This window comes from Scophthalmus maximus, chromosome 9 (assembly GCF_022379125.1).
Source record: "Scophthalmus maximus strain ysfricsl-2021 chromosome 9, ASM2237912v1, whole genome shotgun sequence".
Taxonomy (NCBI): Eukaryota; Metazoa; Chordata; class Actinopteri; order Pleuronectiformes; family Scophthalmidae; genus Scophthalmus; species Scophthalmus maximus.
Window position 1 is genome coordinate 23,664,489 of NC_061523.1, and position 72,089 is coordinate 23,736,577.

Consider the following 72,089-nt stretch of genomic DNA (forward strand, 5'->3'; position numbering starts at 1 on the left):
GTTTAGTGCAGATTTCTGCCGAGCCTCCCGCAGGAGCGGTGGTTAGTGTCGAGTGGAGTTGAAGCCAGAGAGATCTGCCTTTTCGTGGGACGGACTAAATAAGTTCTGATACAAGAAACGACAACTACATATATGAAATTTATTTTACGCAAAAATAAACATGGGAAAAAAATCTTTTCTGCAGCATTAACTATGTTAAAGCTACAGTTAAGAGCCGCAACAGTTAATCAATTAATCTACTAGTAATCGATTACTAAATGAATCGCCGACTTTTAGTGGTATATATTTAGGAGTATAAGTAGTTTTTATGAGGAGAAAAAAGAAAAATTCTCTGATTTCATCTTCTTAAACGTGACAGTAAACAGAATATCTTTGGTGTGTGGACAAAACAAAACATCATCTTTGGGTTTGGGAAACACGATTGACATTTTATGCACCAGACAACTAAGCGATCAATCGATAAAAATAAAAAGAATCGTTAGTTGCAGCCCTACTACAGTGTGTAATATTTAGAAAACTTATTCACAGAAGTTGAATATATTGTCCATAACTATGTGTTCATATATGTATAATCAACTCTGCATGAGTTAAATATAGTTCCATGAGTCCCGTTTCTACGTCGTGTTGAATACGGTTGTTGAACTAAACGCAGAATTTTCAGACATTGCCGGAAACCGGAAATGGAGTCAGAGGTGCGCCACCATAAAGTGTCCCCTGTCGGCTGCTCAGTCAGTTGCGGCTTGCGACTTTACCACCAGATGGCGCCAGAAAATCACAAAGAATTACAAACTGGGGCTTTAAATAAAAGATTTCATATCTGCGCAAACTTTGATGCAGTTTCCAACGTGTCTGTGACGAGCTCGTGTCGGCCGACATATTGACCGAGCTGTGGTGTAGAGTGAGTGAAGAGCATTTCTGATCAAATGTTGTTTTCCTTTAAATAAATAAAAAAAATACTTCCTAAAACGTTCTTTAAAAAATTCCATCACAACACAGGCAGCGGAGCTGAGAGACTGTCCTCTGTTTTACTTGGCAACGGGAGATTAATGAGACTAACAAAGGTTCAAGCACTAAATACATTTGCATGGAAATGAAATGCATAATTTATGTACCGGCTTATTGTTTTCAACATACATATGCACCGCGTTTGAAAGCGTTTGAGGGGGCCGTCCTGGCGTCGGCGGGGGTGGCGGGGACCCTGACTTGGCTCACGCCTGTGGCCGAGCGACGCCACACATCCATAACGTGAATAAATCAACATGTTTGTGTGTTCACTGAAATTCAAATGCTGAACTCTCTGTCGCTCTGTGCAAAGGTTCCTCTGTGGATCTGATATCAGCCTCCCATCTCTTGTTTGTCCTTCCTCCAGCCGCCTGGCAAAATGTCAACCGGCACAGATTGGATTGCTTTTATTTAAGACGTAAAAATGTATGTATTTTTTTCTCTTTCGCTCCAATCTGCCGGCTCACATCACCCCGGCAGACATCCTGGTGTTTCTTTATTTTTTTTTCTCTTTCCTCCTCAGCGTCAGGTGGACACTTTGGGGAAAAGGCTGCAGAGATGCTGAAAGAATCTGTGGCCTTCAATCCACAAGTCTGTGGCAACAACACAATCTGATTGTCCCGTTCTCCAACCGCCATGATTATCCGTGCTCATGAACCCCCCCCGACACACACACACACACTGTCCCCCTCCTCCACCGACGCTGCGCCTTGACAGGCTTAACGGTGATATGAGTCGATGTGTTATCTGCTCACTTCCAAATTCATAAATCTTTGAGATCAGACGAAAATTGAAGCGGCTTGAAAAGCTCGGAGGGGAGACTGACACGTCTGAGTGGCTCTGTGGGCGCCGCCGCCGCAAACTGCATGCTAATGCGCCGCCGCGCATGTTTGTATGCACTCGGTATGTGCGCGCGTGTTTGTGTGTGCGCGTGCGTCTTCAGAACTCGTGCGCATTGTGTTTCATACTGCCTACGTACACATGCATATGTATGAGGGTCCACGCGCTGTGGGAAACCCTGCAGGGGATTCTGGACCGACGCGGTTCCTCCTGTCCCTGGTTTGTCGAGTGAGAGTACAGTTGAACTCACTTTTTGTTCGCTCCGGAACTTTTTTTTCTCCCCCAAAACCTGCAGAACTTCCTGATCTCAGCAGCGCGACGCCACGGGTTCTTTTGAGAGTCGTCGTCATGTGGAGCTGGAGTCAGGAGGACAAAAAACCACTTGGACCAAAATAGACCGAACTTTTGTCTTCACATACTGAAACACGGAACAACAGCCGTGATAATAAAGAGCTATTAGAAAGAACTGTGTGCAGTGGCGACCTGCTCTTATCGAGCCACGGCAGGTGAAGAGCAGCTGGTCACGGACTCGTGCTGGGTTCCATTGTTCCACTTTCCGTGGGAAAAATCGACGTCCGACTCGAAACAAGTGCAATGGAACGGGCGTTCAATTCAGGATTCCAAATCACACAGTAGTCTTGCGTAGCGCTGAGAAGCCACGCCCCCCACCGCCGCACAAACACCTGATTGGTTCAAAGTTTGGTGACGCTCGACTCAGAGGCGCCAACGTGAGAATCTCTCGTTGCTGTCGATGGCGTCACTCAGCTGAGTCCAGCCCCCGCCGCCGCAGAGCGCTTTTCACTCGTTTATCAAGAAATGTATTCATAGCAATGTGTCCAAATCCACCGCTGCACTTCTGCGGGCCTCCGGCAACACGCCTGACAAGAGTGTGATAAGATCAGATTAATGTTTTATGAGATGGAGGAAATATATACATACATAAATATATACAGAGATTCATATAAGATAGTATTTTAACTTGATTTTGCGATATGATTCTTAGTGGCTACTTTCACAATCATGGTATTTATGATATAATATGGTGCGATTCTGATGGAATTGTCGACACCTCAGGTATTGTGACTTTTGGCGAGAGCACACAATTAACAATTCATTTTCTATTCAGATGGAACTGGTGGAGTAAATGAGGAAAGAATTAAAACCAGTGTCGTTCTAAACATGAGAGGAGCCTTTACGTGTACGGGAACAGTTGAGCTGTGGGATCCGATCAGAGCGAAGCTGCTGCGTTGGGTTTTCCACTTGTGCTAGTTGGCTAACTGAAAATTTCCGTACGATTTCCCCTAAAGCTATTAACACTGTCCCACAACCGTCGCAGCCGCATGAACTCGGCCCCTAACCCAGATTCCAGCTGGAGAAAAAGATGAAATGATAATAATGTTTAGAATACAGTTCATGTTTTCAGAGCATGCGTGCGTTATTCCGGCGTGTTGGGTGAAGATGTGAGCGCTCGCTGCCCGCAGATAACGACACTCTCTCTCTCTCTAATTCATTTTCCTTCCCCCTGATTTATCTTGTTTTCCTCTGCTCATACCCGGATAAAATAAAAAAAAAAACACCAAAATTGCATCACTCGCCGGCTCTGTAACCGCGTTGCCTCTGTTCCAGGGCCGCACTGTGCTGCAACACACACGCACAAAATAATAACGCATCTGCTATCTCTTAGATGTGAGTTATAATGCCATTTATACGGCCGACAACTCCTTTGATGTAATTATGTTGTGTGTCTGCGCCGGGGCGTCCGGAGACGGTACCAAATATCACGCGGAGAGTTAACTCCGACAAAGTCACAACTTCCTGAAAGTTTTCTTACACAAGTGCATCGAGAGCACGGGCTTAAAACGTGGACTGTTTGCTCACTGTCCAATTAAAACTCAAGAGTTGTTCATTAAAGTGAGACGTCTCGAGCAGCGGCAGGAAAGAAGACAAAATGAAAAAGAAAGAAAGAGAAGATTGCAGGGCTTGTTATCTTCTGACTGTGACGTTACAACGCTGTCGTTAAATGAGCTCTTCCTTCTACTTTCATTGAAGTCACAGTTCGGGGTGAAATTTGGAAGTGAAGCGAACTGTAAGTGTTTTTGTTAATATTAATTATGATACGGCAAACACCAGCACACACACGATGGCTCCATTAAAGCTGACACAGCGCTCAGTTGTAATGTCGGCGACGGGTTCTGTCGCTTCTGCTATTCTAGTTTGCTGAATGGAAAATTAAAAGTTGCTGGTATAGCCTTGAGCTGAACCCCTGTGGACACTACTAGCCTGGCGTAGCCAGACTAATACTCAAATACGTATTAGTCTGGGACCTCTCGGTTCATTTGCGATTTTCCAGATGCGTTTACCAACGGACGCAGAATGTCTTCCGGAGGCAACTGGATAGCAACGGATCATGCGACGTCTGTTGAGCGACTCGAAAATGTCGAAAGACCAGAGCTGAGAGGAGATGATGTGACGCCTGTGATGATGATTCCACAATGTCTGTGTTGTCAGATTTTTAGTGCGAGACGTTTACAAATATATCGAAATTTTTTAGTGAAGTGCTCTTTCGTCAGTGGCAGCCTGCGTCTCTGCGTCACGGCATAAACCCCGCCCACTATCAGATAATCGGTCGTGATTGGACCGGCGAGCTTTATGCCGGAGGGAGCTCACTTCCCAATGGAGGAGATCCACACCGAGTGTGGCAGAGCAATTCAGGCTATTCCGTCACCGGATTTTTGTGACGCTGACACAAACTGAAACCCAGGTGGATGCACAAATCTCAGTGGAGGTCGACGCACCACCTGAATCTCAATCTGGACCAACGGCCTCTCCATCACCATCGTGAACCCTGTGGTGATGGAACCAGGGTGACGGACACTGGACAACCAGCCGCCCTTCACCGCCAAACAACGCGGCGACGACCGGCTCCTAAAGATTCATCCTCTACAACCTCAGGAGGATTCGTCCGTTCCTCGATGGGGGAGGCGACGCAGGTGTTGGTGCAGGCTCTTTGTCTTCTCACGCCTGGACCACTGCAACTCCCTCCTAGCTGGTCTGCCGACATGCGCCATCCCGAACCTCCGCAGCTCATCCAGAATCCAGCGGCCCGGTTGGTCTTGAACCTACCAAAATTCTCCCACTCTACGCCGCTCCTTACAGTGGCTAGAATCCGATTCAAGGCACTGGTACTCGCCTAACGGCTCAGGCCCTTTCTACATCCAGGAGATGGTCAAACCTTTACGATGGACGCCGCATCTCCCACTTCTTCCCGTAGTGATATAGTAGCGAACAGTAGTGACATCGTGGTGAGGAGCCACGGTATCGAGATCAAGTCACGAGTCAGCCTCAACCTCCATCAGGCTTTTTCTTCTTCTTCTGACGGTTGCATTCGTTTGTTTCAGATGAAAAAAAAAAAAAAGTCCTCTCACTCATCTGTACGAGCGCGTCAGATATAAAAACCTTCACACGAGGAGGGAAACTGTTCTTCTCCATTTTAAGTCTCCGTCATCTCTGGGCGACGCGTGTGCTGATTGACACATCCAAATGAACGAACAGTCTATCGAGAGGTCCGCGCTATATCTTTTTCACATCATTACCGAGAACATCAGTGATTTCCATCATGAATACCGCGGCGCTCCCCCGACAGGCACTCATCATGCGCCGACATCCATCGGGGGAAATGATGGTATTAGACGGGAGGCGGACTCTTCGGGGCGCGGCGTCGTGATGAGGGGGGGAGCTAATTACCCTTTATATTACTGGGGAGCAAACCCCCCTTCCCAGGAGGCCTCGCCTGGCCCTGTTTGAGACGAGGATGATCCGGCACGCCACATTACTCCGCTCGCTCCTCGCTCGTCTCTGTGCCACATTAAGAAGCTGTGTGTTCTCACCGACTGTCACTTTCCATCAGCCTTGTTCTTCTTTAAACGCACACGTTTTTATTTACGAGTGTCCCGCTTTCACCACGAACGGCAGATGAGTAACACGACAATTTCCTTGAGTCCATTCGCGTGTGATCTCCTACTTTTTCTTTTTTCCCCTCGCCACATCATAACCCCGCCACCTAATGCAAATAAAAACAGTGCTAAAATATTGACTTAGTACAGCAACTTGTATCTGAGCACATTTTGTCACTATAGAGGTGTTTTCACATTCCTCTCCTGGAGGAGGAGATTTCTGGGTTTCCCTTCTCTGCAATTTGAAATTCAAATGAATCCCGTTCAAGCTAGATTCGGTACGTCACAAATACAGAAACCAATCACTGTCCAATATGCAAATGTGAGGCAAAGAAACCGGAAACTTCCAGTGCAGCAGAGGCAGCGCATCCACGAGAGGACGGCAGGTATGTCAGCAGACAGTTAGTGTTAGCATTAGCAGTTAGCATCAACGAGAGGACGGAAGGTGTGTCAGCAGACAGTTAGCGTTAGCATTAACAGTTAGCATCCACGAGAGGACGGCAGGTGTGTCAGCAGACAGTTAGCGTTAGCATTAGCAGGTAGCATCCACAAGAGGACAGTTAGCGTCAGCAGTTAGCATCCACGAGAGGACGGCAGGTGTGTCAGCAGACAGTTAGCAGGTAGCATCCACGAGAGGACAGTTAGCGTCAGCAGTTAGCATCCACGAGAGGACGGCAGGTGTGTCAGCAGACAGTTAGCGTTAGCATTAGCAGGTAGCATCCACGAGAGGACAGTTAGCGTCAGCAGTTAGCATCCACGAGAGGACGGAAGGTGTGTCAGCAGACAGTTAGCGTTAGCATTAACAGTTAGCATCCACGAGAGGACGGCAGGTGTGTCAGCAGACAGTTAGCGTTAGCATTAGCAGGTAGCATCCACAAGAGGACAGTTAGCGTCAGCAGTTAGCATCCACGAGAGGACGGCAGGTGTGTCAGCAGACAATTGGCGTTAGCATTAGCAGTTGGTGAAGTGAAGTTTTATGTCTGAATCTCGCAGATGTTGCCGCTAGCCATCTTGTTGCGCATATTCTTTCACCGGTCAACCTAGCATAGGTTAACCTAGGTCAATATTCATAGTCTCAGAATTCCTCAGTGAGGGAGAGAGAGTGGATGGTTTCCAGTCCCATTTTTTAAAAACTTTTTTGGGGGGTAAACAATGTTAAACCTCACCTGGCTTCCTCTCTTGCGAAAACTTACAATTTGGTGTTTATCTATAACTTATTTATCGAAGGCAACTTTTACCAATTAAATCTAATAAAGTTGGTCGAAGCAGGTATTTTTGCTCAATTTACAAAAAGCCGTAAAAAAATATGACTTGTTCATTTGAATTAAAACTCATGAAGATTTCACAACATTCCACACAACAGCGCAGCAGAGCTGGGATCAGTTCCTAAAGTCACTTTACTCCACTGACTTCAGCTAATTGTGCGGAATGTGGACGTGTTGTAGCTGCTAACAAGGCTGCATCATGTCCGGTCGTATCGCTCGGCAGCCAAAAGCCCTTAATAACAGTTGGTGTTGTGTTTTTTTCTTCTCCTCCTCCTCCTCCTCCAGCCTCGGTGCGATGCGAGCGTGGTGTTGATGCTGTAGAACACGGCCCGGTCCTGATTCAACGCGCCTCATTAACGAACAGAAACTACGTCCGTGGGACTCGGCTGTCACTGTTCACATTATAAGTTCATAAGCCCATCTCTAATTCATGGAGGGGAGATTACTGTGTATGTGTGTGTGTGTGTGTGTACACTGTTGTGTGTTTGGGACAACGGTTTCAAAGGGGGGGAAAGCTCGCTGAGTTTTTCCCATTTCATGCTTTCGGGTTATAATGAGGCAGACTCGGAGAGACGGTCGGATGACGACGGCCACCGTCCAGGAGAAGTTGATTTATTTTCGATTACTGTTTTTGCTTTCGTGTTGTCCGGCTGGGGGCGGGGCCTCCTGGTCCCTGACCCTCGCCACGTCACCTGAACACGAGCCTCGTTTATCCATCGACTCAACGGACCAGCTTCAATACTTGACTGGTTTGTGCCACCTGGCTCCGCCCGATCGGTCAGCTCAGACGACCCGTTCTATCCACGTGGATCAGAGAAGATTCACTCTGGGGACAAAATCTGTCGTTGACTTGTTTCTTGCTGGCCAGCAAAATCAACATCGGACATCGACCCGGGCGGGATTTTCTCCCGCTGCTGCTGATGGTCAGTCTGACAGAGAGTGGGCGAGTGGCAGCGAGGGCAAAGAGCGCTGCACACAGCTCTACACCGAAGCAGCAGCAAAAAACACAAAGTCAGAAATTGGGTGGGGCAAATACAGCATATTTAGGTTATATAGTATATACAACAAGTGTGCAAGGCGTCGCCGTCCGATGCTTCTCATTTAGTCCCTGTGAGCTTGAATAGTTTTTCTTTCTAAAGAACTATTTGTAATTGGGTTTATGTTTTTCCTACTCATGATGTTGATGTCACGAGCAATGTTTCCATCAACCTATTTTCATGAGACTTTTTGAAGTATCGCATTACTTCCTGCCTTGTCGGACGTCAATGCATGATTCTGAACCTGAAAAAGCTGCAATGTCACTCTGGTACATCATCACATGAGTGCATGTATTTATGTGAGCATGTTTTTGTAATTGTCTGCATCTGATTCTTCTCTACTCAACCTGCTCCGCCACAACAAACTGTAAATCAAAGACGTGAGAGGCATCACTGCCACGGGAATGAAGACGAGCGACTGAAACTGGGTTGACGGTTCACACGAGCTGCTTCGTCTGTTAAAACGCCTCCCGCCCGTCGCGGGGCGGCGACATTCTTCATGCAGAAATGATGGAATTCCAAAATGTACTCAACGAAAGTTGTTAAAAAATATATGATAGTTCCTTGATTAAATTGGGGCCGTGCTGCTTCCTCTAAGTGGGAGCTGTCAAAAGCTTTGCTTAAGCGAAAACGTGTCGCGGCTGTGAATTAAATCAACTCAAGGTCTCTCACACATCGACTCCAGTCAAAGACGTGGAAAGTTACCAAGATGGAAATTACTCCAAAGTGCCGGAAAGTCTGTGGCTGCGGTTTTTGCGTATGAATTTAATATGTAAAAATGACGGAGGAAATCGTTTGGAGGATCTTTGTGCAGGAAAGTTTCAACGAGGTCGGAAGGTCTTGTGACTTCAGGCAGGTGACGGAGGATCAGGAACGCCGTCTGCCCGATCACGGGCGTCGATCCTCTCAGCGTCTTCTTCTCCCGGCCGACTCCGAGTGATTTTTGGTCTCTTCTTTTTTCCCTTTTCCAGAAGGAAAATGGAGCTCCTGTCCGAGGCGGACTGAGAGGAGATAATTCACCGGAGGAGATAGAGGAGAGAATGGGCCGAAATGAAGTGCGAGGAAAGAGAAAGGAAAATTGATGGGGGAGGAAGGAGGCATAAACACGACGGGCGCTTGTGGTCCATCTCAAATGAAAATCCAATTTCAAAAAAGAGCTTTTGGAGAGAAGAAGAGGAGGAGGAAGACGAGGAGGAGGGAGCAAACAGAAAGACGACCAAAAAAAAAAATATATATATATATATATATAGTCTGGCAAAAATGAGCTGTAGTGAAAGACATTGCAAATCCCGAGGGCCTGAGGAGAGACAATGATCTTCAATTACCAGCTCTTCCGCTCTCAATTTTAGACAAGAGCAACAGGGAGGAATGAAGGAAAGAAGGGAGGAGGGGAGGGAGGAGGGGAGGGATGGAGGAGAAGGAGGGAGGGGGGAAGGGAGTGAGGAGAAGGAGGGGAGGGATGGAGGAGGGGAGGGAGTGAGGAGAAGGAGGGAGGAGAAGGAGGGAGGGGGGGAGGGAGGGAGGAGAAGGAGGGAGGAGAAGGAGGGAGGGAGGGAGGGAGGAGAAGGTGGGAGGGGGGGAGGGAGTGAGGAGAATGAGTGAGGAGAAGGAGGAGGGAGGGGAGGGAGGGAGGAGAAGGAGGGGAGGGATGGAGGAGGGGAGGGAGTGAGGAGAAGGAGGGAGGGGAGGGAGGGAGGGAGGAGAAGGAGGGAGGGGGGGAGGGAGTGAGGAGAATGAGTGAGGAGAAGGAGGAGGGAGGGGAGGGAGGGAGGAGAAGGAGGGAGGGGGGGAGGGAGTGAGGAGAATGAGTGAGGAGAAGGAGGAGGGAGGAGAAGGAGGGAGGAGAAGGAGGGAGGGGGGGAGGGAGGGGGGGAGGGAGGGAGGAGAAGGAGGGAGGGGGGGAGGGAGTGAGGAGAATGAGTGAGGAGAAGGAGGAGGGAGGGGAGGGAGGGAGGAGAAGGAGGGGAGGGATGGAGGAGGGGAGGGAGTGAGGAGAAGGAGGGAGAAGGAGGAGGGAGGAGAAGGAGGAGGGAGGAGAAGGAGGAGGGAGGAGAAGGAGGAGGGAGGAGATACTCGAGAGGAGAAGGAGGCCGAGAGCAGACCAAGAGAATCGTCTTCCCGCTGATGAGTTTCCTGTAAACTGAGTTCAAAAAACGTAATTTACTGTCAGTACCAACAGGCTTGTTTGGTTCTCTCACCGCAGAACCTGCCAGCAGAACCTCACAACCTGCCTGTAGAACTTCAGAACCCCCTATAGAACCTCTGACCTGTCAGCAGAACCTCAGAACCTGTCTCTAGAACCACAGAACCCCCTGTAGAACCTCAGAACCCGCCTGTAGAACATCAGAACCTGCATGTAGAACAGCGGAACCTGCCTGCAGAACCACAGAACCCCCTGTACAACCTCAGAACCTGCCAGCAGAACCTCAAACCATGCCTGGGGAACCTCAGAACCTGCCAGCAGAATCTCAGACCCTTCCTGGGGAACCTCAGAACCTGCCTGCAGAACCACAGAACCCCCTGTAGAACCTCAGAACATGCCTGTAGAACCTCAGAACCCCCTTTAGAACCTCAGAACCTGCCTGCAGAACATCAGAACCTGACTGCGGAACCTCAGAACCTCACTCGGGAACCTCAGAACCTGCGTGCAGAACCACAGAACCCCGTAGAACCTCAGAACCTGCGTGCAGAACCACAGAACCCCGTAGAACCTCAGAACCTGCCTGCAGAACATCAGAACCTGACTGCGGAACCTCAGAACCTCACTCGGGAACCTCAGAACCTGCGTGCAGAACCACAGAACCCCGTAGAACCTCAGAACCTGCGTGCAGAACCACAGACTCTGCCTAAATGTGACGCACCTCCTGAGATCGTCTGAAAGCGGCTAGTCGTCGTCTCTGGGAGCAGATCTGCATCACAGCTGATTATTTCTCGGCTGTTAAACATCTCGTGTCCATCTGAGCTCTTCTGTCGTCGCGTCGACTTTGTTTTTATTTTCTGCGTCGCTTCGCATTTCCCCCCTTTGTCGCCTTTTATGTCGCTAATGTATTCGCTGATTGAGTCACTGCTGAACGTGCAGCGCAGCGTTTGCCTTGCTAATCGCTGGCGTATAAACAGCAGCGGTGCCCTTCCACTCGAACAAGAAGACTTTGTTTTCGCGTTGTGTGATGAAAGTGTATCCTGGGCTTCTGGCAGAAAGTGGCTCAGCATCCAAACAACAGGTACAAAAGGCAGGAGGCATTAAAGCGGATGTTGAGCTCGGCGGGTCATCATCGGCCTAATTAAACCGCAACGTATTTTTAGATCTGCGAGGCTCCTGTCAGATTCGAGAGCCTCTGTGTGTTTGTCTGCGCGGCAACAAACACAAAAGTGTTCTAAGGTTTATCGCCAACTGTCGTGATAGCGCTCCCGCCTGTCCGCCGCGCGAGCGCCCGCCCTGCTGGGAAGCTTTACATCAAACAGGCCCCTTTAGAAACACCTCTAATTACTCTCTGCCTCTCAGCTCTCTGAAATCCTCGCGGCGTGTTCGGCTGTGAGATCGCCTCACTTTTCGGCGGGGAGCGCCTGGATCTGATTCAAGCTCCTTCCTCCTGCCTGCACATCCTTCACCACCTCATCCCTCCGCCTCGCGAGTTCAAATGAGCTTTAACTGCTATGGCTGCCGAGGGAGTTTATTTATATTGCACCATTTTGGGGTTGTTGTTTTTTTACTTCTGAGTTCTGAAATTAGCAAAAGGAAAGTAAAACAAAAACAGACAAACAACAAAGGCCTGTTTGGTTTCTAGAGTCGACCTGGTGTCTTCTCCAGAGAGCACGGAGCGCAGAGTTGGACTCACAGTAGTTTAGATTTTTGACAAGAGCAACGTCGAGAGATCGGGAAAAAAAAAAATTAAAATTCATCTTTCACAGCCACAGACACGATTCGAGCATTTCAGTTGAGGTCGTTCATCAAACACAAGACAGAAGTGACTGGAATCAGTGCTTTACCTTCATCGTCACACTGACAGTTGTGTGATATTATCTTAGAACTAAGGTTAAACATTATTAATTTTTTTCATAAATGAATATGATTATTGTATATTCTGCCATATCATATTGGATAAATGTTTTTTTTTTTAAATTTACATTCCACTAACGTCACTGTGTTTATTTCACTGATTCCGGATCTCAGACACTATAACTGGCATGAACATTATTAGGGCCCGAGCTCCACTGACAAAGTCAGAGGGAGGACCTATTGGAATCGAAGGAATTATTATTATAGTGATTCTGCAAATAAAGCTAATTTGAGGCACTAAACATGCTCCGACTTGCCCAAAAAATTTGAACACGCATCTGAACCAGTACATTTTTTTTATATTTTAGGGGTCTCGGGCATGGGCGTGCCAAGATGACTCGATAGAAGCCCCTTACCACAATTTCAATGGCTTTAAAATTGATGTAGAAAAACTAAGTTGGTCGTTGAAACTGTAAATAATATCTAATAAACTTACATTTCCCTTCAGGACATTATTCCATCAGACTGTCGAGGCTCAATGACAGAACAACTCTGCTTTAATGTAAAAATCAATCATGTCATTTACAGTATCATGCATGTTTCTATGAGTGTTGTGTGTTGACACACTTCAGCTGTGGACATCGAATCAGTTCGAACGGATTTTCAGAGGACTTTTCTGATATATTATGATTTTAGGTGATAAATCTGAATTTCTCCTCACGAACTGACCACAGACCAGTCGGTTCGGTTAAATTCATTATGTTTCTGCATTTGTTTATATTACTGCAGCAATTTTTTTCTTCCCTTCCCACAGTTCTTTCAAACCACGGAGAGGTTATCAAGCCATTTTCTTTTTATTACTACGATCATATTCTTTGTACCATTTGGGAATCTTTTCAATTTTTTTTCTCCTCTTGGTTAAATTGTTTTTTTCTTTCTCTCATTTGTTTCTCCTCATTAAACTATTTTCACATTAAGTCTTTTTGAATTCCTCCCATTCGGAGATAAACGTTACACACACACACACACACACACACACACACACACACACACACACACACACAGCACTAATTAAGTATATTTTGCGGATTAAATTTTCTTCTTATTTCCTTGTAACATGGCAGATTTTCCCATAATTATTTCTGTCTTCTTTATTTTGTCTGTGCTTTTTATCTCTCTCTCTCTCTCTCTCTCTCTCTCTGTCTGTCATTACCACTGCTCGCTTGACCAGGTGACCCCAGGGGAACCGAGCTACTTCAAATTGATTCTTTCTTTTCTACATTGCCGCATTAAATTGAAACCAATCCCCAAATGCTTAGGAGCTCAAACTGCGACCTGACTTCCTGCCTCCCTCCATTTGAATCGAGAGCGAGAGGGAGAGGAGGACCGGGGGGGGGATGATGGGGGGGGGGGTGGTATTTGACGGCAGCTCTCACACAATGAAGCGACAGGGTTCGTTTCGTCTTCGGAGGATTTGGTAAATCCGGAACTGTGTCGAGCAGCTTTAGACAGAGAGGCGAGGCCCGCCGGAGCAGAACCGCTGAGCATGACAACCAGCTTTATTTTATGTCATTGTATTCAAATTTACTACATCCCCACCACTTATCACCCCCCACCAGCACCGCCACCTTCCGCAGCGCACACACACACACAGCCCGCGCCACTTTGAAGACGGATCACCGTGGAGAAAGAACCGATTTTCCCCTTCGTCCCAAAGTCCGATTGACACAAATTGAAGCGGAGGAACTTTTTCCGTGTGTGTCAGTGCCGCACAATGGAGAGCTCGCTGCGGAAAGATTGACACGGCAGAATGGATCACCGAGGCCTTAAAACCTCCTTTTTTGGTTGTCGTTGAATGAAGCCGCTCAGTCCTGGAGCAACGTGGGAAATGAGAGGCAGGTCAATTCTTCATGGGTCGTCTTTGCGATGGCCCACCTGACGACATCTGACTGACGTCTTCTGCCCACGGCGCGGCGCCGGGCAACCTAACTGCAGCCGGAGTTGACCGGGACACAAGTGGCGTTGAGACGCTCCGACGACTCCAACTAAAACACCCAGCGTCCACGTGAGCCTTCACTGGGCCCAACGACACCGAAGGTGTCCGAAGAACTGGTAGTGGACGGGAGTGACGGGGCGGCGCGACAGGAATGTTTCTCTTGCTGCCACGCTGTCTGAGGAAGACATTTTTATCTCTCTTCCTCTTTTTTTTTAACAGCATCCCCTTTGTGGAAGTGCTTTCTGTTGGAGTGAAGACAGAAAACCCTGCAATCTAACAGGAAGGAACTAAAACCGCACTCGTGATTACAGTGTTTGAGCTGCGCGTGGCAGTTCCCCGCTGAGCTGCAACTCCGCCTCCAGTGCAGGTGAACGGGATCTGACCCGAGCTGCATGAACTGACGGAGAGAACAGAAGACAGAGTCTTGATATTTGCTCTAATCGCATCAGACGAGAAGCCGCGGGGGGCGCGACTAAAAATAAAACGATTTTCTTCTCTAAGCGACCTTTAACCCCCGAACCGGAAACGACTGAAATGTACTAGTTAGAACGGAAGTGTGACTAGCGAGTATAAAAAGGAATCACTCACCTAACAAACTGAAGCTTCGCTAAGTGCAATATTTGAGTCACTCTCCACGTGGGTCCTCTTCATCATTAGTTAATGAAACCAGAGCTAATCTCACTCTGCTCTTTAAAATCAGAACCTTCACTGTCAACGCAGTGGCTTTTGCCGGCGAGGTATCGATGCTTCACCTGAAGGATTTGAATTCTTCCGCCACCTCTGCGCCTTGTTAGCGGCAGCGGGTCGGCGGCTCCTCCCAGAGTCGGTGCACAGGACGATGGAAATCTCCGCGGGTCTGGTGTCACCGCTGGCTGCCGCTCTAATGATCCCCGCAGGGAGTCGGGGGCGGGACCTGCGGTGGGAGTCGATCCGGCTCTTTGTGGGAGACACTGCGGGCAGCCAGAGGAGGTGGCTCACGGCTGAGAGGTCGCCGGTTCGATCCCCACACTTCAACAGAGGGCGACGCAGGGCCAGTCAGCCTGTGACTGTAAGGAGGTTAAAATCAACTGTGCTGTATTTGCAGTTGAAAAATGTTTCAAAGGAGCTTTTGAGCAAAGCACCGAAACTATGATTGCTTTGTAATAACTTCAGTCCGAACTCCCTGATCGCACATACGGCAGATGGGCTGATGTTCAACACTGACATGGACTTTTGTTGGTTTTAAACAGAGCGACAATAAATTGTCAAATTAGTCAAGTGTTAATGAAGTAATACTCATATAAGCATATTAACGGTAACTATAAGGTGGTTTACAAAAAGACAATGCAACTGATCTGAGAGAAAAATACTAAAGTTTGAAAGTATGATATTTTGTATTATCTCACATCTTTTTGCACTTATTTCATTTTATATTTCATTTCTATTCATCTACATTGTCATGTTATCATTTCTGTTGTTTATTCACCTTTTCTAGTGTAAATCCATTATATATTGCTCAAGGTGATTTACAACGCTAAGTTACTGTTAGAGGAAATTTTTTGTGTTTTAACATGTAAACAATGATATAACTGTCTTTTATATCACACCAGTCAGCATTTTCGTTTCCACTTATAATCATATCACACCAGTCAGCATTTTCATTTCCTCTATTTAAAACTTTCAGTTACAATTTCGCAAAAGACTCATAACTTCTTATCCAATACAATTTCTTACACCCAGAATCTCAAACAAGCATTCTGTTTCTGCAAGTGTGGCGTAAATATCGAGTGGAGAAGATCTGTGTTGTAGTAAAACTCGGAAAAGACAAATTGGTTGCAATCACTGTATTGAATTTCCACCGCATTACAGACTGTCTTCATCTTGGACACATCTGGTCTTCGTGCCGGTCCACGTCCAGGAAGTCATCTTCTCTTGTCCTGTCCTTGGACACTGATTGAGGTGCTGATGTGAAGGTAAATCAATTCAGTTCGTCACTAGCTGTTTCCATCAACCTATTTTTATGCGCATTTTGAAGTATCGCATGAAAAAAGTCGATACAAAATTCATAAAATAAACTTCCTCTCATTGGCTTGCTTGAAGTGTTTTTTGCCTATTGTGAAAAAGAGTTGACAATAAGTTCTGACGTAGCGAACATTCAATTCATATGACTGATCAGCTGTTGGTTGCGGCCATGTTGTACTATGATAAGTTGCTCAGATAAGAGACCTCTCTCCATGTTTCTCTGTCCATTGCCAAGCATACAAAATGTCATATGGGTTTGTTGCCATGGAAACTGTTTTCAACTGTTCTTCTTCTACTGACTTACAATTAATGATAATTATTATCAAGCATCATCAAAGGGCACACTGGAGTTGGAGTTGAACCCCCAACTTTCTGTGTCAAGTCAGGATTGTAACCCACTGAGCTATCCTAGTCACCCAGCCATTAAACTTCATATCTGTATAATTGTACTTTCAGAACATCAACAGTTTCCACAGAAATCAGAAGATGAGGGTAAGTGAATGATATTTTACAGAAGCCAAAGTTCTCTTAGCTTACTTTATGAAATACTTTATTTAAATATTTAGATATCTATGTTTATAACAGAACTTTGTTTTATCTTTATTACAACAGAACTTTATTTAGATTTGTTCTCACAGAACGTTGCTTAATTTTATTATATTCAGAATTTAATTTGAATTCATTATATCTGAACTTTCTTTTAATGTATTAAAACTCACCTCTACTGAACTTAATTATAAAAGAACTTTATCCAACTTTATTTTAGTCAGTTATAACATAACTTTGCCGAACTTAATTATATATTATATTATAATTTTTACACAAAACTTTATTACAACAGAACTTTATTTAACTTTCTTGCATCAGAACTTTATTGAACTTAATTACAACAGAACTTTATTTAACTTAATTACAACAGAACTTTATTTAACTTTATTATAAAATAACTTTATTTAACTTTTTTATAACAGAACTTTATTAACTTCATTATAACAGAACTTTATTTAACATTATTTTAACAGAACTTCATTTAACTTAATTACAACAGAACTTTACAAAATTTAATTATTACTGAACTTTATTGAACTGTAATTTAACAGAACTCTACTTATCTTAATTATAACAGAACTTTATTTTACTTTATTATAAAATAACTTTGTTTAACTTCATTATATCTGAACTTTATTACACTTTGTTACAACAGAACTTTTTAAACTTTATTACAACAGAACTTTATACAAGTTTTTTATAATATGACTTTACTTAGATTTATTCTCACAAAACTTTACTTAATTTCATTATAACAGAATTTAATTTAACTTTATTGTATCTGAACTAAAATATAGAAGAAAAAGTCAGAATAACACCTGATCTCCTCTGTTGCAGGTGATATCAGTCATCCTGCTACTCTGGGCTCCAGTGTTGATCAGCAGCAAACAGCCGCAGGACTGCCGTGAAGTCCAGACAATAAACTCGCATGCCGTCAATGGCGTGTACACCATCTTCCCGGCTGGAGACAGGTCTGGTGTCAAGGTACATTTCACTCTCTCTGGGAAACAGGACGTCTTTTGATCGTGGCTGGCTATGGCACCAGAGGTGTCCACCATCAGTCCTTTATCCATGTTTACAGAGGAGGAAAAGCTTTGTGCTCTGATTGGTCAGTGTAACAGAACACATGACAAAGGTCAAACTAAAGGCAAAAGCCAATAAATCCTAACTGTCCAAGACACTGATTTTCTTTCACCTCAACACATAAACAGGATTAACTAGCGTCAAATTATTCCCCATACAAATTTTATGATTTTATATGAGTTTAGAAAGTTTTGAGTTGTAAACTTTATAATGTCGCTAGATATTTTTGCTCAGTTTGGTGTGTAAATTCAAGTTCTTGTTTTTACAGTGCATGAATATCTGACGTGTGATATCACAGGAGATTTCCAACAATGTAAATAAAATAAAACAGTTCCCACAGCCTCATACGTCAGGACATGATATACACATTGAACCCAGCTGAAGTGTGAATGTGCTTGTGTGTAGGTTTACTGTGACATGGAATCAGAGGGCGGAGGCTGGACGGTGAGTCTTTAACAGACACTGTCACTTTCATCCAGTCACATTGGTTGTGTTGTGTTAAAAAATAAAGGTACTTTAGTGGAAAAGTGAGCTGTCAGACTTCATGCCCCCCAGGCGTTTCACAGAAGGATGGACGGCACAGTGAACTTCTACAGGCCTTGGGATCAGTACAAGATAGGATTCGGTGAAGCTTCTGGAGAGCACTGGCTCGGTGAGGCCGCGGTGAAACTCTGCTAATAAAGGACAAACATTAAACTTGGACGTGTAAATCAAGAAATGATTGCTGATGACTGATAATCACAATTGCAGGTCTCGACAACCTCCACTACCTGACAGGAGAGAGAAAACACGAGCTGCTGGTGAGCATGGAGGACTTTGAGGGAAATAAACGGTTCGCTCTCTACTCCACCTTCTCCGTCGGTTCAGAGTGTGAAGGATTTAACCTCTCCGTGTCGGGATTCAAGGCTGGAGACGCAGGTGAGCGAGTTGTCATTTAGTCATTTAAAAACTCAGACGTGCTGTGCTTGTGTGTCGCACGTCTTCCGTCTCTGTCCGTCCTCTGGTTTTCTGTCACGTCTCTGCCGTTGTCACCTGTAGATTAACAGACTCCTTGTTTGGAGTGAAATGATCTTGTCTTATTGTCTCATCTGTGAAAATTGTTTAAATGTTTTTCCTTGCCCTTCCACATAACACATCATTTGTTTGGTGGGGAACTCCTGTTTACTTATGTACATACATATTTATTCATATTTAACTATTTAAACAAAATGAAATGTGGTATATTTAGATCATGTACCTGTGTGTTTAAATAATACATTTGATCCTTATATTTATTTAATTATTCATTTTTTGACTGTCTGAATGCAATGATGTTTTAATATATTTTGGCACAAACTGCTTTGCGCTAGTTGGGAACGGGGTGAGATGCTGAATTGTCGGTTTTTAAAACGATGTGCTTTTCTGCTGTCTGGATTGAATTGTTTCTTGCTGAAAAACAAATATAAAATGATAAAAAATATTAAATTTTAAATGTTTTTCTTGGGTTAGGGTTAGGGGATCAAAGATGAACCTGTTGGTCACTGCAGGTTGTGAAAACTGCCGCTGACGTTCAATAGTTCATGGTCATGGTTTTTGTTTGTGTTTCTGTAGGAGACGCAATGTCGTCAAACAACGGTATGAAGTTCTCCACCTTGGACAGAGACCAGGACACCTGGCCGGAACACTGTGCCAGGAAGTTCCTGGGGGCGTTCTGGTACGCTGCATGTCATAAGACAAACCCTACCGGGGTTTATCGTTGGGGGGCGGATAACTCACTCTTTGCTGTTGGCATGTCGTGGTACGATTGGAAAGGTCATGACTATTCTCTGAAGTCCATGAGCATGAAGGTCCGTCCTGCTCAACAATAATTGTCCAGGACCAACGTATTAGAGACGATCAGGTGTTGATCTCTCTCTTGTGATTTCTTTCTCCTTCATTAATCATGTGTAGTACACTATACAAATAAAAATGTAATGCAATTTCACAATGACCTTTGTTTTCCTTAAAGCTCATCTCATCTCATCTCATCTTCAACCGCTTATCCGTGGTCGGGTCGCGGGGGCAGCAGCTTCAGTAGGGGGCCCCAAACTTCCCTTTCCCGGGCCACATTAACCAGGTCTGACTGGGGGATCCCGAGGCGTTCCCAGGCCAGTGTGGAGATATAATCTCTCCACCTAGTCCTGGGTCTACCCCGAGGTCTCTTCCCAGCTGGACGTGCCTGGAACACCTCCCAGGGGAGGCGCCCAGGGGGCATCCTTACCAGATGCCCGAACCACCTTAACTGGCTCCTTTCTACGCAAAGGAGCAGCGCCTCTACTCCGAGCTCCTCACGGATGACTGAGCTTCTCACCCTATCTCTAAGGGAGACCCCAGCCACCTTTCTAAGGAAACCCATTTCGGCCGCTTGTACTCGCGATCTCGTTTTTTCGGTCACGACCCATCCTTCATGACCATAGGTGAGGGTAGTAACAAAGATTGACCGGTAGATCGAGAGCTTTGCCTTCCGGCTCAGCTCCCTTTTTGTCACAACGGTGCGGCAAAGCGAGTGCAATACCGCCCCCGCTGCTCCAATTCTACGGCCAATCTCACGCTCCATTGCCCCCTCACTCGCAAACAAGACCCCGAGGCTCATTCCCTACCCAGAGTAGGTTTCCTGCTGAGAACCATGGCCTCAGATTTTAAGGTGCTGATTCTCATCCCAACCGCTCCACACTCGGCTGCGAACTGATCCAGTGAGTGCTGAAGATCACAGACCGATGGTGCCATCAGGACCACATCATCTGCAAAAAGCAGTGATGAGATCCCCAGGCCACCGAGCTGCAACCCCACCCCACCACGACTACGTCTCGATATCCTGTCCATGAATATCACAAACAGGATTGGTGACAAAGCGCACCCCTGGCGGAGACCAACCCCCACCGGGAACGAATCCGACTTACTGCCGAGAACCCGGACACAGCTATTGCTTTGAGTATACAGGGATTGGATGGCCCCAAGAAGTGACCCCCTCACCCCATACTCCCTCAGCACCTCCCACAGTATCTCCCGGGGGACCCGGTCATACGCCTTCTCCAAATCCACAAAGCACATGTAGACTGGATGGGCATACTCCCAGGCCCCCTCCAGGATCCTTGCAAGGGTAAAGAGCTGGTCCGTTGTTCCACGTCCAGGACGGAATCCACATTGTTCCTCTTCAATCTGAGGTTCGACTATTGGCCGAACCCTCCTTTCCAGCACCTTGGAGTAGACTTTACCCGGGAGGCTGAGAAGTGTGATACCCCTGTAATTGGCACACACTCTCTGGTCCCCCTTTTTGAACAGGGGAACCACCACCCCGGTCTGCCACTCGTTTGGCACTGTACCCGACGTCCACGCAATGTTGCAGAGACGTGTCAACCAAGACAGCCCCTCCACACCCAAAGCTTTCAACATTTCTGGGCGGATCTCATCAACCCCTGGGGCTTTGCCACTGTGAAGTTGTTTGACTACCACAGTGACCTCCGCCAGGGAAATTGACGATGATCCTCCATGAGCCTCCAGCTCTGCCTCTACCATAGAGGGCGTGTTAGTCGGATTCAGGAGTTCCTCAAAATGCTCCTTCCACCGCCCGATTACCTCCTCAGTTGAGGTCAACAGTGTCCCATCCTTACTGTACACAGCTTGGATGGTTCCCCGTTTCCCCCTCCTGAGATGTCGAATGGTTTTCCAGAAGCATCTTGGTGCCGACCTAAAGTCCTTCTCCATGACTTCTCCGAACTTCTCCCACATCCGCTGTTTTGCCTCTCACACGGCAGAGGCTGCAGCCCTTCGGGCCCGTCGGTACCTTGCAACTGCTTCCGGAGTCCTCTGGGATAACATATCCCTAAAGGACTCCTTCTTCAGTTGGACAGCTTCCCTGACCACCGGTGTCCACCACGGAGTTCGAGGGTTACCGCCCCTTGAGGCACCTAAGACCTTGAGACCACAGCTCACCGCCGCAGCTTCAGCAATGGAAGCTTTGAACATTTCCCACTCGGGTTCAATGCCCCCAACCTCCACAGGAATGCCAGAAAAGCTCCGCCGGAGGTGTGAGTTGAAAATCTCCTGGATGGGGGCCTCCTCCAGACGTTCCCAGTTCACCCGCACTACACGTTTGGGCTTACCAGGTCTATCCAGAGTCTTCCCCCACCCCCGGATCCAACTCACCACCAGATGATGATCAGTTGACAGCTCCGCCCCTCTCTTCACCCGAGTGTCCAAAACATGCGGCCTCAGATCAGATGAAACGATCACAAAATCGATCATCGACCTTTGGCCTAGGGTGCTCTGGTACCATGTACACTTATGAGCATCCTTATGTTCGAACATGGTGTTCATTATAGACAAGCCATGGCTAGCACAGAAGTCTAATAACAAACAACCACTTGGGTTCCGATCAGGGAGGCCGTTCTTCCCAATCACGCCTCTAGTTAGCTTTTTCCTTAAAGCTAACTAACACAAATCCACCAGGTCAATGTAACAACTAAATTCTGCAGATTTTGTTGTAGTCGGCTGCAGCTCAAAGTGGAACAGAGGGTGAACATACAGAATGGTTGGGATCCATTTGGGTCAGCTTTTGTAACAACCAGACTGAGCCAGACCCGTACCAGTCTCTTATTCTAAAGCCTGGACCTGGACCCATACAAAATTGGATCAGCCTTCAGCTGATAGCTATGAACAAGCTAGCATAATTTTACAGGATGTCGAAATTAACTAATATTGTGATTTAGCTATTGTAACGTGAGCAGCCTTCTCTGCTGTCTTGCAGAGTAGATCTGTAACCACCAGAATCTGACTGGGTAAGGAAACAAAACACAAGGTCACTAATGTTCCAAAGTCAACAAAAAAACTTTGTTTGTTTGTCCACTGTAAACGTGACTTTGTGTAACTGGTTTCAACTCGTCTGGTGGACGTTTGAACCCTGGTGTACATTCATTATCTGCTGTGCGTCCACAATAAATACTGAAGCTGAAGTGGCCTGATGTGTCCTCACGTGTCCTTTTGCAACGCATAGTAGCAGTTGACTACGATCTGGTGATCTGTTACCAGAGCGTTTAACCAGACACGCAGTCACACAGTAATATTTGTGTTATATTAAGTGTACTTTGTTTTCATTCCTACCGTTTAATTATTATTTATGGACAGATCAAACGCAGTGTTGCCTTGCCGAGTTGAGAATCAGGTGTTAGCCCATAACAGAATTAGCTGTTAGCTTAAGGAGCAGAATTAGCTGTTAGTTTAAAGACCAGAATTAGCTGTTAAGTCAAGCAAAATTAGGTGTTAGCTTAAATAACAGAATTAGCTGTTAACTCTTAGCAGAATGAGCTGTTAGCTTAAAGACTGCAATTAGCTATTAACTCAAAGCAGAATTAGCTGCTAGCTTAAACACTTATGGTACAGTAGGTGAACGCAGCCTATAGCGCCATCTTCTGACCAAAATGCTCTAGTTTATTCAATCCAAAAGCGTTGATGGAAACGCATGAACTTCAAATTCCTTTTTTCTGAACTTTCAAAAGTTTGCTTAAAATTTGCTTAACATTCATGGAGACATAGCTAATGTAGACCAGAGAATAGTAAGAAAAAATATATGAAGAATTCATAGGATCTAGAAATTCCTACAACAGTATTCAGTTAATTATATTAAGCTATTTTTCTATCAGAGCTGTTGAGTCCCGGTTCTCCACATGAGACTAGACAAATCTGGTTTTTTGATCAGTGACGGTGAAAATTAAACAGTCACTAATCCAGCCGAGACTCACCTGTCCATCAAACCCAGGGCATGTTGTTGTATTCATATATTTCATCTTGTTATAAGTGTTTATTTAATATACATTTTGAAGTGTTTTTATAGAGAAAATAATGAGAAGAAAATAGATTTTTTCTTTTGTTGGTTTGTTGTTTAAACTTTTGTGACATTAATAATAATGTCTATTTCTTTTTCAACAATTCTCTGAAAACCCATTGAACTATTGAACAATCCCACTATTCAGCTGCAGCTCTGCTTTCAACTGCGATTGGTCCAATTCAGTTTTGTGGGAAAGTCATTTCTTCCAATCAACTGTCTCTGCTGAGCTTACAGACCAGGTCAAATTATCCTCTGTCCCATGTGACTTTATATCTGTATGATTGTACTTTCAGAGGATCGACACAAAGTTTCCACAGGAATCAGAAGATGAGGGTAGGTGAACTGATATTTTACAGAAGCCAGAAGAAGTTCTCTTAATTTATTTAGATTTATTATAAGAGAACTTTGCTTAATTTTATTATGACTGAACTTAATTTAACTTTATTATATCTGAACTTTATTTGAATTTATTATATCTGAACTTTATTTAACTTAATTACAACAGACCGTTATTTAACTTTTTAAAACTTAATTTAACTAAATTATAACAGAACTTAATTATAACAGAACATTATTTAACTTAATATAAACAGAACTATACTAAACTTCATTATATCTGAACTTTATTTAAATTTATTACAACAAAACTTTATTAAACTTTATTATAAAATACCTTTATTTAGATTTATTATAACATAATTTGGTAAACTTAACTAGGACAGAACTTTATTTAACTTTATTATAACAGAACTTGTTTAACTTAATTACAACAGAACTTTATTTAACTTCATTGTTACAGAACTTTATTATACAATACGTTATTTAGATTTATTTTTTACAGAACTTTACTTAATTTTATTATAACAGAACTTAATTTAACTTTATCATATCTGAACGTTATTTAAATATGTTTAAACACAACTTCATTGAACCAACTTTGAAGAAGACTTTACATTGGCCTCTGACGTCCCGACCTTTTCAGTGTTAATGTTAATGACTATTATTGTAGATCAGACCCTCGAGACCTGACAGAAACCCCCCTTGAAACTAGAGGCCAACATTTTGAGAGATCTTTTAAAATGTAGAAGAAAACGTCAGAATAACACCTGATCTCCTCTGTTGCAGGTGATATCAGTCATCCTGCTACTCTGGGCTCCAGTGTTGATCAGCGGCAAACAGCCGCAGGACTGCCGTGAAGTCCAGACAATAAACTCGCATGCCGTCAATGGCGTGTACACCATCTTCCCGGCTGGAGACAGGTCTGGTGTCAAGGTACATTTCACTCTCTCTGGGAAACAGGACGTCTATTGATCATGGCTGGCTATGGGACCAGAGGTGTCCACCATCAGTCCTTTATCCATTCTCCATGTTTACAGAGGAGGAAAAGCTCTGTGGTCTGATTGGTCAGTGGCAACGAACACATGAAAAAGGTCAAACTAAAGGCTAAAGCCAATAAATCCTAACTGTCCAAGACACTGATTTTCTTTCACCTCAACACATACACAGGATTAACTAGCGTCAAATTATTCCCCATACAAATTTGATGATTTGATTTGAGTTTAGAAAGTTTTGAGTTGTAAACTTCATAATGTCGCTAGATATTTTTGCTCAGTTTGGTGTGTAAATTCTAGTTCTTGTTTTTACAGTGCATGAATATCTGATGTGTGATATCACAGGAGATTTCCACCAATGTAAATAAAATAAAACAGTTCCCACAGCCTCATACGTCAGGACATGATATACACATTGAACCCAGCTGAAGTGTGAATGTGCTTGTGTGTAGGTTTACTGTGACATGGAATCAGAGGGCGGAGGCTGGACGGTGAGTCTTTAACAGACACTGTCACTTTCATCCAGTCACATTGGTTGTGTTGTGTTAAAAAATGAAGGTACATTAGTGGAAACGTGAGCTGTCAGACTTCATGCCCCCCAGGCGTTTCACAGAAGGATGGACGGCACAGTGAACTTCTACAGGCCTTGGGATCAGTACAAGATAGGATTCGGTGAAGCTTCTGGAGAGCACTGGCTCGGTGAGGCCGCGGTGAAACTCTCTGCTAATAAAGGACAAACATTAAACTTGGACGTGTAAATCAAGAAATGATTGCTGATGACTGATAATCACAATTGCAGGTCTCGACAACCTCCACTACCTGACAGGAGAGAGAAAACACGAGCTGCTGGTGAACATGGAGGACTTTGAGGGAAATAAACGGTTCGCTCTCTACTCCACCTTCTCCGTCGGTTCAGAGTGTGAAGGATTTAACCTCTCCGTGTCGGGATTCAAGGCTGGAGACGCAGGTGAGCGAGTTGTCATTTAGTCATTTAAAAACTCAGACGTGCTGTGCTTGTGTGTCGCACGTCTTCCGTCTCTGTCCGTCCTCTGGTTTTCTTTCACGTCTCTGCCGTTGTCACCTGTAGATTAACAGACTCCTTGTTTTGAGTGAAATGATCTGGTCTTATTGTCTCATCTGTGAAAATTGTTTAAATGTTTTTCCTTGCCCTTCCACATAACATATCATTTGTTTGGGGGGGAACTGGTGTACTCCTGTTTACTTATGTACATACATATTTATTCATATTTAACTATTTAAACAAAATGAAATGTGGTATATTTAGATCATGTACCTGTGTGTTTAAATAATACATTTGATCCTTATATTTATTTAATTATTAATTTTTTGACTGTCTGAATGCAATGACGTTTTCATATATTTTGGCACAAACTGCTTCGCGCTAGTTGGGAACGGGGTGAGATGCTGAATTGTCGGTTTTTAAAACGATGTGCTTTTCTGCTGTCTGGATTGAATTGTTTCTTGCTGAAAAACTAATATAAAATATTAGTTTTAAATGTTTGTCTTGGGTTAGGGTTAGGGGATCAAAGATGAACCTGTTGGTCACTGCAGGTTGTGAAAACTGCCGCTGACGTTCAATAGTTCATGGTCATGGTTTTTGTTTGTGTTTCTGTAGGAGACGCAATGTCGTCAAACAACGGTATGAAGTTCTCCACCTTGGACAGAGACCAGGACACCTGGCCGGAACACTGTGCCAGGAAGTTCCTGGGGGCGTTCTGGTACGCTGCATGTCATGAGACAAACCCTACCGGGGTTTATCGTTGGGGGGCGGATAACTCACTCTTTGCTGTTGGAATGTCGTGGCTTCATTGGAAGGGTCATGACTATTCTCTGAAGTCAATGAGCATGAAGGTCCGTCCTGCTCAACAATAATTGTCCAGGACCAACGTATTAGAGACGATCAGGTGTTGATCTCTCTCTTGTGATTTCTTTCTCCTTCATTAATCATGTGTAGTACACTATACAAATAAAAATGTAATGCAATTTCACAATGACCTTTGTTTTCCTTAAAGCTAACTAACACAAATCCACCAGGTCAATGAAACAACTAAATTCTGCAGATTTTGTTGTAGTCGGCTGCAGCTCAAAGTGGAACAGACGGTGAACATACAGAATGGTTGGGATCCATTTGGGTCAGCTTTTGTAACAACCAGACTGAGCCAGACCCGTACCAGTCTCTTATTCCAAAGCCTGGACCTGGACCCATACAAAATTGGATCAGCCTTCAGCTGATTGCTATGAACAAGCTAGCATAATTTTACAGGATGTCGAAATTAACTAATATTGTGATTTAGCTATTGTAACGTGAGCAGCCTTCTCTGCTGTCATTGTAGAGTAGCTCTGAAACCACCAGAATTTGACTGGCTAAGTAAACAAAACACAAGGTCACTAATGTTCCAAAGTCAACAAAAAAACTTTGTTTGTTTGGCCACTGTAAAAGTGACTTTGTGTAACTGGTTTCAACTCGTCTGGTGGACGTTTGAACCCTGGTGTACATTCATTATCTGCTGTGCGTCCAGAATAAATACTGAAGCTGAAGTGGCCTGATGTGTCCTCACGTGTCCTCTTGCAACGCACCATAACAGTTGACTACGATCTGGTGATCTGCTACCAGAGCGTTAAACCAGACACGCAGTCACACAGTAATATTTGTGTTTTATATTAAGTGTACTTTGTTTTGCTTCCTACCTTTTAATTATTATTTATGGAGAGATCAAACGCAGTGTTGCCTTGCTGAGTTGAGAATCAGGTGTTAGCCCATAACAGAATTAGCTGTTAGCTTAAGGAGCAGAATTAGCTGTTAGTTTAAAGACCAGAATTAGCTGTTAAGTCAAGCAAAATTAGGTGTTAGCTTAAATAACAGAATTAGCTGTTAACTCTTAGCAGAATGAGCTGTTAGCTTAAAGACCGCAATTAGCTATTAACTCAAAGCAGAATTAGCTGCTAGCTTAAACACTTATGGTACAGTAGGTGAACGCAGCCTATAGCGCCATCTTCTGACCAAAATGCTCTAGTTTATTCAATCCAAAAGCGTTGATGGAAACGCATGTACTTCAAATTCCTTTTTTCTGAACTTTCAAAAGTTTGCTTAAAATTTGCTTAACATTCATGGAAACAGCTAATGTAGACTAGAGAATAGTACGAAAAAATACATGAAGAATTCATAGGATCTCGAAATTCCTACAACAGTATTCCGTTAATTATATTAAGCTATTTTTCTATCAGAGCTGTTGAGTCCCGGTTCTCCACATGAGACTGGACAAACCTGTTTCTTTGATCAGTGACGGTGAAAGTTAAACAGTTACTAATCCAGCCGAGACTCACCTGTCCATCAAACCCAGGGCATGTTGTTGTATTCATATATTTCATCTTGTTATCAGTGTTTATTTAATATACATTTTGAAGTGTTTTTATAGAGAAAATAGTGAGAAGAAAATAGATTTTTTCTTTTGTTGGTTTGTTGTTTAAACTTTTGTGACATTAATAATATTGTCTATTTCTTTTTTAACATGTCTCTGAAAACCCATTGAACTATTGAACAATCCCACTATTCAGCTGCAGCTCTGCTTTCAACTGCGATTGGTCCAATTCAGTTTTGTGGGAAAGTCATTTCTTCCAATCAAATGTCTCTGCTGAGCTTACAGACCAGGTCAAATTATCCTCTGTCCCATGTGACTTTATATCTGTATGATTGTACTTTCAGAGGATCGACACAAAGTTTCCACAGAAATCAGAAGATGAGGGTAGGTGAACTGATATTTTACAGAAGCCAGAAGATGTTCTCTTAATTTATTTAGATTTATTATAAGAGAACTTTGCTTAATTTTATTATGACTGAACTTAATTTAACTTTATTATATCTGAACTTTATTTGAATTTATTATGTCTGAACTTTATTTAACTTAATTACAACAGACCGTTATTTAACTTTTTAAAACTTAATTTAACTAAATTATAACAGAACTTAATTATAACAGAACTTTATTTAACTTAATAACAACAGAACTTTACTAAACTTCATTATATCTGAACTTTATTTAAATTTATTACAACAAAACTTTATTAAACTTTATAATAAAATACCTTTATTTAGATTTATAATAAAATAACTTTATTAAACTTAACTATGACAGAACTTTATTTAACTTTATTATAACAGAACTTGTTTAACTTAATTACAACAGAACTTGATTTAACTTCATTATTACAGAACTTTATTATACAATGCGTTATTTGGATTTATTTTTTACAGAACCTTACTTAATTTTATTATAACAGAACTTAATTTAACTTTATCATATCTGAACGTTATTTAAATATATTTCAACACGACTTCATTCAACCAACTTTGAAGAAGACTTTACATTGGCCTCTGACGTCCCGACCTTTTCAGTGTTAATGTTAATGACTATTATTGTAGATCAGACCCTCGAGACCTGACAGAAACCCCCCTTGAAACTAGAGGCCAACATTTTGAGAGATGTTTTAAAATGTAGAAGAAAAAGTCAGAATAACACCTGATCTCCTCTGTTGCAGGTGATATCAGTCATCCTGCTACTCTGGGCTCCAGTGTTGATCAGCAGCAAACAGCCGCAGGACTGCCGTGAAGTCCAGACAATAAACTCGCATGCCGTCAATGGCGTGTACACCATCTTCCCGGCTGGAGACAGGTCTGGTGTCAAGGTACATTTCACTCTCTCTGGGAAACAGGACGTCTTTTGATCATGGCTGGCTATGTGACCAGAGGTGTCCACCATCAGTCCTTTATCCATTCTCCATGTTTACAGAGGAGGAAAAGCTCTGTGGTCTGATTGGTCAGTGGCAACGAACACATGACAAAGGTCAAACTAAAGGCAAAAGCCAATAAATCCTAACTGTCCAAGACACTGATTTTCTTTCACCTCAACACATACACAGGATTAACTAGCGTCAAATTATTCCCCATACAAATTTGATGATTTGATTTGAGTTTAGAAAGTTTTGAGTTGTAAACTTTATAATGTCGCTAGATATTTTTGCTCTGTTTGGTGTGTAAATTCAAGTTCTTGTTTTTACAGTGCATGAATATCTGATGTGTGATATCACAGGAGATTTCCACCAATGTAAATAAAATAAAACAGTTCCCACAGCCTCATACGTCAGGACATGATATACACATTGAACCCAGCTGAAGTGTGAATGTGCTTGTGTGTAGGTTTACTGTGACATGGAATCAGAGGGCGGAGGCTGGACGGTGAGTCTTTAACAGACACTGTCACTTTCATCCAGTCACATTGGTTGTGTTGTGTTAAAAAATGAAGGTACATTAGTGGAAACGTGAGCTGTCAGACTTCATGCCCCCCAGGCGTTTCACAGAAGGATGGACGGCACAGTGAACTTCTACAGGCCTTGGGATCAGTACAAGATAGGATTCGGTGAAGCTTCTGGAGAGCACTGGCTCGGTGAGGCCGCGGTGAAACTCTCTGCTAATAAAGGACAAACATTAAACTTGGACGTGTAAATCAAGAAATGATTGCTGATGACTGATAATCACAATTGCAGGTCTCGACAACCTCCACTACCTGACAGGAGAGAGAAAACATGAGCTGCTGGTGAACATGGAGGACTTTGAGGGAAATAAACGGTTCGCTCTCTACTCCACCTTCTCCGTCGGTTCAGAGTGTGAAGGATTTAACCTCTCCGTGTCGGGATTCAAGGCTGGAGACGCAGGTGAGCGAGTTGTCATTTAGTCATTAAAAAACTCAGACGTGCTGTGCTTGTGTGTCGTACGTCTTCCGTCTCTGTCCGTCCTCTGGTTTTCTGTCACGTCTCTGCCGTTGTCACCTGTAGATTAACAGACTCCTTGTTTTGAGTGAAATGATCTGGTCTTATTGTCTCATCTGTGAAAATTGTTTAAATGTTTTTCCTTGCCCTTCCACATAACATATCATTTGTTTGGGGGGGAACTGGTGTACTCCTGTTTACTTATGTACATACATATTTATTCATATTTAACTATTTAAACAAAATGAAATGTGGTATATTTAGATCATGTACCTGTGTGTTTAAATAATACATTTGATCCTTATATTTATTTAATTATTAATTTTTTGACTGTCTGAATGCAATGACGTTTTCATATATTTTGGCACAAACTGCTTTGCGCTAGTTGGGAACGGGGTGAGATGCTGAATTGTCGGTTTTTGAAACGATGTGCTTTTCTGCTGTCTGGATTGAATTGTTTCTTGCTGAAAAACTAATATAAAAATATTAGTTTTAAATGTTTGTCTTGGGTTAGGGTTAGGGGATCAAAGATGAACCTGTTGGTCACTGCAGGTTGTGAAAACTGCCGCTGACGTTCAATAGTTCATGGTCATGGTTTTTGTTTGTGTTTCTGTAGGAGACGCAATGTCGTCACACAACGGTATGAAGTTCTCCACCTTGGACAGAGACCAGGACACCTGGCCGGAACACTGTGCCAGGAAGTTCCTGGGGGCGTTCTGGTACACTGCATGTCATGAGACAAACCCTACCGGGGTTTATCGTTGGGGGGCGGATAACTCACTCTTTGCTGTTGGAATGTCGTGGCTTCATTGGAAGGGTCATGACTATTCTCTGAAGTCCATGAGCATGAAGGTCCGTCCTGCTTAACAATAACTGTCCAGGACCAACGTATTAGAGACGATCAGGTGTTGATCTCTCTCTTGTAATTTATTTCTCCTTCATTAATCATGTGTAGTACACTATACAAATAAAAATGTAATGCAATTTCACAATGACCTTTGTTTTCCTTAAAGCTAACTAACACAAATCCACCAGGTCAAGAAAACAACTAAATACTGCAGATTTTGTTGTAGTCTGCTGCAGCTCAAAGTCAGTGTGGTGGAACAGAGGGTGAACATACAGAATCAATATTGGTTGGGATCCAGTTGGGTCAGTTTCTGTTGTGACCAATCACACAAGCTCCTTTCGTCCATTTGAAAAGCAGCACACGGATGAAATGAACCAGTAGGAGAAATGCTGAGGTGTTTGAGAGATTAATGAGTCCCCAAAAAAAGGTTGTCACGCCAAAGGAATTCATAGACCAGGAAATGTACCACCCAGAACTGAGCCAGACCCGTAGCAGTCTCTACGGTGATTTAGCTAATGTAATGTGAGCAGCCTTGTCCGCTGTCACGCTAGAGTAGATCTGGAACCACCAGAAAATCTGATGTGGAAAATCCACTAATGTTCCAAGGTCAACCCAAAATTTTGGTAGTTGTTTCAACTCGTCTGCTGGACATTCGAACCCTGGTGTACAATAATTATCTGCTGTGCGTCCACAATCAATACTGAAGCTGAAGTGGCCTGATGTGTCCTCACGTGGCCTATTGCAAGTGTGTATCACATCTAATGCAAGTGTTTTGTCAAAGACGCGCGCTCATCTTTCTCTAAAAACGATCTACAAACGCGTGCATGCTGAAAGAGAGCGAGATGTGTTTAAGGGGAGAAGGGGCGAGAGCTGTTGGTTGGGGGATACCGGTTGCCCTGGGCAACTTCTGATTGGTGAGAATGACTAGCACGTGTGCAGCACGGCATTTCCGTTTGGCGGGCATGGTGACAGCAGAGTATAAACCCTGGGTCAGGTGTGCTGCATTATCACGCATTCTAAATCGCAGCCTTTTGCGATTTGCATTTGTTTCAAATCGCAACTTCGGATTTGAAAACGCTTAATCGTTCAGCCCTGGTTAGGCACACAGTCATATTTGTGTGCTATGTTTACTGTACTTTGTTTTCATTCCTTCCCTTGTTAATTATTAACCATGGACAGATCATACGCACTGTTACCTCGGTTTGTCGCACAAGGTCCGAGGCTCTGCATGTTAATCACTGTTTCATATGAAATGTTGTTTTTTGCTCATAAATTAAAACCAAGCAGGACACACACACACACACACACACACACACACACACACACACACACACACACACACACACACACACACACACACACACACACACACACACACACACACACACACACACACACACACACACACACACACACACACACACACACACACACACACACACACACACACACACACACACACACACACACACACACGTTCTTTGGCTTGTTTTCATTCATCCTTACTTCCTTTTCCAGCTTCCGGTGCATTCGGGTGATGCTCGTAAAGTCCTAAATGGTATAAACTTACAGTACAGTACGTTACTGCTACCCAAAGCTCACAACTATTATATATATATATATATATATATATATATTGTTAACAGCAAATACAGAAGCGCCACTGTGAAGTCCGTCCCTGCACATTGTGGCCGATGGTTCCTGAAAAGGTTTCAGATTCGTCCCTCGAGTGATGTTATTTTTTTTGGGGGGGGGGGGGGGGGGGGGGGGGGGGGGGCGCGACCTCGGGGTTCAGGGCGCTGACCACAAACTGCAACGGCCCCGGAATGGAAAAACGTCCCTTTATGTCTGTTTTCAAGGTCGAGATTGACATTTCGTGCTCAACATCCCGCCGGGGTTTTTCCGCTCGTGAGAAGTTTTGAAGTCTCGGGGATGTTTGACCTGCGGGTGGAGCTAAAGAAAAAGTCAGCGGGGTCATGAGAAATATTAGGATTCACCACGAGGCGGCTTTGAACATTAGCAGGGAACGTCTTGAATTATTGGACCAGTTATTGAAGATCATCTCGTGTAGATCCTGGAGGAGTCCTTCACCTGGCTGAAGACAGTGTGTGACAGGTTGGTTTCATTAATTTACAGTTACAAATGAAACAAATGCAGGAGAAATAAAACAGAAGATGATTGAAAATCAGTCTTAACCAGGGTCATTTTTATTAATATATGAACAGTGTTAAACTAACCCAATGCCAAACAAAAAATATATAGGTAAAGCCTGTTGAAGGAATTGAACATTAGAAAAAGTATATATATAACTTAATAGAAAACTTCTTCAGGTGTCAGGTCATAATTATCTGTGGACTTAAATGAAATGAATCGTCCTCAGTATTTCTAGAATCGTCCCTGATTACAGCAGCTTAAGGTCAAAGATATCCTCAAACTCATTTTCTCTGTCAATGTGAGTATAATGATTTGTAGAAGCCTCCGTGTCGTGATCGAAGATATGTCACCGCCTCAGTGCAGAAACCTTACTATCGGTTCCTCGGCACGAAGGAAAGCTCGTACGGCGGCTGCGGCGATACGGGTAATGGAGTCTGCTCGGCGGACGGGCGGGACGGGATAATGGCCCGAAGAAGATTACAAAGAGGAGGGGAGTCGGAGGACGGCTCCCTCCTGGCCCGCCGCACGGTCCAGGCACAAAGGGATGATTCGGCGGAGAGCAATTACAGGAGCTTGAATTCAGCGGGTGAAGGCTGGTCCGAAGCCCCCGAGTAAATCTTTATTATCTGTGAGGGGCAATTTGTTGTACAGCCAGTGGTCAATTCAGATCAAACCCCCACGAACATGAGGACCAGCGGGAGCAGAGGCGGAGCGGAGCCGGCGTCGCGTTTGCAAAGGAATCAACTCCTACAAAACAAAACCTCCACTATTTGTTCAAAGTGGCAGAGCAGCCTTATGTTGGCGCACCGCTAATTCCATTTCCGGTAGCAACAGCGTTCAACAGGACGTAGCAAACATGGAGACTCACACGGAGGTCGGGTCCAACCCATGTAACTATATCTAACTCATTCAAAGTTGACGGAAAAAACATTGACTCTTTGTCGCAGGTGGTTATAAATATATGAACACATAGTTATGGACAATATATAAGATATATATAAAAGGTTCTTCTGAATATTATACACTGGGGCTTTAAGTCCCGTTTGTTCTTCTGCGTAGGATCGACACAGTTTCGAAAGTGGCCGCAGTTGTTGTGAGCATTTACATCTTGTTTTTTTTTTGGGAACCAGACGTAGGATTGAGGGCGTGGTTCACCTACACCTGCAACATGCACCGATTGGACAGAACCAGCTGTCAATCAAGCTGTATCCAGGCTACGGTGCTTTATGGACCATAATGTACAAAATGAACATCATGCTGTTTTTGAAGAAGACTTAAAACTACAGATTGAACCATAAACTCCTCAGTCGAGTCATCACCTCCATGATGAAGGTAATAATTTCTGCAAGGGCATGGTGGAGGATATTTCCTGGAAGCAGTGAATACCAGTGCAAACCCGGTGCTCGCATACACACAGTAATTGTATATGTTCCTTTTTATTTTATAAATATAGTACAGCAGTCTCCTTCTTCTTCAGTACCACTGTGTCTTATTTCACCCTTTCCCATGTCCTTGTTTTGATAGTATTCTTATTTCACAGGAATTTTCTCTGTGTGGGTGGTTGTGGAGCTGCGGCTGTAATGCGGCTGCATTGTGCAATTCCATCTTGTACATTGTACAATAAAGCCGAACCCCCTGAACTTTGCACGGCTCAAAGTGGAAAAGAAAAGACAAGTCTTTTCTTTAGCGGGGAACTCGTTTCGAAAAGGGCTTGTTCTCTTGTGGCGTTTCAAGCCGTCCTTCCAGCCGCAGCGGGAGGCGGAGGAAGCTTGGAAGTTCGCGACTGAAAAACAAACACCGTGAGAAAATGAAAGTGTAGAGTATATCTAGAAGATTTACTGCGGGAAAAGTCTCAATAATCATAATTCATAAGGACACAGTGTCTGTTCATTACATGGGCCTTGGCGTTGTATACATCACTTTGCTCAGACTCACTTCCTCTCTTCCCACCGTTCGTCAGGGCACACAGGAGTGCCAATGGCAAGGCAAAGCGGTTGTGCTAACTGGGGCTAACTAGCTAGTAAGCGTCCAACTTCCTCGTTCACTCCCTGCCGAACCCTCTCCTCCTTCACCCGGTCACGATGCTAATGCTAATCACACAAAATTATGCAGTTTCATTCATGTAGTTTTGAAGTCACTTGTTTTTCCTTTTTAATATATTGGTTTTTTTGGAAAATGTAAAAAATGCCATTTGGTGTGAAGTTGTGGAAACAATATAATAATACAAATAAGAAGAAGAAGAAAAGGAAAAGAAAAGAGACGTTTTAATTAGAGGCCGACTGATTTATCTGTTGGGTCAGTATGAGGCTTTCACCAACATATACAGTAGTGTAGTTGTGCTAACTGGGGCTAACTATCTAGCTAGCGTCCAACTTCCTCGTTCACTTTCTGCCGAGCCCTCTCCTTCACCCGGTCACCATGCTAATATAAAGCCGGTCAGGCTGCGCACACACACACACACACACACACACACACACACACACACACACACACACACACACACACACACACACACACACACACACACACACACACACACACACACACACACACACACACACACACACACACACACACACACACACACACACACACACACACACAGCGACAGTAGTGATCCTCCATTCCTGAGACAGTGACAGGACGTCTGACGACAGTGATGGAGGGAGGATCCCAACGTTAATGGGCTATCGCGTCATGCGTTCAAATATTTCCAGCGACTTAACATTATGGTGTAATGTACCTTTATGGCTGAAGCTGACAAAAGTTAAACTTGTGCTACAGAGTTTGTCTGAAAGTCGACCTCGCCGCAAGAATGAAGGGAGATGAGTGTTGGAGGACATATGTTTGGGTGTCCACAAACATTTTGGCCATGTAGTGCAACACCACCATACGTTAGCTTCGCCCAAACCCCAGAACTCCTCTGGCTAAATAAAAACTGCAAAACTTTATTTATCAGTGAGGAAAATGATGCAGGTTTTTGGTTTTTTTCCTTTCTCTTTCGCATTTATGATGTAAAGAAAACCAAAAAGTTTCACTGCGTGACAGACGCTTGAAGGGTTCAGACTATCAACCTGCTTTCATACTGCCAGACTGTGTGTGTGTGTGTGTCTGTGTGTGTGTGTGTGTAGACGTGTGAAATGAAAAGGTTTCAGCAAAGCGCTGCACAAAAAATGAACAGACACGTGAGGAATCTGGCAAAAGAGAGAAACTGATGCTGATGCCGGAGAAGAAGAGGATGAAAGTCTGGAGACGGCGGAGGAGACGTGCGAGAGGACCGGCTCTCATTTAGGACAAATTTAACCGAGTCCTCCAGGCGGCCTTGTCTGCGCGAAGCCTTTGTACGTCACACTGCAGCTCTCGCTTTCTGAGCGAGTCCGTCGCGTCAGATCCCCTCGCGCGCTTCCAGGTCTGAACATGTTGTCTTGTTGTTGCTGTTTTTTTTTTCTTCTTCTTCTTCTTCTTCTTCTTCTTCTTTTCAGCACCAACTTTCTCTCTGAGTTTTGTATTTCACAGCATGGAGTCGGCTCTGTTCTCGTGTGTGTGTGTGTGTGTGTGTGTGTGTGTGTGTGTGTGTGTGTGTGTGTGTGTGTGTGTGTGTGTGTGTGTGTGTGTGTGTGTGTGTGTGTGAACGCAGCGCAGCGGGGTGGTGCTGGGATATTTTTGGGGGGGGATGTGTTATAGGACGTCGCGACGCCCCCGGAGGAAGTGGCATGTCTGCGTGTGAGGCCTTCAAAGACAAAACACGTTCCCCGGGAAAAGAGCACAAAGGACCTGAATTACAATCCTGTTCACACAAATTAAGCCTGTTTCGTTCAAGAAATTTGGAAGTTGCTTGTTTTTTTTTTCCTTTTTATATTTTCAGTTTCTTTCTTCTTCTGTTTGGACCAAGCACTCCGCTCCTGTAAAATGCCATTTGGTGTGAAGTTGTGGAGACAAAATACTTGGTAATAAGAAAAATAATAATAAGAAAAGGATAAATGAGACGTTTCAAGAAGTACTGTAGGTGTCGACCTTTATGTTTGCTGATAAGAAAACTTTTATTTTACATAATAAACAATGCAGAAAAGATGTGTATTTATGTAGAGATGCAACAGTTAATGGATTCATCGATTAGTAATTGACTACCAAATTAATCGGCAACCATTTTGATAATCCATTAATCGGTTCAAGGAGTTCATATGGGGAAAATTCTCTGATTTCAGCTTCTTAAATATGAATATGTTCTGGTTTCTTTGCTCCTGTGTGACAGTAAACTGAATAAAGTTGGTGTGTGGACAAAACAAAACATCACCTCGGGGGTTCTTCACCATTTTATGAATCAAACAACTAATCGATTAGTCCAGAAGAATATCGACAGGATAGTCGATAATGAAAGTAACTGTTAGTTGGAGACCTACATTTATGTTTATATCTTACACTTTAAAAAAAGTTATATATATTTAGTTGTTTGTGTTTTCATCTTATTTATGATTATTAATGATAAAGTTCATGGTTGAAGCCTAAGGCCCTGTCACCTTCAGTCGGAGACCCCGTACATAAGTACAACTCCCTAGATCGCACCATGTTAAAAGAAAAGTGAAAATTTATACCTGGAACTGCCCATTTATCCGGATTCCCTCCAAAACTTTTATGAATTCTTTTTTTTGCCATATCTACACCCGGAAATCAGTTGAGTAGATTTTGCATAATCCTTCTGACGAACAAACAAAGCCCTTGGCGTAGTTACAAATCACAATCAATGTTATTTATCCCTCTCATGAAAAACAGAAGCTCAGTTATGTTTTGATAACTGCTGATAAAGTGACATATTGGAGACAAACAAGTTATCGTCTCATGGTTTGAAGATGAGCTCATTACTCTACATTATTCCATTTTTCTTTTTAAAGCTCAACATTCATGGTGATAAAGAGACTAAACCCAAAACTGTGCATATTTAGTTAACAATATTTCATTACTTTACTTAGTATATACACCCAAACTTCTCAAACCGTTCTTGATAAAAAATCTCTGAGCGTCGCCAAACGGATCATAATTCTGAAGTCGGAGTGACAGAACCAAGGCCTCGCTGACTCACCGGCTCTGTTCACCGACCGGGTGAATAAAAACTCCCCGCGTCCTTGAAAACACCTGCTTCTGCAACACAATCCTCCCATGAATCAGAATACAATTCTGTTCACAAGTATGTATATGTATATATATGTATATATATATACACATACGTGTGTGTGTGTGTGTGTATGTATTTACATATGCAACGTCTTAGAGCGGCTGCACGTGTCAAATCAGTCGTTGCGTGTTCGTCTTTCTTCAACAAAAGGGAAAAGAGACCATGAAAACTGAAATACGCTGCCGAGACTGAAGTTGAGTATAATTCATGTAATAAGCTGAAAAGTGTTGCCTCTGGATTTTACGCCGGTCATTTTGTCTGAACAGGAAATGATCGTCCTTTGTTTTCCCCCTGGGAGCTGCAAAAACACTTTGTTTAGCAAGACGAACACATATTGACTCTGATATTGACTTGTTTGATATTGACTTTGTAAAGACGGAGTCTGTTCATATATGAAATACTGGATTTTTAGTTTTTTAAAGCTGTAAGAAAGTTTTTCACATAAATGATGTTACTAGTGTGAATGCATGACCACTGCCGCAGTTTAATCACTGAACCCCCTAGTGGCCATAGCCAAAAATGCACACATCCCTTTTTTTATGATAGAATAGAAATACAAATTTATTGAAAAGCATTCATCTAGAAATCACAAATACAAAGTGTAAACTACATTGCATGACTCTCACATTGGTTCTGGCTTCTACGGTGGCCTGTGTGGACCAACGGCAGAGGACCACCGCAGTCGCTAGCGTTAATGGCGGCGACGTCGTTGCTAGCAGCAACAGTGCTGAAGCTGCAGCCGCCAACCAGAAAACCTCTCTGTGGTCCTCGTGTCGGGACAGAAACTGTCGCTAATGGACACGCAGCACGTCGCCTAAGTCACGCTGCCCCCTGGTGGTGAGCGCAAACTATCTACGTGTGTTGTGAAATTTATGCAACGAGACCAAAATGCTCGTCAAACAAAAAGAAAAGACAAACAAAGATAGATCTTTGATCTAGATCGTCAGCAGTAGTTTCCTGGTAACCTTCCCCCCCCACCACCGCACATCCTGCGGAGCTAATGTCCGTCCGCCCGTCTTGTCTGTCCGTTTTGTCCCGGTCTAAAATTTACGGCGCTCGCTTGCGAAAACTCCTGCGAGCCGAGAGAATTGAGGTATCCATTCCGCCGACAGTTTTACAGCGGCTAAGTTCACTTAGCACTAAATCCTCCTCCTCCTCCTCCTCCTCGTCCTACTGACTTGAGTCGCCGCCTCGTTTTTCAGACCAAAAGCGAGAGAGCGGAGAGACAGGGGGCCCCGTTCGGATTTAGTGTTTAATTTGGTTAAATATCGTCGACTCGCTCTGCAAATTTACTGCAGCCCCTCAATTTGAATTAGACTGCGGGGAACAGTTAGAGCGCGTCCATATGAATGAAGCGCGGACACTAATGCAAATGCACAGGCGCCAGTCAATACTGCTGTGTTTGCTTTTCTGCACGAGTCGCTGTTTACCCAGTGTGTGTGTGTGTGTGTGTGTGTGTGTGTGTGTGTGTGTGTGTGTTTGTGTGTGTGTGTGTGGGGCTCACAGTGCAATATAAAAGGAAATGGCCGAAACATATTTGACACATTCCACACGCTTCACTCCGTGTTCATTTACAAAAGCAAATGAACACGTTTGGAAGCTGAACGGACACGACGGCGCTCGAGTGTTTTCAGCCGACGAGGTGTCTTTTTTTGAGTCATCGATGTTCCGAAGCTTCCGGGTGCAACACATCACAGGTCAACAAGCGTCTTTGTCTGAAACAGGTGGGTGTAGTGAAGGTGAACCTTGGAGGTACAGTGCAGTATCCGTGCGAGCCACAGACCGTGAAGAAAGATGGACGACACGCCTCCACTTCCTCCCGTTGGACAAGACCGAAGCTGACGTATCTCCGCTTCAGGGGGCCGCCATCTTGTGCTGTTGGGCGTCATGTGCAGGCAGAAGAGTTTTCGCAAGTGGAGATCGTGGTGCTGTGGTATATCGAGGCCAACGCCCACACTCGCTCTCGGCCAATCGTGGGTCAGTGTCAGCTGTCAATCATGACGTCCCTGTTTTTTCGAAATTCATCAAATAACTAATGAAAAGCAAAGATATCCGTTACATGAACACTTGAATGAACGTCAGTGTGATTAGAACTCCCTCACATGACAGACATCTTTTTTTACCCTGTCCCATCTGCTAACATGGAGGGGGCGGGGCTAATGACCATATATATATATATATAAATAATGCAGCCAGACACCAGGGGGCGATCAGGAGGATCTGACTTCACTTCAGAGGAGCCGTACATGTCGTCCATCTTTACTTACAGTTCCGTGGTTTCCATCTTTCGAGTTTGAACTCGTCCCCTTGAGATCAGGAAATGAGTGAAAGCTAATTTCTCTCTTTAATCCTTTTTTAGAAATTATTGACCAACAAATATTGACGATAATGATCTTTTATACTGTCGCTGCAGTCGACGCAGGGGAGTCGTCCTCTCGCAGGGGAAGATCAACCTGTGTGTTTAGATCCACTTGACCTCCGGTTGACGTTTCTGTGGCAGTTTTTCCGTCTCTCTCTTTGGGTTCTCCCCCCCCCTCCCCCGTCTCTGGCAGTGGAAGATGATGTCCTCATTTTTAATCCTGCTTAAAAACCTTGGCTCAGTCGACTCGGCTGTTTGTTTTTTCCCAGCGACTGAAACAAATGAGCTCCACAGATAAAAGAGTTTGTCGTTTTCCACAACCGCAGCTGCTGAATATCACCAACAGGAGCTCGCAGCAGAGAGTCTGAGTGAAACCAGAACCTGCAGGTTCTGTTGCAGAGGTGAGAAGAGGATCACACTGACATTCGTAAACTACTCCTGTAAATGAAAAAAAAACAGCCGACGACGAGACACTAGTGACACTTTACTGTCCAGCTGCTCCATCTCATCCACAACAAACGCAGCGGGGCCCCTGGGGGCCGCCGGGCCAGACTCCGCAGGCCCAGACGCTCTCGGCTCGGTCGGCCAGCAGAGGGACGACGGCGTGGGATCTCGCCAACGTCTCCCACAGTTCACCACCGTCTGTGCTGATGACAGGTCAGTCTTCATCCCCCGCAGGACACGGCGGGAGGCGGCAGTTTCCCCTCAGCATCAGTGTCTATGTTGTTTTTATGCTTTTAACAAACACTATTTCCCATAAAACCCCCCAGATGTCAGACATCAGAGAGGACTGGACACTGCCGCAGACCACGGAGATTGAGACTGGAAAGTTTAAAAATGAGAACAAGTTACGATGTGACTGTTCTTGGCTTGAGTTCAATTTCAAATGTTCTCAGGACAAAGTCTCTAATGTTTGTCTGTCGCCTTTTGTGCTTGTGGATTTATTTAAAAAGAACCATCCAAACTCTTTTGATACTCGCACATTCTTGCGTAGTCACAGTTAAAGCCCCAGTGTGTAATTTTTTAGATTTTTGTGGCGGCATCTGGTGGTAAAGTTGTGAACCGCAACCAACTGAGCAAACGACAGGGGACACTTTATGATGGCGCACCGCTGATTCCAAAATTCACCGTTATCAAACCCTTATGACAAATACATGTATTAGAGACTTGATATGGCCATAAATGTTTTTATGAATAACGAAAGATTAGAAAAACAGCAACAAAAAAAAAGCTGAATATTGAACTAAGTATGCTTTTTTAACATAAAAGAATCACATAAATGCAATTTTTTTTATTCATTGTTCATTTGGTAAAAAAATCCTATTGGTACAAACATAAATGACGATACATGTCATATCGGACGATATTGTTGACAGATACAGATAAATCGGTCGTGATTTACATTTTGAAAAAATGTCAGTCAACTCCTTTATTAAAGAGACAGTAAACCAATCTGTCACAGTTAAAGGTAATCATATTTTATCAGAAAATAAACTCATAGATGAAGTGGTTTTAGTTGAAGGGTGGTCCTGGAAAATGTGTTGTGAATGTGTAGATGTAGATTTCTACTGTTAATAACTCCTTCCACAGATTTTTTTTCTTATATTTTCAGAAACTAATCAAAGTTCTGGTAAGAAGAGAACAACGTGTCACAAATACCTGAGATCCTTTAAAAACACAAATCCCTGATGAATCACCTCTCTGATTACAGGACGACACCATCAATCAAGCCACAAACCCACTGATACCGAGCCCAGAGTGAGAAACCAATAAGCGGTCGGCCGCACGGACTTGTCTTCGATACAGAATCGCTTTATTGCAAATGTCCGTCGTCCCTCCAGAGAGACTTTTTTTTTTCCTGCACTTGAGAGATTTGAAGACAGCGGCTTTCTCACAGAGAACCGCGGCGGCTACTGCCGCCTCCTCCTCCTCCTCCACCAGCTCTCGTCAGGATTCATCCTGAGATATTGGAGCCCGTATTGAGCGGCATGTTATTTCCTTCATCACACAGTGTTTTATTATTTCCATCGCATATCGTAGGCATCGATTCCCAAAAGTGAAACCTTCACTCTACAGAAGAAAATCTCTCTGTCTGGGCATGTTGGCTCTACCCCAGACTCTTATTTCTTATGTTAAAGGGACCGTCCGCCTTTTACATAAACACATGAAAAGAAGTTATTTTAATAATAAAATGTCTAGCTAGCATTAAAAGGTTATAGATATTAAACATTAAAGCTACAGTGTGTAATATTTAGAAGAACTTATTCACAGAAATTGAATATATTGTCCATAACTATGTGTTCATATATGTATATTCAACTTTTAATGAGTTAAATATAGTTACATGAGGTGGACCCGATCTCCATGTTGCTAAGTCGGGTTGAATATGGTTGTTGCACAAATACGTCACCTTCGCGTTGAACTTTCAGACGCTGCTGGAAACCGGAAATTGAATCGGTGGTGCGCTACCATAAAGTGTCCCCTGTCGGTTGCTCAGTTGGTTGCGGTTTGCAACTTTACCACCAGATGCCGCCAGAAAATTACAAAAATGATACACTGTGGCTTTAAAATACCAACAAACTGATATATTCTATGTAAATGTGTATAAAATGGAGTAATGGCGTCCCGAGCAGAGCTTCTCCGTTCTTTGTTTTTGTCGCCACTCTATATGCTAACGTTCATGTATGACATTTATTGTGAAAGCATGAAGCGACATGGCTCCAGCTGCGATTAGCAGCCCTGTAAACGCTGGTGTTGAACCCCTTTTTTACACAGTCCATGGCTAATGCACGGCGCGACACTGGTATGCTAACAATGCTAGTCATGCTACCTAGCCGCTAGCCACCGCGCGGGCCCGCTGAGAGTGCACTGCACCTTTGAAAAACACAGATACCGATTAAAATGTCTCGCACGGAGACTCAGACGCCGACTGGAGGCACAAATCCGCGGATAGCGACGCATTAACAGATTGATTTCCCGGCAGCTAGCTTGACTGTATTTTGCCGTTTGTTTTTGAGCCGAGATGCTGGTTCACCACCTGGTGGCAGCGAATGTCGTACACGAAACCTTTTTAACTTTAAATATCTGTACAGTTGGTACATTGGCCGCTTGACGTGAATATCAATGTGTTGTGAAGCGGCATGAAATTCACACATTCCTCTGATCCGGGACGTATATTGCGGCTCAAGGCTCTATGTGTTTTTGTCTTTAAGTTTCCAGGTTGATACCAGAGACTCTTCTTCTGAAACTTTTATTTTTGGCTTTATGTATTCTTGGCTTTGGGGGTCATCAATATTTTCCGTCGGAGCGTCCACCCCCCGCCCTCGCCCTCAGCTCCCCGCCCCAGCTCCTGCCACAGTAATATCCAGTATAATGAGTCTTTGCCAAGCAAACACACCCGCAACAATATTGAGAGCTTCTTTTCCGTCCACAGACATTATTTCCCAAAGGGAAAATGGAAATTAAAAAAAGAAGGACAAAGAAATTCATCCATTTCCTCCATCAACACTAACCCCGCATCAGAAACGAATAAAACAGCCACAGATGCCCCCCCCCCCCCCCCATCCTCATCCTCCCCCTCTTCCCCCCGAGTCTAATCACCCTCCATTAAGTTCTCGCAATCGGCCTTGAAGCCATGACACACTTCACACACTGCGGGATGAAGTGACATCTCATCCCTCCGCTGGGATGATGCATCTCGACCTCGGGCTCCGCGTCGCGTGGGACCTCGTCGCCGTCGTCGTCGTCGTCGTCTTGTGTCGACGTCGCCGGAAGCCTCTTCGAACATCTCGCTAATTAAGCGGCAAACCTGACCTCTGGCCCCCAGGCAGCGACCTGAAAGAGACAGAGAGACGGAGACGCAGAGATCTCATGTTTCCAAGACAGAGGGAAAATATTTCCCCTAATTTGAACCATTAATCATGACGTTCTGATCCATCTTCCTTGAGGAAGTTCCATAATTGTCAGAGGAGGGATGTTACGGCATCGTCGCGTGCTAAGATCATACATGTCAAGTGTTCACAGATTCAGATTTGAATCTGTTTGTTCTAAGTCCCCTGTTACTACGTGCGGCCCGGCCAATCAGAGAAGAGCATTTCTTTCTGTGTCAGTGGAGTGATATTGAATTAATAATGTTCTCATTATAGAAACATGTAAGCGAGAGGAGCCACGCCGGCCGAGTGAACCATCACAACACTTTCTGACTTTAGTGCATCATCCGGCGACGCACACACTGTCACGTGACCCACGTGGTCGCTCGACCCGACATGCGTGTTCCCACCCGCACATGAGGCCGTCAAACAGGATAAACACACGCGCTTCATGAGAAACACGCGTTCAGCCGCGTGATGTCGATTGAGTCGGAGATAAACGTGCACGGACGCGGCGGCGAAGCAGCCAACGCCAACCAGCGCCGTTCGGACGAGGCAGGAGGAGACGGTGTCAGACGTGACAGAGGGATTTTGCCGGAGACGCATCACGGAACACTTTCCATCTTTACTCAAAACCTCCTCATGATGAACGTCATTATGTGTTGCTTGATATTGAAAAAAAGTGGAAGAGAATCTCGTGCCGGATTGGTCCCAGCTTCCAGGGGTGTGGCTCCAGTGTTCCCACTTCCTGCCGAACCCCGATTGGAGCGGCAGCTGTCACTCACCAGCTCTCCGGACCGCCTCGCGTGTCACTTGTAGTTGCTGACGGTTAATGTTGTAAATTTGATTTGCCTCTGTCCTGCTCTTGTCCATCCGCCTCTCCACTCCTCTGCCTCCTCCTCCTTTAACCCACCGCCCACGATCCATCATTTATTTACAGCCCGAGACGGGTCTCTCCATCACGAGAGAGCGATGAAATATCTGTGTGGTCATCTGAATTAATTGAAGGAGTCACTTGGCGAGAGTCGAGCGTCCCTGAAGACCTCCTCCTGACGAGAGACACAAAAAAAATGTCCTGGAAGCCAAACGGGGCAGAGCGGAGCCTCCGGTCGGATCAAACTCCGCTGGACCTGGCCAACTTTCAAACAGCCGTCTGGGATCGATGGAGGCCACACCGTCGTTCTAATTGAACGCTCCCAAAGGTCGAAGCCGAGACCGTGGCAGCTCGGGACGTGTGAACCGTGTCGGGGAGGGCGGCCGCGGGCCGGGGTCCAGTCGGGGGCGGAGACGAGCTGATTCCTACGTTTTCTTTTAACTATCCATGTTCTTGTCTGGTCACGTGTTTCGCCGGAGTTCCCCCGGATCCTTTCTGAGGTTCCCAGGAAACTCGCACAGCCTCCAGGATGAACACTTTGCTCGCCGTGCAGCTGCTCATCGTCTGCTCTCTTCACGCCGCTGAGCCTCGGAATTCATTTGAAAGAAAGAAAGATATTCCAGACGCTCACTTCCAGGTGGCCAAGGCCTCACATTCATATTACTGAATTACCGTCCCCCTGATCTGAATATGCGACCTGCGCGGTCCTCTCGCCGAGGGCAGCTGCTGCTGCTGCTCGTCCCTGAGCGAGGCCGAAGCCACAGGCAGCGTTTCGCCTCAGACATTGTTGAAACATTGTCGCGAATAAACCCGGCAACAGGGGGCTGCGTTAAAGGAACATGACATTACGTTACAGACTCCAAACGTCACACTCATAAACTCCCGAGTCGTGTGGGCGCAGGGTGTAGGCGTAACCGCGGCGACGATGAAACTTTGTTAAATTGGATTTAGCCTCAAAAGACACTAAAAACCAAAACAAGAAGCTGAAAGAGGCTAAACATGCTCCGAGTATACGCAGAGTTTATGCTATTTTTTTGATTATACGTAGCTGTTGATCATTCTCTCAATATTTGTTTCTTTAATCAGCAGAAAAGTCCAAAAGAAAGAAATCAGCATCGCGACGAGTGATGGACGCAAAACATGTAACGCGTTTTATTCTTCAGTCTTCAATCACAACAGTCTCTTTATTTCACCTCATGTTGATGAAACATATCGCAGCCTGTGACTTTTAATCTCGTACCAGAGTCTTTCTTTCTAATTCATACAATTTTTTCTTTAAATATATATATATTAGGCGCAACAACTTTCAGGAGCTTGTTGGTCACAGCAGTCTTGTTAGGAGCAGGAGAAAAGTCCTGACTCAGCCTCCTGCAAACTACATTTCTTAAAAAAAAAAAAAAAGAAGCATGAATTATGATTATAACAGCAGGGTAATTCTCACATTGCTCGTCTGTGGTGAGCAGATATAAGCTCGGGTTTCCGCCGCAGCCTCGCCGCTGATAAGGCCTCGCGGCCGGATGATAAGAGTTAGCAGAGATACGGTCGGCTAAACGCAGCTCAGGCCCTTCTGCCGGGCGACCGGGGACAATGTGTGCTCTGCAAATGTAAATATGCATTATTGTAAAAACTTGCAGGGTTTTTTTTTTTGTATTTATTTTTTAACGATTCATTAATCTTTCCATTAGCGTGACTGTTATTAATTTTCATTTACAGGTGCACAAAGGGAGACTTGTGTGTAAAAAACGCCGCGTATTTATCAGCTTGGAGCAGGAGGTGAGATAAGTGTTGGGGCGCACGTGAAATACGTAAACATATTTTGAAAAGGGGGTGTGAAACTGCGTTAAAGGACAATTCCAGTGATTTTTCTATGTTTGAAAACTAAGTAGCTTTCATATGAACTTCATCTCATCTGACACGGTAAACATTAAGATGTATTTTTACACGTGACGGTCGGGATTATCTCGGCCTCTGCCTCATTTTTTAAATCCCTCTCACCAGATCCCACTGTTTGGGGTTTGGCAAAGTCTCGTTCCCATTTCGACGGCTCCAGGGAAACCCCTGGATGTCATGAGCCGCAAGGATCATCAACCATTATGTTATCGTGGACTCTTTAGTTTGTTTATTTTATTATAATAAAATAAAACAAACGTACAAATTTCCAAAGTAAAACGAAAACCAACTCAGAGTGTCAACAAAATGTAGCAAAAGGTAGTCAGTAGTAAAACACTGGCGCCAGGGGCAAAATCACAGGAACCACACAACAGGTACAGACTCGGGGAAAGTAACAGACGAACCAACCAAGACAAAGGGAAGCACAGAGACTAAATAGACACAAGGTGGGCGGGGCCAATTGAACACAGGTGAGACACATTAGGAACAGGTGCAGACAATCACAGGGGGGAGGAGACACGGGAAAGGGAAAGTGCAGCAACTCAAGGAAAAGGACTAAAACAGGAAACAACAACAAGGGATCAAGAAACTAAGGGGAATAATAAAATAAACAAACTAAAGAGTACACTATAACCTAATAGTACTTTTTTTTTCGGATTTTTGGTCAAAAATTTCGAATAGTTTCGCTCACAAATGTCACAAGAGAATAATGTCAGACAATCCTAAGAGATAATTAATGCGGACAGCAGGAATCTTCAAAAGAGAAAAGCATCAGATATTTACATTGGAGAAGAGAAATCAATAAATATCTGATAAGAAATTGTTAGATACAAGATACAGGGGCGTCTTTTAAAATGGCCGTTGTCGTTTTCATAAAAGAAGTCAAACAGCAGAATGGACGTCGTGTTTAAAGAACAAGGTGTGAGAATCATTTTTGTACTATTCTCTAAAGGGTCACAGGTTATTTATTCGCCTTTAATTTTTCCGCTTGCTGATGATGAAACATCGGACGGGTCGTGAACTTTTCTCTCTCCGTTTGGCACCGAGCACGCACGGACTCTGCCAGGATCTCCGTCCCGGGGACGCGAGGGAACGATGTCGCCGTTCCGCAGCTCGGAAGCTCGGATTGCCGCCCAGATTGGCCCCGGCCGGTGCGCGGCTCAGGTTAACCGCCGGTTTGTTCTCTGGCTGCAGATGAGGTGAACCGCAGCCGCCGAGGTCGTTTGCTTAAATCCGTCCGTCCTGACGAGGTTTAATTCAAAACACTTTTACTGCAAACACACACACTCACACACACACACACACACACGTCTCCCCGTTCCTTCCACCATGTTCTCAGCTGGACTTTAAGAGAGATGAGAGCCAGATGTAAATGGTGAGTTTAAAAATAGGTTCCCCTCTTGTGTTTTGTGCGTTATATAATGTTCAATAATCTTGTGTAGTGACAAACAGGAGATCAGTCCGATTGTAGTCCGACGTCACACATCTCGTAGAATAAAAATCGGGCGTTACATGAGAAGGTTGATGACGTCACTTGTGTCGAGTGTCTGTGCGCTACACACAATGCTCCTGCCAGCAGCTGCTTAGCTTAGCGCCCCCCCGAACCCTAACCCTAGCCAGAATCAGACTGTTGCTGTTTGTCGGACGTCCAATAATTATTTCTTCTATAATGTAAAAACAGTCTCTTTTTTCTTTGACGGGGTGAACATTTTGATCAAATATCCAAAAAATTAAAGGACTCAATTTTTAAACAACAGTTGCTAATGCGTCCCTAATAGGAAACGATATCGAAAGTTTGAGATTTTTCCACTTTAGGCTCAATCCCACAAGAACGTCTGATGGATGCGAAAACTAAGATTGAATATTTTTACCCAACAGCAGCCGAACGTACAGTTCTGTATACAATGTTAAATGTATGGGGGAGAAGATGTCAATAAATAACTTGGAGTATCACGAACAACTACAATATTTCCCTTGTGGATCGTGGCGGAGGAGAAGTCTGAAAGTTCCTCGACATAATTTTCTTTCAAACACAAGCGGCGGTGCAGAACGGCCGGCGCTCATACTTTTCTCTTCTTCACTTCTTCTTCGCTCCGTCCCTTTGCGGATTCTTCCCCTCCGTTATTTTCCGGACTCCGTATCGGTCTGTGTGCTTCTGGTCAGTTCGGCCATTTGGCAGCGCAGCGTCGAGCCTCGCCTCAGCTTCTGTCTGATTAAATCAGAGCGGCGGTGGCGAGACGGGTCCCGCAGAGTCAGGTGCAGGATTATTAACCTTTGCTGGCGCTCTCTCTGCAGGCCTGCGGAGAGACGACCCGGCCAAGATGGATGCCACCCCCCGGTTCACACGGGCCTGTGAGTGTGTGTGTGTGTGTGTGAGTCAGTGTTAGATGAAGCAGAGGGACGGGACGGTCGGCTCTCGCCGCTCACAATAAAGTCATCCATCCCTGAAGGTGTCTGAGCGTCTCGCTCCACGCGGCGTTCTCTTCTCGCAGATCAGGGACGAGAAGCCGAACAACAAAGAAAAAAAGAACACGTGAACGATCCCGCACGCGACGAGCACACTCTCAATGCAACATTACACCGTGTTCCAAATTATTATGCAAATTGGATTTAAGTGCCATAAACATAAATTTTTTTGTTTTTCAATTAAACTCATGGATTGTGTCTCAGGGCTCTTTGGATCATTGTAAACAATCTCAGACACCTGTGATAATCAGTTTGCCAGGTGAGTCCAATCAAAGGAAAACTACTTAAGAAGGACGTTCCACATTATTAAGCAGGCCACAGGTTTCAAGCAATATGGGAAAGAAACAGGATATCTCTGCTGCCGAAAAGCGTCAATACCTTGGACAAGGTATGAAAACATTAGAAATTTCACGAAAACTTAAGCGTGATCATCGTACTGTGAAGAGATATGTGGCTGATTCAGAGCACAGACGGGTTCATGCAGATACAGGCATAATGAGGAAGGTTTCTGCCAGACAAATTCATCGGATTAGGAGAGCAGATGCTAAAAGAGTCCTGCGAACCTCAAGGTGTAGGATCCTCCAGAGGTTTGCGGTTGTGCATAAACCTATTATTCGGCCGCCCCTAAACAATGCTCACAAGCAGAAAAGGTTGCAGTGGGCTCAGAAATACATGAAGACTAATTTTCAAACAGTCTTGTTTACCGATTAGTGCCGTGCAACCCTGGATGGTCCAGATGGATGGAGTATGGGATGGTTGGTGAATGGCCACCATGTCCCAACAAGGCTGCGACGTCAGCAAGGAGGTGGCGGAGTCATGTTTTGGGCCAGAATCATGGGGAGAGAGCTGGTAGGCCCCTTTAGGGTCCCTGACAGTGTGAAAATAACTTCGGCAAAGTATGCAGAGTTTCTGACTGACCACTTTCTTCCGTGGTACAAAAAGAAGAACTGTGCCTTCCGTAGCAAAATCATCTTCATGCATGACAATGCACCATCTCATGCTGCAAAGAATACCTGGAGCATCCTCAAGCAAAAGATCTACAAGGTTGGGAGGCAGTTCACATCAAAACAGCAGCTCTGGGAGGCTATTCTGACATCCTGCAAAGATATTCAAGCAGAAACTCTCCAAGAACTCACAGGTTCAATGGATGCAAGAATTGTGAAGGTGATATCAAAGAAGGGGTCCTATGTTAACATGTGACTTGGCCTGTTAAGATGTTTTTGATTGAAATAGCTTTTGATTTCAGTAAATATGACCTCCTAATGCTGCAAATTCAATAAATGACCATTTTCAGTTCTTTACAACCTATAAAATGTTTTGAAACTCTGTTGTGCATAATAATTTGGAACACTGCATTTTGAGTTTTTTATTTTTGAAAAAAATACTGTTATCATTGGGAGGTTTGTTCAATAAAATTCGACTTGAACGGATGATGACTTGAAAGTTATACTGACTGTCATTTGCATCGACTATTTAGGAATATCTGAGAAAAATACCATTTGCATAATAATTTGGAACGCGGTGTAATGTTATAAAAAAGGCGTCCAGCTCGTGTTCTCAACCTACAGAATGTTTCATTCGCGCCCCCACCAGAGCGTTATCTTTGTCACTCCACAGCCGCTGCCTTTTCTGGGCCCTGAACTCTGCTCATGTTCCTGTTCCCATATAGAATCATTGTGCATGAGTTGGCCGACCCCCGTTACTATTGTCATACCCGGTTTTATTGTGAAATGCACAGTTACTGTTCTGTTTAATTGCTTCTGCTGCACCGAGGGGTTTGTTAGTCTTCGCGGCGGCGGGGCAGACGCTGCTCTGCGCCCGGGAGGAGATAACAAAACGAGACGATGGGGGAAATTACAAGAGGAAAAGTGTGAGAAGTTTTTGACGTGTGGCGCTCGGGGGGGACGACCTGATCCCCTGTGTGACAAACCTTCTCCACGGAGGTTATGTTTTCACCTCCGTCTGTTTGTTGGTTCAAGTTTCAGCAGGATCACAGAAATACTACGCAGAAGCGAGTTCCACCAAACCTGGAGAAGGGATAGGCATGGACCTGAGAAAAAAAAATTAAATTTTCATAAGGATTAACGAGCAGATCTCCCCTTTCTTTGACATCACAACTTAACGCATTTTTCTCAACATTTGCATGACTTTTTCAGGGAATAATACACAGATCATGATTTTTCCCATCAAGAACCATGTTTTATGACAAATAAATCATTTAGATTATAAACCACTTCCTTTCTCTCATTAATATTTCTATTATATGAACTAGTCAATCGTGTGTTGGACTGTTTGGCCTTGGCGAAGGTGTGGGGGTCTCGGGACGTTCTAAAACGCTTAACGTGAAAAGCCGTAACGTCACTTAATGTGCTAAAGCAGCGATCAATCATCACCAAATTTCTCTCAGATATGCTTCGTCATAAACACTTACACCTGTCAAAAAATTCAAACCCGAAATCCTAAAGTTATGGACGTTATCTTACATTAAAGCCCCAGGGAGCTTTTTGTAATTTTCTGGCGACATTTGGTGGTAAAGTTATGTAAACCGCAACCAACTGAGCGACCGACAGGGGACACTTTATGGTGGCGCACCGATTAATCCATTTCCCGTTTCCGGCAGCGTCAGAAAGTTCAACGTGAACACGGCGTATTCTGGACCGTTTTGTTCAACAACCGTATTCAACACGACGTAGAAACTTGGAGACTCAGACGGAGGTCGGGTCCACCTCATGGGACTATATTTAACTCATTCACAGTTGATTATACATATATGGACACATAGTTATGGACAATATATAAAATTTCTGTAAATAAGTTCTTCTAAATATTACACACTGTAGCTTTAATATTTCTTAATACGAACTAGACATTCATGTGCGGGGTCTCGGGACGTTCTAAAACGCTTAACGTGAAAAGCCTTAACGTTACTTAATGTGCTTAAGCAGTGACCAATAATAATCACCAAATTTCTCTCAGATATGCTTCGTCATAAACACCTGTCAAAAAATTTAAACCAAAATCCTAAAATAATGAACGTTATCTGACATTAAGTGACGTTAAGCCTTTTCCTTATAACGGGCTTCTATTGGGAAAACGCTTAATATAAGATAACGTCCATCATTATAGGATTTCCGGTTGGATTTTTTTTTTCCCCCCTGTAAGTGCTCTGTTTATTTGTGTGTCTAGAAAACGTGTCAGAATCTATTTAAAAGTTATAACTTGGACAACAAGCTGTAATTTTCAGAGTCTGGGGCAGCACTGATGTTGTGGGCGGGTTGGGGCCGCGGCGGCGCTTTGAACGGAGCCATTAAAACCGCCATCAGTTGTGTTTACCATCGTAATAAACTGTGGCAGAAATGTTTCCTGACTGATTTGACTCTGTGAGTGAAACTAGCAGCTCTGCCTCGTCGCTGGGTTGTAATTAGCCTATTAACAGTAAACAGGCAGGGTTTTTTTCCTTTCTTTTCTTTTCTTGGCCACAGTGAAAACATTTAGACGAAGGCCAGGAACAGACTGGAATAATCATCCCCCGGTTTACACTGATAATTGCCTGTTAGACAATAAGAAGTACAGAGCGAAGGCATTGTTTGTGACACTTTGACACGCCGGGGCCGCGGCTGAGCCGACAGCCCACGCCGGCGGACGAGGCAGTGGAGATCAGGTCCCTGCTGCAGGGATCCAGGTTTTCCCCAGCAGCCAATTAGATAATGAATGAAGCCGCGGGGCCCCGGGCTTAACGAGACCCCGAGCATGTTCCCGACAGCCTGCTTGATGGGTTGACAGGTAACGTGGAGGGGCCTGGCTATAACGAGGTCACTCCATGATTGTGACAATTTGATTCATAGTTTAACCTCCTGAACCACAAGGTTTTTTTTTTTTCGTGAATGTCCTCATCATGATAAACATTTCAAATGGAATACATAAAATGTCAAAACATCAGTCAGTCAGTCTTCGTGATGCATCAATTACATGCACGTACACAAACACATATTTGTTTTCCATCTCAGACAAACTTGCAGATGCTGACATCATTTTGTTCATTTTTCCGCCCAAACTTCAGCCTGACACATTGCTGATACTTCTTTTGGAAACTTTGGGATTTGAGTCACAAAGTTTGAACAATGTTTGACACATTACAGCAAAAGGACATAAAGTCCGATTCACTACGGATCACCGACGTTTTGATGTTGATAAAGAACAAATCCTGCATTTATGTTTCTTGACACGCCCTGAATTGAAGATAAAGGTGGTTTATCGAACAAATTTGATAAAAACTAACTTGTATATATATTATATATCGTATTTAAAGGGGCAATTTGTGACTCCAAACGGGTTTCTTGTTGAGAGTCGGTACCAAGAGCTTCGGTCATGGTTGGGAGATTATAATCCGTCCTGTGAGCTGAGAATGATGAGACTGGCCCACCTGGCCGGGGGCTAGCTGGATAGCATGCTAACTTGAGTAGAATTAAAGACGTAATAGAAATAGAAGCAGCAAAACTTTCATGAAGTTGACGCTGAATTCATAACATTTCTTGCAGATTGGTAAGTAAACAGCCGCTAATGCTAACATTAGCTAATACTGTAGCTTTAGCAAACACATATATATATAGCGCCTTTAAACTGTATTTCGCTAAGTTTACAAAGTAACTGGATATAGAGATTTAGTTATTTTATGGAACAGGTAACCCCTCTTTATCTAGTTTTTTATGTAACATATATGATCAAAATAATGATTCTTCTCACAGGTTTGTGATCTCTTCAACTGAGTCTGGAAGAGAACAGCATGCAATGGTATATGATCCATCGTTCTTCCGTCATTGTTTTTCTTGGTTTGTGGCGGAGGACATTGATTGGCCTGTCTTCATCTCGACCTCCGAGCATTTTCAGAACTTCCAACTAACTTTCACACGATCAGAATCTGAAAATAGAAAACAATGAGGCCTCCAGATGGGCTGTTACTAACAGGGCACCAGCACTGTCTGCATTAAATAATATTCAAGCTGCCTCCGTATCATGTGTGACTTCTGTTTTTTTATTTTCATCTTTTTGGAATCCAATCTAATTCAATCCGTCATCTTCCCTGTTGTTACTGTCAGTGCTGCGGATCGGGGGTTATAGTGAATGTGCGTGTTTGTGTGTTTGTGTAGAAGGAAGTGCGGAGGAACACGACCGATGATGCTGTAAGGTGAGCATGAAAGGACTCAGGTGGCGGACTGATGCATGATGGGAGTGACGGCAGCTCAGGTGGGAGTTAATTCAGTGTCAAATGAGACGTGGAGACGGGTGGAGGGGGTTAGATGGAGTCCTGCTTCAGTACCACAGCTGAGCCTCCGATGCCTCTGCACATAGATCACACTGACAGGTCAGACTCAGTCGGTGCACAGCTGCAACAAGGGGATGAAAGAAAGAGGAAAATCTGAAGGGAACCAGCAACACGACACGAGACTCTACAAAAGAGAAAAAGGAAACCGCCAAATGAAAACAATCATTAATTTAACGTTGTTAAATATGAAAATAAAATGTCATCGGTCTGACAGAAGCATTAGCAGAGGAGCAAACAGAGCGGGCGACCTCCAACATGGCCGCCAGCCTGAGGGGTGACGTCAAAAGGAAAAGTTTCTATTTCTGACAGTTTGTAAAAATAAAAGAAATCAGCAGAAAAACAAATGAGACACATTTCGCAAAAGGAACATTTGATATAATCTCTAATCCACCAGGGTTCAGATCTGGTTCAGGGTTAATGTTGGAATCAGGATGAGGGATTTGGTAATGCATTATGTCAATGAAGATCATCATAAGCAAAGATGTACAGTTGTGTGTGAGTGTGAGTGTGTGTGTGTGTGTGTTTGTGTGAGTGTAAGCAGCAGTAGGTAAAAATACCAGAATTTAATAAAACCAAAGGTTTTTATCCAAGTTCTTCATTATGATTGAAGGATTGACAGAATAATCCTTATCATTATTTTTGCATGTAATATTCATATAATCATTGTAATACAGAGAATGTTGAACAAAGTGATTGACTCAGCTTCATATCGTATATAAGTGATTGTGTTGGTTATTTCGTAGCTTTAGACCCTGAAGGCAGCGGCTGGACCTTTGCTTTGATCTGCTGGATGTTTCTAGTCGATGTTGAGGTCCCCAGAGCTTCATAAAGGATCATAAGGGCTCCAGAAAATCATGTTTCATTGTTCCCGAGGGAGGTTCTTTAAGTTTCATGATGGTTCTAGAAGATTCCAAATGGAGAAGGTATCCCTAGGAAGATGCCTCCCGTGATCTGTCGCCCTTGGTCGGCCTCGGCTGGCCCTGGCAAGGTTTCCAGAACGGCGTGCTCTTAATCCTGTTCCTTCTACAGCTCTCACCTAATCTGGTGGCCCCCACCCAGACCTGATATCTCAAACGATGCACCTCGCCGGCCTTGTTCCGAGGGTCGAATGTCCTGACGTCAGGGTGCCCTCCTGGAGTCCAGCTTCCGGGGGGGGGGAGGGTAAGCTCCTTATCCGGTCACATCTGGCCCTGCTCCATTGGGAACCTCTTATCAAGCGCGGTGTGCCGCCTTTGCCCTACTCATCCTCCACTCTCCCACCGAGTACCCAGCTCTCCCCTCAGAGGGGGGGTACATGATTCCAAATCATAACGATTTTTTTCCAAAAGGTTTCTTATGAGAAAACCCCAAAGAATTCTGACGTGCTACGTGTTAAAACATCCAAGAGGTTTCTGAATGTGCAAAGGATTCCAAGTAAAAGGACATGAATATCTTATGATCTCGCTCAACAGCTCACAGTATTGACAGTAATAATGGAATCCAAACTTGTTGACTGGTGACCAATAATCAATCAATTCTTGGAAACAGTTGCCTACTTCATGCTGAATTGATCCAGTTGTGCTGCTTCCACATCTGATGGACACATGACTCTCTGCATTAGTCCAACTGAGAGGACACCCTGGGCAGATACAAGAAGACCATCTGCCCAAGGGACATGTCCAGATCCCCTCGGAGCAGAGGGAGAATTTGGCAAAACAGTTACGCCCCATGAGTTCGACAGCGGGGATGTTTTTAGGTGTTCGGGTTCTAGTGGAGTTGCAAATTGGTAGGAGATTTATTTTGGCATTTTCCTCCTTTTTTTATTTATACAACAAGACGATAGGAAGTGAGTGACGGTTGGAGCTCTGCGAGTCTTTGATTGACACAAAACCCTCTTGACGGGATCATCACTACACAACATGAGCAAATGTGTTTTAAAAACCATTTTGTTCTTTGATAAAAGGGAATTTACACATCAGGGGGGAAAATACATCTGTGGCCGACACTGCCGGACGGCACAGATTCTCGCGATATTCCGACTGTATCCTTTCATCTAATATTCACTTTCTCCTGCTGCTCTTCTCCTATGTACACTGCAATAGCTGGCGTACATGTGAGGCCTTGTAGCAGCCAGTTGAAAGTGAACTGTAGAGAGACGTATATAAAGAGAGAGGCAGCGCTGCCGACAAGACTGATGGTGCAGTCATGCAGTAAATGATGTTGGTTTAAGGCATCATACCGCACTAGATTGCCACCTCCTCCAGGCGGCCTACACACACACACACACACACACACACTTAACACACAGCTGCCTCTTAATGATAATGCTCTTTAAATGGCTTTATTGATTTTAATGTAGCCTACCACACATATATTTTATGAAAGTCAATACGGTAAGAGGGCCACCTCCCTAATGTAAATAGCCGGTTGGAAGTCTATTAGAATGGTTATCGATGGAGGAGTGGTAATTACCTGCCGTGCTCGCTCGCTCTTTATCCGGCCGCGTCTCGGCCTGACACTTAAAAGCCACAATAGAGCTGAATATCAGGGGAGACGCTGGTGAATATGTGATGCAGATCAATTCCCACAGAGTCAATTCCCACATGTTTATTCTGATCGATACTGAGCAGAGAGGAAGAGTGTCAGTAGTTAGTCCGCAGCTCGTGGCGGTGAGAGGTTCTCCTCAGTGAGATCAAGACCCTCATGTCGACTGCTGCTACCTTACTACCAATGTTACTACTGCTGCTAATACTTTACTACTGCTACTACTTTACTTCTGCTACTGCTTCTACTACTGCTGCTACTACTTTACTACAGCTACTGTCTTACCACTGCTACTACCTTACTACTGCTGCTACTTTACTACTGTTACTGCTTCTACTACTGCTACTACTGTACTACTGCTACTACTGCTGCTACTACTTTACTACTGCTACTGTCTTACTACTGCTACTGTCTTACTACTGCTACTACCTAACTATTACTGCTACTACCTTTCTACTGCTGCTATTTTACTACTACTGCTGCTGTCTTACCACTGCTACTACCTTACTACTGCTGCTACTTTACTACTGTTACTGCTTCTACTACTGCTACTACTGTACTACTGCTACTGTCTTACTACTGCTACTGTCTTACTACTGCTACTACCTAACTATTACTGCTACTACCTTTCTACTGCTGCTATTTTACTACTACTGCTGCTGCCTTACCACTACTGCTACTACCTAACTACTTTACCACTACTGCTGCCACCACTTTCCCACCACTGATTCTACTGCTACTACCGCTGCTTCTACTTTACTACTGCTACTTCTGATACTACTTTACCACTGCTACTACGGATACTACTTTCCTACCGCTGCTACTACTTTACTACTGCTACTTCTGATACTACTTTACCATTACTGCTACTACTTTACCACTCGTGCTGCTACTTAACTACCACCGCTACTACCTATACTTTACTTCACTTCTACTTCTACTCATACTTATGCTACTTCTACTTCCGTCACTACTACTGCTGCTCCTGCTCATTCAGCAGTACTGCATACTACTCCCACTGCTTCTACTGTTGTAGTATTTATAAATCAGAACACAACGTAGTGTCGTTAACACGGTTATTCCTGCTGCTATTCCTGTGAATTGTATTACTCCTACTGAAGCCGCCACTGTTACTGCTGCTCCGACTCATTATACTTCCTTCACAGCTTCTATTAGTCCTGCTGCCACCAGAGCTACTTCTATTTCTACAGCCATTTTTATTATTTAGCACTAGAACCACCGCCGCCGCCGCCGCTTGCTGCCAGTGCAGCGAGAGTTTAAACTGAACGCCTCGGCGTGCGAAGCGTCTCCATTTGCGTGGAAAATAAGAAAAAGACTCTCATGCATCCAATTCATTTAATTCCTCTGCTTCTCCTCTCTGTCATTTCCTCCAGCTCTCTCTCTCTCTCTCTCTCTCTCTCTTTCCTCCTCCTCCTCTTCCTCGCTCCCGGGCTCCACGACTGGGTGACGCCGCTTAATTGGCGACGACACTGAAACATGTCCTGTCCTGCTCTGCAGCCTCCTCTGCATAATTAAAACAAGAGCAACACTTCATCTCCACTGCAGCGGGAGGCAGATGAGACGGAGGGAAAGGGAGCGAGGTGAAAGTGTTCTCTGTTGTATCGCTTCTTTAAAAAAAAAACTATTTTTGCAGAGCGGCTTTCATGTGGCGCCTTTTATCCCATTATTTCTACAAATATATTATTTTTACCCTCTGTGTCGATGCTTTTATCCGCCGCTGCCTTCCTCCCTTTTACTTTTTAAAATTCTCCCCCACTTTGATGTTTGAACGCGTTTGATTGTCGACGAGCTTTGACGACGAGTGAGTTTTTTGAAGCGTCCCACAGATGAAGTTTTGTCATTTCATTATTAACATTATCATTGTTAAAGTGAGACGGGGAAGACAGAGAGGCTGATGTGATGGTCACACACTGAGGGACGAGAAGGCTCGGCGGGGAACGGAGGGGTTGTCGTGGCAACAACCGAGCCGGAGTGGACGACCTCTCTCCGTCTGAGGAGGCTCAAGCCAAACCAGCCAGAACCGAACAGAACCTGGGCTCCGACAATGGCCAAGGTAAAAACCCGCTGACAGAATGTTATTCTCACTGCTCAGGTAAAGGTGGCGCCGTCCTCCTGCAGGATCTTTTTTTTTTCTTGTTGGCTCGTGATTCCGTCCGATAATTTTTCTTCTACTTATTCGTTACCTGCCGTTGTGTGTGCATGTCACCAAACCTGAAGATATTTGTGTCCTCTTTCCATTTTTTGACAAAACATTTCTCCTTCTTCCTCACGTCAACAGTAGAGACCTGCTTTCTTCCTGAAGATTCTCCGGAGCTCGCGCTTCCTGTTTGATTATCGTTCATTTCACTCGTCGAACTGCACAGAGCGGAGATGTCGACGCGCACAACACAACACAAACAAGGCCGCGAACACCAGCGAGGCGCGTTCAAGGCCACGCCGCTGACACCGAGACTAAAAGGTCTCCACTGCAAACCGCCGGGAGGATCAGATGCGGCGGAGAAACGTTCCCCGTGACTGACAGTGATTTAAACAGCGGCGAACGCTATCGATTTACATGGGTGACGCTCACGGTGCAGAATGAAGCCCCGCGGGTTGAAACGGGATCTGGAGGAAAAGTTCCTGTCAAACAAACCTTTTTTTTTTTTTTAAGAAGTGATAATTCTAAACAGTTTCTTTGAAATAGATTATTCAGCAGCAGAGAATGTGTTGGCAGCAGTGTGGAATATTTGTGTGCGGCCGAACTTTGGAACGATGACAAAACGGAGGGAACACAGTTTTTCTTTTTAACTCCTTCGGTTTTATTTCCTGTTAGATATAAAACCATAATCATAAAGTAACACATCTGCGACTTGAAGCGTGTCAAGGCATGTGCAGTCCAACTACAGTCCCACCATGAACTCCGGTGTCCAGCCGACCAATCACCAGCCGGAGAGTCGACCCCATGACCCACTTTGAGTGACACAAACCCCTCATTTGTGTAATGGAAATGAAAATACATAACGAAATGGAAGAACAAATTGTTTTGGAAAATGAAGCTCCCGGTACTCCCAGGTAACCCCCGGCAACCAGAAAGCCCCCGTCCTGATTACAGCGAGGAGGAGGAGGATCCCTGAAGGTTTTCCTTCCTCGTCCTCGTCCTCTTCCCTTCTCTCGTCCTCAGCGCTGGGTTTAATTCGGCGCCTTGACTTTGATAAAGCGCGTCGAGGAAACCGCCGCCTCTACAGCGCCGCTCAATTCATGGGTCTGCCTACTCAGCAGAACCACGGGGTGGGTCTTCAGGGAGAGAGAGGGAGCAGAAGAAGAAAAATGGAAAGAGAGAATAAATTCAGTGATGGAGAAAAAAAAAACACCGGCAACAATGTCGGTCTGGTCGCTGTGTGTTACATGGACGCATGATTTCCATCCAGTGAAACTGAATCTATGTTCATTATGATTATTATTAATATAATGTGATGTTTCCTACGAAAACATTTTGTTTCGACATGTTTCATGTGTTCATAGTAAAATGTGGTGTTGTGCGTGTACATGACGGCTCCTCTAAAGTGAGGCCAAATCATCACGATCGCCCCCTGGTGTCTGGCTGCAGTACAGGTCATAAGCCCCGCCCCCCTCCATGTTAGCAGATGGGTCATGTCGACTCTAGTTTCTGTCACGTGGGAGAGTTCTCATCACACTTTGCTTATCGTGAGACGTCATGGTTCACAGCGGACACTCGCGATGGGTCGAGGGCGCGTCTGTGTGGGCGGGGCCCCCTCCCCCCCCCCGATACCGCTCCAGCAGCACAAGATGGCGTCGCCTGAATCTGACATATATCCAAGCTTCACTGGGGAAAGTGGAGTCGCCGCGGCGGATTCGCTTCGTTTGGAGATAAACGCGACTGCGCTCGTCTTCAGCCCCGGTGGAGTCATCAGGGTCTCTCTCTCTCTCTCTCTCTCTCTCTCTCTTTCTTCTTAAACACAAGAAAAGGTCCTTGTTTCAAACCGTTGCATCACAGGAAGTGAAGGATCTGGGCGCCCGGGCAACACGCACACGTCAGGAGCTCGTCTCGTCTGGTTCGCTGCCACTCGGGTGCTAAGATTCCTCTCACGCGTCCGTCCGGAAAGTGCTTCTCAGGATCAGTTTGATTTGAATACAGGGAAGAAAGAAAAAAAACAAAACGGTCCAGCGTTTTGTCCGTCCGTCTGAAGAACCGTCCGTCCGTCTGAAGAACCGTCCGTCCGTCCGTCCGTCTGAAGAACCGTCCGTCTGAAGAACCGTCCGTCCGTCTGAAGAACCGTCCGTCTGAAGAACCGTCCGTCCGTCCGTCCGTCTGAAGAACCGTCCGTCTGAAGAACCGTCCGTCTGAAGAACCGTCCGTCTGAAGAACCGTCCGTCCGTCTGAAGAACCGTCCGTCTGAAGAACCGTCCGTCCGTCTGAAGAACCGTCCGTCTGAAGAACCGTCCGTCCGTCTTAAGAACCGTCCGTCTGAAGAACCGTCCGTCCGTCTGAAGAACCATCCGTCTGAAGAACCGTCCGTCCGTCTGAAGAACCGTCCGTCCGTCTGAAGAACCGTCCGTCTGAAGAACCGTCCGTCTGAAGAACCGTCCGTCCGTCTGAAGAACCGTCCGTCTGAAGAACCGTCCGTCTGAAGAACCGTCCCCGCGTGCGAAGTGTGTCGAAAAAAATAAAGTCGCCTCATCCATTCGTCTTCATTGCTTCCTCCTCTTCTGCTTCTCCATGTCTTCTTCCCGCTCTTGTCCTTTTGTTTTTGTCAGAAAAATATGTATTATAACTAGTTAAAAAGAACATGCTGATTGTAGAGAGAAGTGTCTGTATTGGTGTCTTGTATACAGACGTGATGTTGTGGTCACTGTTGTCCACTAGAGAGGCAGAAACACCTCATGCATGACCTTGGAATGTGACTCAGGAAACTCAGGAGCTGCCATTTAACTTCATAAATAAGTAACACACAGATGTACATTGTAAAGGGGAACCGCCCATCATGCTTAAATATCCTTGCATCTCCTGTACTCGTCGGACGGCCTCAGTACTCCGACACTGTGCTGCTGTATTGACTTGTCCCGTTGCAGCAAGAATATATGTCTGTATTAAATGTTACTGTTTGCCTAAAAACCCGAATTCAACTTTCTGTGTTCATTTCAGATTATTCTAACAGTTTTACCCCAAATTCACTCGGATTCATTTCTTTTTTTTGCTTTTGTCCCCGAACACGGCGACTCCTTCTTTCTTTCTTTCTGCCCATTGCCCGTCGTCCTCCCTCTCGTTTGCCATATTCTCTAATTCTATTCAACGCCAGCCTCTTATTATGTCCCCGCCGCGGTGACACCGTCTCCCCGCGGGGATCAATAAAGTTCCATCTCATCTGCACCTGATGAAACTGTGTCAGACGCAGCGAGGAGCTCGCGCTGCTTTATTTAGTGCCAGGTTTTCAAAATTGCCTCTGCCGCTGTGATCCTGCGGCTTTGATATTAAGACTGATGGACTTTTTTACTTTTCCTTTGTCTCTGGTGTGACTTTTTTTCTCTCTGTTTTGAAGGTAAAAAAAAAACACCGACCAAACCTTGTCAAGTTATTTGCCAATGGATTTTCATTTCTGAGTTACACGCTGCGTTTTGCGTCTCTCGTCCTGTTTCCTTGTGGAGGCTCCGCTCCCTCTCGGATCGATGCGTCTCTTCAGTTCAACCGGCCTCGTTAGATAATGGATTACACGATTAGATAGTAATAAATACGAGCGAGCAGGAATAATGAGTTATTAGGCAGCGTGTCGCTGCACATATTGTACAGCACAGGTAGATTTTAATAGGAAGTTGATGGGCTGAGTAATAAGTAATGGTATCTTGATATCTGTATTTTATCTGATTTCAGAAACAAGTTTATTGATTTGCTTCTTTTTGGGGAAAATCGGAAAACAAATAATCTGACAACAACGATCTGGTTGGTTATGTGTCTGATCACGTGTCGCTTCCGTAAGATGACGGAGCGTCGAAATATGAAATATCACCATCAGTTGGTGTACGGATTAAAAAACAGTAAATCCAGCCAAGAGCGCTGGAAAGCGATTCATTTAATAAATGATGAGGTAACGGAATCGCGTGACTGACGTCACACTCGAGCTTCCAGAGAGGAAAAATGGCGGCAAATGGAAAAACGCGCTTGGACCAATGAGAAAACAAACAGATTGGTTCACGCTCTTCGTCTTCTTCTGTGGTGGTAATGTTGGCACCTGACTGGAGAATCAGCGCCACCTGCTGCTAAAGTTTTACATCCTCACATTCCCGTTAACGCAGCAGATGGAAAATGAACATTTTCCTTACGCAGATTTTTTTGAATCTTCTGTTTCGTCAAAATTGTTTTTGCGTCACATTTCGGACGGAGACCCGGGCGAGATGGAGAGAGGACGTGGAGACGTGTCGGCCATCTTTCGTTTACAGTCTCTGGTCACAGCTGGTTCGTACAGAGAAGTTCTGTTCTGTCCTGAGGGGGGCGCCGCAGTGCCAGTCATGTCAGAGGGCTCGTCCTCTGAGGAGCAGGAACGCATCAGTTAACTGTGAGTCATTGTGTCCGTGACGACAAGTAGTTCTTCTTTCAGTGATGGACTTTGGGCTGAAGGTGGCGCCACAGTACAATAAAGGTCGGCAGGTGAGAATCAGAAGTACGAGAATCTATCGTCTGGAGATCGTGAATATTTAAAGTCAATTTCAAGGCCATTTACTCAGATTGAATGAATGTAATTAGGGGAAGAAGAAAAAAAAAACCTTCGAAAAAATATACACGTGTATGTGTGTGTGTTAATATTCACGCATGTGTGTTAATGTAACGACGGCAACGATAATTTAGACAACCATAAAAAGACTTCATTAACACAGCGTTAACGAGTTCCAACGGCAAGAACCAAGAAATAAAAATTCATGATGAGGTGAAATATGATATAAAAAATACATTAAAAGACGCATAAATTAACAGAGAGCAAAATGTGTGTGTGTGTGTACGTGCTCCAGGTATTACTGCTGTCGTGGGGACCTCTGTCTATTTACACAACTGTGTGTGTGTGTGTGTGTGTGTGTGTGTGTGTGTGCACATCCACCACAGCTCCTCGCTGTGTGCTGTCCCAGAATTCCTAGCGGCGGCGGCGGCGGCACTCAGTGATGGTGACATTAAGGAGGAAATGTTGCAGGGGGACTTCATTGCCATCTTCCATATTTTGTGTAATAGAATGCAACTAGCGTCATTATTTTTTCATCACAGCTCCCTCCGCCACTTCCCCCACCACATCTAGGAAACATCACTTTCCTCTCCGCTCCGTCCGTCCGCCCGCCGCTCCCCCCGTCACACGCGCGAGTCAATTAAAGAGCACGAGATAAAATGTAAGGAAGAGGAAAAAGGAAACAGAGAGAGGAGGCTGCGACTCGCTCGGGGCCCGGCGGCGGCGGCAGCGCCGGCTTCTGAGGCTCCACTCCTCTCCTCTCCTCTCCTCTCCGGGCTGACATCTTGGATCTGCTGATGAGGGGAAGGGAGAGCGAGAAAAGAAGAAGAAGAAGAAGAAGAAGAAGACAAAAGAAAAAGGGGAAAAACCAAAGAGTCTCCCGGCGGCAGCAGCCCTCTGGGCTGCAGTCGGCCTGCTGCGGCGGACACGATACTGACGTGGCATCGGGGGGGGGGGGGGGGGGGACTACGACGTGGAAATTGTGTCAAAACTGCAGCAAACATGGCGACGAATTTTGAGATTTATTGACGCTAAAGCGGAGACAAGCGTGACAGCTGAGCCGAAGCGATCGGGCGATCGATCCACTGAGTTCATCCGCAGCAATTTTCACAATCGACTAAGTCAATTCATCAAGAAAAAGAGGAGACGAGTCACTGCTCTTCTTTTTCTCTTTAGGGTTTGTCCATTAATAAACAGGAAACCTGAACGCATCACGTTCAGTTCAGGGGGAAGTTGTAAAGCACATTTTGTCACATTCTTCACGAAATACTTCATTGATCCAGCAACAAATAATCCTCAGATGCAACACGACTGTTGAGTTGTTCTCTCACTTCTCGCGTCCAACGTCAAAGATTTCATGAACACTGGTTCATCACCACCGGTTTGTCTACACGAAGCTGCGCCTCAGTCACGTTCCATTTGCTGTCGTCGACGAGGAGATCGATTCACGGGCCGGGGCGCGTGCTTAGCGTAGCTTAGCATAAACACTGGGAGCAGGGGGAAAGCGTTAGCCCACGGGCCACGAGGCCCCCGGGGCACCTGGGGCTTCTCCTGACCCTCTGCAGAGGAGGTGGGTGAAACAGCGGCTTCGCGTTCGTGACATTCAGCAGCTCTGACTCAAAAAAAACAATCTTTTATCTCCGGAGCTCATTTGTTTCAGTCGCCGGGAAAAAAACACCAACCGAGTCGACTGAGCCAAGGTTTGTGGGCAGGATTAAAAATGAGGACACACAGAAAAAAAAGAGACAGACAGAAAAAGACTGCCACAGAAACGTCAACCAGGGGTCAAGTGGAGCTAAACGCACCGGCTCAATGTTCCACCGTGTCGACTGCAGCGACAGTCAAAGATTATTATCATCTGTATTTTGTCGATCAATAATTTCATTATGAGGGAACAAGTTCCCTGAGCTGGAGGGGATGGGTTCAAACTCACGGGATGTTCCGTTCGTACTGTGAATCAAGTCGGACGACAAGTGCAGCTCCTCTGAAGTGAAGCCAAATCACCATGATCGCCCCCTGGTGTCTGGCTGCAGTGTAGGTCATTATAAGCCCCGCCCCCCCTCCATGTTAGCAGATGGGACACGTAGACGTGTCCGTCATGTGAGGTCGTTCTTATCACGCTGACGTTTGTTCACGTGTTCGTGTTTCTGACCATTATTTAACGATACATAGACGTCGTGATTGACAGCCGGAACACTGACTCGTGACTGGTTGATACGGGCGTCCCGCCCCCCCCCCCCCTCCCTGTCCCGTGACGTCATGCTTACCTGTCACGACTTACCTCTGTGACAGGTGAGTCGGTAAATCCCGCTCCCAGACGAGAACGTCCAGACGCTCGCCGGCCCCATTTTCTGCTCGCCGCTCGTCCTGATTGCCTCTGAAAGATCAATCAGCGCTTTTGGGCGCCGCCTTGCTCTCCTCCTCGCCGACAACGCATCACATAAATAAACCCCCCATTTACTCCCCCGCGTGGTCCCATTCCCGTCTCTGGCGCGCCGTTTTTCTGACGGCCTTTTATTTATTTATTTATAATAATGTCTCCGTTTGAGCGAGGTCACGCCGCTTTATCGGATACGGGAAAAGAAAAACGAAGGCCGTGATTGTGCTCGGCCCGGACGCGGGCGGACATTTCCAGGACAAACATAAAGTGGTGTTTTCTTCGTATTTCTGAGGCGACGGTCTCGAGCCTCCGCTCACCGGCTGTGTACGGATTCTCTCTTTACCTCCGTCACACATCACACACATCACGGAACCATCCCAAACGTTCAGCTTCTGCAGACTGGTGGTGCTCCGCGCCATTAGTTCGGTCATAATCCCCGAAAGAGCCTCTGAGTCAACACACACACACACACACACACACACACACACACACACTGTAAACACTCTTGTTTTCCTGTAGGCTGCTTGATCTGAGATTTTTGGTGAAACGATCACAACACGTCAAACAGCTGCGCTGAGAAATAAACAACATTTTTTTTTCTAATTCAGATTATGAACCGACGACTTTGCACTCGCAGATTATTTGACGGAGACAAATCAACATTGAGTTTCATTCAGATTCGAACGATACAGACGACGACGCTGGAACTGAGGGTAAGTTTAGACGATGACGACAGTAAACGCAACATTAAGGATTATTGTACAATTTGAACGGCTAACAACGTTTTTTCTGATGCAGATTAATAACCGACGACTGATTTTGTCGTGTCAACGTATGAATTTGCATTCGCAGATTATTTTTTAGAGACAAATCAACATTGAGTTTCGTTCAGATTCAAATGAAACCGACGGGACGTTTAGACGACGACCACATGGTAAAGGCAACATTAAGGATTATTGTATAATTTGAACCACTAACAACATTTCGTTCCGATGCAGATTATAACCTGACGACAGATTTCGTTGCTTCACCCTGTGTTTGTTGACTCCTCCCCCCTGTGATGGTCTGCACCTGTTCCTGATGGGTCTCACCTGTGTTCAATTAGCCCCGCCCACCTCGTGTCTATTTAGCCTCTGTGCTTCCGTCCGTCTGTGATTTTTCGGCCCAACCTGTTTGTTACCTGTAACCGGTGTATGTGGTTGCTGTTTGTGGCCTGTGGACACCTTCAGTTGGATTTTGCTTGAGCGACTTTAAGTCCCTTAGTATTAAATATTCAATTTAATAGCGACGGAATCTTTATCTCTGAAAACTCATCCACTGGTTTTCCGACATGATTAAAAAGTTTTCATGAATCTCAGGATTATCAGGTCGTTACCCAGAGAATCAGAAATGCTTTATTGTTCCCCGGGGGGAATATGCTAACATTATTTGGTGAAAATACTTTTATATAATATAATTATTTTTTTAAGTCTGGTGTTCTTGCTGATGTTATTTGTGTGAGATGAATCCTTGTATCACTGCGACTGTAATGAAACAGAAATAAATACAAAATCTTAATTTCATGTGATTCAGCATCACTTAAAAATAATTCAAAAATATTTTAAGCTTACTGTTAAAAAAAAACAAAAAAACATAAGGATGATGGTTGTTGTCACCGGCTCTTACATGAATTTACTTAAACCTTATTTTCCTTTTTTTTTATTGAATTATCCAAATTTTATTTGATTTTCATAAGCTACTATTTTTTTCAGTTCACACTATCTAAATGTAATTGTTTTTAGTTTTTTTAAATGTTCGTCGTCACTGTTGTTGTTTCGACTTGTTAAAAATAACAAGAGACTCTAATATTCTGCTTCATAAATAAAACACGGTGACATTTCATTTTTCAACGAATTGCTTCAAAATAAAATCAAACCTCAAAAATAAATCAATTCTTACATTATTTATTGATGTATATATATTCATTGGAATCTGTGAAAATGTACAGTATGGACTGAGCTACGTAATGTATTTTCAGTGTTCTCAAGTACACTTATAAATTATTCTTTACTTTTCCCCATTACCATTTTTCTCTTGTTGTTTCATCTTTAATGCACAGACGTAGTAAATAAAGACACACAGGTTTTATATGAACATGTTGATGTTTCTTTTCTTTTCTCAGTCAAAAGGAAGAAGAACCCCCCCAAAAAAACAGAACAAAGGATTTAAAAACAAACACTTTAATCATCTTCCTTCACTTCACTGTACAGTCTCATGTGGAAGTTTTCAGAAAACGACAAAGTGTTGGTTTTTAAAAACTGAATATTGAAACGTTGGGACGCGAGTCTGCGCGAGTCGCTAATAGACTCTTCGTCTTCGTCTCCTCTGACTTCTCACTCTCCTCTTTAACCTACATAAGAAAATTAAAATCCTATAATTATCTTCAATTAACAGAAAGAGGGACATGCAGTGATTAAGGAAATCAAGTTCAGGGACTATTTTCATTATCTGCCTCCGCACCCCTCCTCCTCCCCCTTTCTTTAACATTCACCTTTAAGGCCGCTGCTCTGATTTTAATTAACTTTTTTTCTCCTTTTCACTCTGAGCCACTTAGACGCTTGTTGTTCGCCGATGCACCGCCGTCTGAGTGAAAGTCATCTTTTAAATGAGATGCATTTGTCCTTTTTCATTTGTTGAGACACAGAGAATTATTTCATTTGAGGAGGATTTACCTCCTTTCGTTTTTTCTAAAGCTACTAGTTGATGATGAAGATTTAATGACATTCAATAAAGACGTTACTATCTGTAACGTGCAAATTTCCTGCTGAACCCAATGGTACGGTGGCCCTGAGCGCTCACAGCACTGCAACTTAAAGCCCCAGTGTGTCGTTGTTGTAATTTTCTGGCGGCATCAGGTGGTAAAGTTGCAAACCGCAACCAACTGAGCGACCGACGGGGGACACTTTATGGTGGCGCACCGCTAATTCCGGTTTCCGGCAGCGTCTGAAAATTCAGCATGAATGCGACGTATTCTGGACCGTTTAGTTCTTCTTATAAGTTCTTCTAAATATTACACACTGTTGCTTTAAGAAAACACACGCAAACAGACAAAACAAAAGGAAACTAAGTAAACGTCTTTTCATCAATTTGGCTAATATCTCAATCATACGATCACAACGTTCAAATACATCAAAAACATGTAGTTTCTGAGGGAAAGATAACCTTTTAATAACGCGGCAACCACAAGCGTGTCCAGACGTGTGCATCACTTTTAAGTGTCCTCTAGAAACACTTCTGTTTCGTTTTCTAAATGCTGCCCTTGTGTTTTGTCTATTTTCAGTGCTGTTTTAGCATATTGCTGAGAAGCTCTGGAAACAGAAGAACTACTCATGATTTATTTTTTGTTTCAGCGTAGGTTGATTATCATTTTTTCTTTTTTACAGTTCACTGAAATGAAGCATGACCGTGTTTTTTTTAGTGTTTTGGTTGAAACCTTGAATAAAAATGATAATTTCCATACAAGTTGTCATCGAAGGCGTCGTTGTGGGACTCAATTTATGATTCAGATTTTTGGAGCAGTTGTTGTTTTTCCTCTTAAAGCAAAGTGAAGAGCCGTCAGTAATCTGACTGATCGGACGGCGTTTCCAAGCTCGCGAGCTGTTATTTGTCCGTCAGCCAAGAAATTCACTGTCAGAATCACTTTTTTCCTGCCAAAGTACGTTTCACACACAGGATTAATGTGGACGAGAGAAAACAACAGCTGGCAAACAATCGAGCATCTGCCCCGCGTGAAAACCAAAGTTTCCAAGATGCGGGGCATTTGGAGAAACGGACATTTGCTCGTTTTTTCAGATTTTACCTTCAAAGACGATGAGGCGAAGTTTCATGGAGGGAAAACAAAAGAAACACAGACGGATGAATGTTCAGTTTGAGTGCTGTGAGATTAGCTGGTAACACATCTGGACGTTCCCTCTGCTCGACCACAGGCGATGTCCCGCGATCTGATTGGACCTGAGCTCGTGTCGAAGGCGGAGCTTCGTGTAAATACAGGTCATTGAACATGTGGTCAGGAAAGTCTACGACCCGCGGCCTTTCGCTTGCACCTGCTAATGGCCTGACCACATGTTCAGGAATGAAAAACGATCTTTTTACTTTCCCCGGGAACAACCAGCAACTTTCTCGCCTTAAGATCACAATGCTAACCACGGGAGGAAGAAGATATTAAATATAATATTTAAATATCAATAACGAATCAAGTTGTTCCAGGATCCGGATCAAAACCATGTTACGACGTATTCATGAAACTGAAGACGGATCTTTTTCGATTCATCAGGTCTAACAGACTTTCATTTCATTGATTTGCTCCTTTTTATCAAACTGATTTCGAAAAATGTTTTCTCTTTAAACATGTTTATTTTTCTTCCAGCTCATAGATCAACCTGCGTATACGATAATGAACGTAAGGATCAGAGGAAGATGACTGAGAGTCTCCACACAACCAAACCCTCCTGTACCCGGACGCCATCTTGTTGTCGATGAATGTTGTCTCTTGTTTGTAAATAGTTTTATGATTTTGTATTCGTCTGTAATCTGTGTTATATGTGCTGCTGCATGTCTTGGCTCTTGAGAAATAGTTGTTGTTTTTTTTTAAACTCCTGGTAAAATAAAGGTAATAATCTTAAATCGGCTGATCGTGACCTTTTGGGTTGTTTCTCCAGAGTATGATTCGTGAATATGGCTGTCGCGAATTAATAAATAAATAAATAAGTATTTGTTAATAAATAAAATGTATTAACAAATAGAATTTAACAAAAATATGTGTTTGTAAAAGAGATTAAAATCTGTAAAAA

The 72,089-nt window shown here is 44.3% G+C and overlaps 3 protein-coding genes across 3 annotated transcripts; all 3 read left to right on the top strand.

Moving 5' to 3' along the window:
• The first annotated feature begins 15,787 nt into the window (after positions 1–15,787).
• On the top strand, positions 15,788–19,686 carry LOC118319950 (microfibril-associated glycoprotein 4). Its single transcript, XM_035650701.2, has 7 exons — positions 15,788–16,042; positions 16,548–16,583; positions 17,478–17,624; positions 18,129–18,167; positions 18,279–18,375; positions 18,474–18,641; positions 19,314–19,686. The coding sequence occupies exons 2-7, from the start codon at positions 16,578–16,580 to the stop codon at positions 19,568–19,570; spliced, it is 714 nt and encodes a 237-aa protein (XP_035506594.2). The 5' UTR covers positions 15,788–16,042; positions 16,548–16,577; the 3' UTR covers positions 19,571–19,686.
• A 4,100-nt stretch (positions 19,687–23,786) lies between these two features.
• On the top strand, positions 23,787–26,905 carry LOC118320008 (microfibril-associated glycoprotein 4-like). Its single transcript, XM_035650788.2, has 6 exons — positions 23,787–23,898; positions 24,691–24,837; positions 25,349–25,387; positions 25,499–25,595; positions 25,696–25,863; positions 26,533–26,905. Exons 1-6 carry the CDS (start codon positions 23,893–23,895, stop codon positions 26,787–26,789), a joined length of 714 nt encoding a protein of 237 aa, XP_035506681.2. The 5' UTR covers positions 23,787–23,892; the 3' UTR covers positions 26,790–26,905.
• Positions 26,906–28,555: 1,650 nt separating this feature from the next.
• Positions 28,556–31,669, top strand: LOC118320014 (microfibril-associated glycoprotein 4). Its single transcript, XM_035650795.2, has 6 exons — positions 28,556–28,660; positions 29,454–29,600; positions 30,112–30,150; positions 30,262–30,358; positions 30,459–30,626; positions 31,297–31,669. Exons 1-6 carry the CDS (start codon positions 28,655–28,657, stop codon positions 31,545–31,547), a joined length of 708 nt encoding a protein of 235 aa, XP_035506688.2. The 5' UTR covers positions 28,556–28,654; the 3' UTR covers positions 31,548–31,669.
• Positions 31,670–72,089: the final 40,420 nt, after the last annotated feature.

Excerpts from the sequence above, each read along its gene's own strand:
- LOC118319950 (XM_035650701.2), top strand. Across the intron at positions 17,625-18,128 it reads GAGACAGGTCTGGTGTCAAG|GTTTACTGTGACATGGAATC; the intron begins GTACATTTCACT and ends GCTTGTGTGTAG. Across the intron at positions 18,376-18,473 it reads TTCTGGAGAGCACTGGCTCG|GTCTCGACAACCTCCACTAC; the intron begins GTGAGGCCGCGG and ends TCACAATTGCAG.
- LOC118320008 (XM_035650788.2), top strand. Across the intron at positions 24,838-25,348 it reads GAGACAGGTCTGGTGTCAAG|GTTTACTGTGACATGGAATC; the intron begins GTACATTTCACT and ends GCTTGTGTGTAG. Across the intron at positions 25,596-25,695 it reads TTCTGGAGAGCACTGGCTCG|GTCTCGACAACCTCCACTAC; the intron begins GTGAGGCCGCGG and ends TCACAATTGCAG.
- LOC118320014 (XM_035650795.2), top strand. Across the intron at positions 29,601-30,111 it reads GAGACAGGTCTGGTGTCAAG|GTTTACTGTGACATGGAATC; the intron begins GTACATTTCACT and ends GCTTGTGTGTAG. Across the intron at positions 30,151-30,261 it reads CAGAGGGCGGAGGCTGGACG|GCGTTTCACAGAAGGATGGA; the intron begins GTGAGTCTTTAA and ends CATGCCCCCCAG.